Source organism: Talpa occidentalis, unplaced genomic scaffold (assembly GCF_014898055.3).
Source record: "Talpa occidentalis isolate TD23 unplaced genomic scaffold, MPIMG_talOcc4v2.1 talOcc4.8, whole genome shotgun sequence".
NCBI lineage: Eukaryota > Metazoa > Chordata > Mammalia > Eulipotyphla > Talpidae > Talpa > Talpa occidentalis.
The window spans coordinates 72,344,443-72,415,558 of record NW_023605194.1 but is presented as its reverse complement, the minus strand read 5'-3'; the positions used below and the strand labels follow the sequence as shown (position 1 = coordinate 72,415,558).

At 44.5% G+C, this 71,116-nt stretch overlaps 3 protein-coding genes across 4 annotated transcripts; 1 reads left to right on the top strand and 2 right to left on the bottom strand.

The window, feature by feature from the left end:
* The first annotated feature begins 2,403 nt into the window (after nucleotides 1-2,403).
* Nucleotides 2,404-9,239, top strand: IL24 (interleukin 24). The gene is given in 6 exon segments (XM_037497719.1): nucleotides 2,404-2,520; nucleotides 4,006-4,194; nucleotides 5,845-5,901; nucleotides 6,809-6,889; nucleotides 8,116-8,203; nucleotides 9,172-9,239. Coding segments are annotated over 6 exon segments (600 nt in total).
* Nucleotides 9,240-9,531: 292 nt separating this feature from the next.
* FCMR (Fc mu receptor) lies at nucleotides 9,532-23,392 on the bottom strand. Of its 2 annotated transcripts, XM_037496390.2 has the most exons (8): nucleotides 23,356-23,392; nucleotides 18,139-18,474; nucleotides 16,981-17,112; nucleotides 15,439-15,652; nucleotides 14,214-14,347; nucleotides 13,701-13,856; nucleotides 13,289-13,347; nucleotides 9,532-11,188 (listed from the first exon to the last, which is right to left on the bottom strand). In XM_037496390.2, the coding sequence occupies exons 1-8, from the start codon at nucleotides 23,390-23,392 to the stop codon at nucleotides 11,060-11,062; spliced, it is 1,197 nt and encodes a 398-aa protein (XP_037352287.1). In that variant the 3' UTR covers nucleotides 9,532-11,059. The 2 variants fall into 2 exon arrangements, with proteins under 2 accessions (XP_037352287.1, XP_054546123.1); XM_054690148.1 differs by lacking the exons at nucleotides 14,214-14,347; nucleotides 15,439-15,652; nucleotides 16,981-17,112.
* An 18,005-nt stretch (nucleotides 23,393-41,397) lies between these two features.
* Nucleotides 41,398-54,531, bottom strand: PIGR (polymeric immunoglobulin receptor). The gene is made up of 11 exons (XM_054690331.1): nucleotides 54,489-54,531; nucleotides 53,470-53,835; nucleotides 51,484-52,137; nucleotides 50,038-50,382; nucleotides 49,194-49,517; nucleotides 45,339-45,353; nucleotides 43,901-44,084; nucleotides 43,423-43,544; nucleotides 42,690-42,821; nucleotides 42,501-42,559; nucleotides 41,398-41,493 (listed from the first exon to the last, which is right to left on the bottom strand). Exons 1-11 carry the CDS (start codon nucleotides 54,529-54,531, stop codon nucleotides 41,398-41,400), a joined length of 2,340 nt encoding a protein of 779 aa, XP_054546306.1.
* Between the last annotated feature and the right edge of the window lie 16,585 nt (nucleotides 54,532-71,116).

Below are 71,116 nucleotides of genomic sequence, written 5' to 3'. Positions count from 1 at the left end.
AGGTGTTGGAGTGCTGGCAGCACCAACAAACCCAGCACATCCCACCACTTAGTTGGCAGGAAAGAACTGGTCTTGCCCCATGCCTTATGCCATAGATATGGTTTCATTTCTTAGCTTATTCTTGCCCAGTAATTTGCCAACCCCTGATTCAGAGTCCAATGTTTCCTAAAATGTGTTTCTCAGGGATGTTGTCAAATTCTTCTTTTTTTTTTTTTTTTAAAGATTTATTTACTTATTTATACAAGCACTGGGTATAGTCAGAAGCACGGGAGGGTAAGAGAATTCACCAGAGCCAGCGCAGGGAGCAGAACAGGCAGACTGATGAAGTACACTGCTGAGGGGAGCAGCAGGCACAGCAGAAGTCTGCACACCATGTGGGACCCTCGCCCTGTGGCTGGGGATCAAACTGGTGCTGCAGAGACTGCGGGAAGGTTTGCAGCCCAGCACTCAACCGCTGCACCACCAGGGAGGTCCCATGTTGTCAAATTCTTATGGGAAATGCTGGGATAAACAAAGTTAAACATGTCCCATGCCCAGCCCCAAACCAGCACTGTCTGTTTCAGTGGACTGGCATATACCAAGTGTCTCTAACTTCTGGTGAAGAAATATGTCATTTTGTGGGGGGTCTTGCAGTCATTCATTCCTCTGAACTAGGTTTCATGGCACATACTTTGGTGATATGGCTCTGACCTAGCCACCTTTTTTATAAATGGGAAACTGAAGCCTGAATTCCTTGCTAGCCGGACCTATGTCATGTCTTTTCACTGCGTGGTACTCCTAATGTGCCACCCTGCCTGGATGACATGGTGACCCCAGGCAGAGGAGCTCAGGCCAAGGTTAGCCCACCAGGGGCCCCCAATTTTCCAAATCTGGCCAAAGCACATGCTCTCTTATTCTAATAAACATAAGAACAAGTCATGGGAGGCTGCATGTCAGGAACACACTTCTAAAATTCCTGTGCTTGAGTGAATAAAGAAGTACTTATAAGCTTTCGTTAGCCTTGGGTTAACGGTCACTAATAGGACAAAATTATCAAAATATTTGGTGATAAGGAGACTGGTGTCCTCTGCAGAGGAGCAGTGGTTCCTCTTTATCCACAGGGAACATGTTCCAAGATTCCCAGTGGATACCTGGTGTGGACTCCATATAGACTATGATTTTCTATAGTAATACATACCAATGGTGAACTTTAATTCATAAATTACACACAGTATAAGATAATAAAATAGGATGATTTTCTTCTTAAGATTCAATTTTATTCTTCTGCTTGTTGATTATATTTTTCATGTCATTCTTCTCCTTTTCTGTGTCTTCTCCTATATCTGTAGGTTTTTTAATTACAGCAATTCTGAGTTCTTTATCTGTCAGGAAGAGAAATTCTTCCATGTCAGCGTTGTTGGGTTCTGGAGGCTGACTTTCTTTCTGTGGTGTGCTGTTCACCATTAGTATTTTTCTTTCTTTCCATTGTTTGCTTTCCGGTTTGTTCTAGGTATAGGACCGCTGGTGTGGTGGTGGGCGTGACTCCCTTTTGGAGGGGGTTGGGGGATCTGCCCGACCCACTGTGGCTGGTGGGTGGAGGTGGGGATGGGGTTCCCCCAGCTTCCATCATCCGGACCACTGCTACCAGGGTGTGGGGGTCACTGGGGTTTAGCTGAATATCAAAAAATTCTCACTCAGCAAAGTTCTACTAACATTTTGTACCAGGAGGGTGGAGGGAGAAGAGATTTGATTCTGAGTCTCCGACTCCTGGGTTCCGCGTGAAGAAGTCAGCTGCTGCTCGAGGTCGGCAGTTGCAATTGCTCAGTCTTTGTTTCTTCACTAAAGTAGAAAAATCATAACAATATATTTTAATACCAGTTATGTGAATATGTGAACTGAGTATTTTTGGCTTGTGGTTGATTGTGGTTACTGAAACTGTGGAAAGTAACCCCTAAAATGAAGGGGTACTACTGCACAGCACCTCTGTGTTGTTTTTGCATTCTGCCCTCTGGTGGGGGGGAAGTTGGTGCAATTTTTCTTTCTTTAAGATGCATAAACTGAGGCTCAGGGTAGTAAGAGACTTCCCCTGGCTACACAGGCAGTGGCAGAGCCAAAGTCAGATCCTGGGGTCATCTCACCCGATGCCTCACTGTCTTAAAGCGAAGGGTGAAGAGGAAATGAAGTAATTTTCCAGGCAAACATGACCAGTTTCCCTTTCTCCACTTCCCTCTTCTTCCTCCTCCCCCCAGCCCCCCCTCTCCAGCTCCCATATACACAAATCTCCACAAAGCCTTCATTGCCTGCACATCTTTACCTTTGAAACAACTTTCAGAGCTGGGACAGGAACCTTCTACTCAGTTACACCCCAATTGTTGAATGGTCATGGTGTCTGCCCAACTTTCCCCCTCCACAGAAGAGCCAACCATGTGCAAACAGCAAACCATTGACATCAATTTCAAGGACGAGATAAGCTATGGAGAAGTCCTGACTTACTTTGAAATACTAGCCGGCTGCGTTTTTGGCAATAGTGGGCTGGGGATGGTAAAGTCATCCTCTTCAGGGTTTATGCAGAGCTAGATACAACTGGATGATGAGCTGCTTTCTTCAACTTAACACCAAAAGACCTTAAGCAAGGTAGAAGGAAGGGTAATGATATTATAAGCCCAGAGACGAATTTTCAAGAGACACTGCACATCTGTGGTGTCTGAGGGAACAGAATGGAAGAGCGCTGAGGGAGAGACTGAAGCCCAGACCTGCAAGACAGAGGATAATGGACTCTTTTCCTACACCACCGCTTGGGCCCATGGCAGTCATTTCAAAGACAGGACCTTGGTGATCCTGTCCAGCTCAGGGGTAGAAGACCTAGTGTCTTCAATAAGACCTAGTGTCTTATTTCAGTGCCTGAAATAAGAAAGGTTGTGGTTGTAGAAGGAAGAAAGGGACAGAGGACAGAAGAAAGGAAGAAAAGCAGAAGGCAAATTCTCTGCCTACAGTTATAGTGTTACCTTCCTCCAGCCTGGGGCTCTGCACACAGTCATTCCTAATTGGCACTTTAAAAAAAAAAAAAAAAAAAGATTTATTTATTTATTTTTACAAGAGCTAGGGTACAGGCCAGAGGCATGGGAGGGTGAGAGGATTCACCAGAGACAGAGCAGGGAGCAGAACAGGCAGACAGGCCAAAGACACTGCTGAGAGGAACAGTGGGTGAGACAGGAGAGGTCTGCTGCACCATGTTGGGTATTTCTCTGGCCGGACAGGAATCGAACCATGGGGCAGAGGCTGTGAAGAGCTTCACAGCTTGGCGCTCAACCCCCTGCATCACCAGGGCACTTTAGTGGAAGGTTTTAAAGGTGACTCATCTGAGATTCCTTTCTATTGTTCAGTTACTTGGAAAGTTAATTCCCAGAACCAAGAGTGAGTTGGTTAGCTGAGGTGGCAGAATGAGCATGTGCCTCTGACTTACTGTCGGTGCCCCTCCCCATGGGCCAGGATTAATATCTTGGCTTCCTGTGATGGGATGTCAGAGAGCCTTCTCCTAGGGGACGAGAAAAAACCTGCCAACATGTGCCTGGTGATTAAGGGTGGCACTCAGTGATGTGAAAGCCTAGTTAGGTTCTCTATCCACTCCCAAGTTTGGATTCCTTATGTATGTTCTTTGGCACATTATAACCACTCACTTTTTCATACTTCCTGGTCAAATTCTGACCAGCAAGTGGTTGGCTAGAGAGAAATGGATCAAGGAAGAAGGTGCAGGGTGTGTGTGTGATGGGGACACATGGTAGTGGAGGGCGGAGGGTGAGCAGCAAGACTGCATAGTGGGTGTGAGATTGAGGCAGAGGACACACCCATGCATTCCAGCAAGGTCACACATTTGCACATATTTTAACACTGAGAACCCACCCTTGTCTCACCTTTCCCCTCCGCGTGGCCCCAAGACTTGTTGCATAGAATCAAGGAGTATTACTCCAGGGTGTACTGCTCCCTGGTCAGAGGACTGCTTCGTTGGCCTTTCTCTCTTTCTTCCAGTGGTTTTTCTTTGTTGCTGATGGGGCCCCCCGTGAAGATGGCTGCTTCCCCTGCCTAAGTCTGATCCTGCTTCATTGGAGCCAGGGGTCAGCAGTTCAGGGCCAAGTATGCCAATTTGGACCCTGCCAAATGGAGGGGGTAGTTCTCCAGGAATTGTGGGAGGCCTTCCAGGCCATGAAGGACATTGTGGTGAGTGGATTGTTTGTTCTGGGCACAGCCGTGCAGGTTACCATGATGGATGATCTTGTCTTATGATTCTGTAGCTTGTTAATCACTTTCTTATGTAATAACTTTTTGAGATCAGAGGCCTCACAGGCCCCATTTAGTGCATGAGGAAATTGAAACTCAGAGAGATGTGGTCAGGCTGTAGTAAAATAAACAGAACCCCAGAGGAATAAAGAGTAAAGAAGGCCTGACTCATTCAGGCTTCATTTACATCCCAGGGGACATAAAACCCCACCAAAGGAAAGTCATGGGAAATCCTGAGACCCACTGAGTTGTCACCTAGTGCTTTGCCAGCGTCTGCTAGTCTGTTACCACCTGCCTAGGCCTTGCTTCTTCTGGTGGGGTGAGGCAGCTTGTAAAAGTGGCTGTGGATCTTTCCTGGGCAGGAAAGTTCTCCATTGTGCACACTCAGACATATGGACTCCTTCCACAAGAATCCAGAGTCAAGGCAGAAAGAGGGAGCTTGAGGAACAGCATGGAGGGAGGGGAGTCAGACACCTAGGCATGATCATGACCTTGAAATCAGCTGGTAGATGACCCCACCTTACCCCATTGTCTTCTTTTTCTGCACAGTGAGGGGGAAGATGAATGAGATCTCCAGATTCTTCCTCTCAAGGATTCTTTGGCTCTAAATCCAAGAACCAAGTGAGTTCAGGGAAGCTCCAAGGGCAAGAGGCAGCCCCTACCCCACCCAAGCCCCCTTTTTATCCCATGCCCACCCCCCACAGAATATGGATGCAAGCCTTGAACTTCATGGTTTTAAACTAAAGAGGCTTGTATATCATCCTGTTTCAAATGACTAAAGGAACCAAACAGTTTCTTCATTGAGACTTCTTGTATCCCTGTGATTCCATCTGCCTCTGGGAGTCAAGCTTAGTGATTTTCTGTGGCTAGAAACTTGTGCCTCTATGTGGATTCCCCAGCCCCCCTTGTTGTATTGGCACCCAGAGTTGCAGCTGGTCAAGCTAAATGCAGAGTCAGGCAGGGGGCATCTCACCAGGACAAAAGTCTTGGTATGAGGATGTCTGTTGAAAATAGCAGGCAGACATTATGGCCAGATTAGCACAACCAGCTAGACCTCCTTCACAGGAAGTTAAGTGTAAGCAGGGACTAGAGATAGGATGCTTTGATCAGCTGCAATAATGGAGCCCCCAAGGAACAGCTCCAATTCACCCCCCTAGCTTGTGCCAGACAATTACGCATCCCCAGTCCACATCCCCACCACGCATTTTCCTCCACACATTCCTCCATGGACTTGCTCACCTTCCCTGAATCTGATATCCAAAAAATGTGAGACTGGCCAGGAAGATAGGTGCTGCATCTCCATAGGTGTAATCCCCTCTAGGTCTCTGTCACTACGTGGACTTTGAGCTGACTTTGCCCTGTGCCATCCCAACGCTGCCGCCCCTCGAGGCAACACCTTGACTCCAGAGGTCAGCTCTGGATAGGTCTTTTTGGGTCCTACTGAAATAGTCTTTCAACCTAACACAGCATCTCTGGCCTCTGAGATTTCACAGACTGGTTGGATTTAGGGGTTTGGGACAGCAGGACATATTTGTAAGTTTGGTTTGTATGTCAACCCCCACTCTGAAGACATCTGTTCTGTTTCTAAAGGAAGCTCGGGGTAACATCACAAGTGTCCAGCTGCTGTGGAAGAAGGTTCTGCAGAAGGTATCAGTAATTAGACCTTGGGGAAGGACCACACCCCTTCTCTGTGGATGGTGTCTGTGGAAGCTTCACTTCTGGCTAGACTCAGCCTACACAGGACAGGGTGGGGTAGTGAGGCAGAGGTTACCAATGTCTGGGGTCATCACCAGTGTCCGGGTTATGTAGTTCGTGAGTGTGGTATCATGAGGACGGAGGTGGGGGTTTCGGCTTAAGTAAGTTTTTACCTAGAGAGTTGCCATCACTTTATTTCTCTTTTGCTGTGTGACCCAGTGGGCATCTGCTTAGAGATCTTCCATGTCTATCCTTTTTTCGCATTCATTGCTGGCTCATCACACACCTACTTAGTCAGTGAGCACATTCTTACTAAACCTATGCAGGCTGAAAGGTCCTGAGTCTCATTCTGGCACTCAAGGACCTAGAGTACATCCTGTGTTCAAGGATGTTAGTTTTCTCTTCTCTTTTATTCCTCTTCTAGTCTTTTCTAGAAGGAAATGCTCAATCATCAAGTTCTGGGTGATTTCATAGTCCACCCCCATAGCTATTAGAAAGGTAATGCGGTGTGGTAGAAAACATTAACCATATGGGAATACGGAGTCCCAGGAGCTAGGCCTGTTTTTGCCACTGACAGGCAAGTCTCTCCTCTTGGGATCTGTGATTCCTCCCGTAAAACAAAGGCTCCATCTACATGCCCCTGAAGTCTCCTGTACGTATAGCGATTATCAACATTATAGATCACTGGCTCCATTGTGCTTATCTTGCCTTGTGTGACATGTGGGGGCTGAGTGGACACAGGCCTCAGCTCCACAGTGACCATGACCTTTCCCAGCATGAAGTAAGCTGTTACCTTTTCCATGCCCTACTAAATACTGTCCATGCCCTGAATACTGTTTCCAAAATCTGCTTTGATAAGGCAGTTGAATTCAGGAGCCTGAAGTCATTCTCTATTCTGGCCAATAACTTTATTGTCATCATGTCAAAACTGTAACCCACTGTGAGAACAAAACTGGCCCTGGGCCAACGGGAAATGAGCATGCTCCCCTTCCTCAGCTCCCACTCCATGACAGAGTCGTGGGTGTCATGGTGATGGAGGAAAGAATAGAAAACTGGAAAGGAGGTGCCATAAGACCAGAAACCTGACTCACATGAGGAGATGGGTGTCAAGGGAAGTAACATGACCATTAACCCAGCTGTAGAGATCAAGATCCTTAGGTGCCAGGGCCTTATCTCAAGGCATAAGACCCAAGCAGGATCAGATGCTATAGGGAGTGGAGCACAGACCTGAGGGTAAAGATAAAGAGATTGGGCCCATTGTGGAATCTCCAGTTCCTTTCAGATTCTTCATAGTTATCCAAAACCAGCAGCAAACAGGCCACTCCACAAAGGTGTGAGAGCCCCTCCCAAAGAGAAGAGGACTATATCAGTCACTCTCTGCACTGGCGGGGGTGGGGGAGCAGCAGTCTTCCTGCCTTCCTGCCGGCCTGTGACTATGCAGGTGCTCCTTTTCACCAACTCTCTGTCCCTCTGCAGGGCAGCAGCCTCCTGCCTGCCCGTGAGCTGTGGCCATGCCTGGGCTTCTCTTCACTGAGCTCCCTCAGCAGAGGCAGCTCTCCTCAAGGCCGCCCGCCTGCACCCATGCAGACCTCTTTTAACAAACCTGTCCCTTTCAGGGCAGCTCTTCTACCTGCTCGTGTCTATGAAGTGTCCCTTACTTTTCTGTCCCTTTCCCTAATAAACCTGCTCTTTAACTGTAACTGACATCTCTATCTCGTGGAGAAATGCGCCTGGGAAACTCGCCGCGTCCCGTTGAAAGGGGAGTTCTGGTGATACCTTTCCCAGAGTGAACCCAAGGACCTTGCATTCCTAACTCCAAAAATGACATGAATGGGTAAGATTCAGGCTCCGGGCACCAGCAGTTCTGGCCTCAAGTCCAGGTCTGCTTTAAGTAGCTGGGTGGCCCTATGCAAGAAAGTCCAGCTCCCTGGGCTTCATTTTTCTTTCTTATGAAATGGGATGACCACCCTACCCGGCAAGAGTGCTGAGAGAATTAAAGGAGACAGACCCTGCCGTATAGTGAGAGCTCAACATTGGCTACTTTGAGGACTCAGGCATGCCCTTTGAGGCCTTGGGAGTCCCTCTGGCATCCCTGGGAAGGAGTGGGAGGAGGTTTAGTTATGTTCCTACCCAATGTTTGACACAGTTTTATTTTATGTTATGCAGCAGGAAAATGGGATGTTTCCCGTCAATGAGAATGCACACAGGCAGTTTCTACCATGCCAGGGACCGTTTAAATAGGTAATCCAGGCCAGCAGCTGAGTTTGTCCAACCCAGCAGTAGACAAGCCTTGACTATCACGACTTCAGTGGGGGGGGGGGGGCGGGGGGGGGGACGACGACGACGACGACTCTATCAGGCTTGTCCAAAGCCACCTGACATAGCAGGAGCAAAGGGATATTTGCATCAATTAGCAAATTGATGAGTGCAAACAATTAGCATATGTTTGCATAAGCCCCACAAACAACATGGCCTATTTTTCTGCCAGTTTTCAAGTCAAAATGTGACTGCATTGCTCTACAAATGATTTCAAATGATTTCACTACAGGGCACTTTACTGTGAAAGAGTTTGATGGTTACTTGAGCTGGGCAATAAAGAGTCAGAAGTGAGAGAGAAAGAAGGGAGCCCTGAACCCCATCTGCAGGGTCTTCCATAATGCTCAGACGGCCTAGTTGGTAGAAGAAAAAGTTGTGGGAAATTATATATATATATATATATATATACACACACACATATAGGTGTGCTTGTATACACACACACACACAAATTAGAACAATGAAGAAAACCCCAATTTCACCCTCAAATTAGCTCTCTCTAAAACATCTTGATCACTGTTTTTGAGGACTAGATCTATCAGCCTATAAATAATGGTGCATAACACAGAATGGAAAGGGGCCACTGGGCCTGCGTGTCCACATGCGCACAGTGGTCTCAGGAGGTGACCAGATCCACCCTGCCTGGAACTCTGCACCATACAGTTTCCCCTTGCTCCTTACGGGCTGCTGTCCACTCCATCTGTTCTCATTCCTGAAACAGACAACACACATAGATGGGGGACAAGTATGGGGTGGATGAGCTCATCAGAGGCTATCCCCAAATTGGCAGCCCATGATTTGGAATCAAGCCAGTTTGGAAGTGGTGGGTGAGAAGGAGACCTATTCTGGGTGCTCAGATGGGAGACTTTTCAATTCTCCTTTCCTTCTGGTTGGACAAAGGCACAGTTCTGACCAACGCCTTCGGAGAAGTGGTCATTCTCTTAACCTGGATGAAGAAATTCTCCCAGCTCTAAGTACCCAGACCAGGATACCCTCCTCATCTCCATATCATTTCAAATGTGCGTCTCTTCCTTTGATATTATTATCTTCATACCCTTGACCATTCATCCTACTCTAGGCTTTAGACTTATCCTCAAAGTCATCATTCTTCAATTGGCCCCAAGGTCAGTCATCCCTCGGATGCTGTGAATAATCTACAGAGTGAATTCCTGTATTTATTACAACTCTAATTATTGTCCATGTTTTAATTGATGCTGTATTTATTTCTGAGACAGTTCTGTACAGGCAGCAGCGACGGTGCCCCATGCTTCTCTTTCATCCTCCATCATGCTAGCAACCAGGCTGGCAAATGTTTAATAAACTGGATTTTTATTTTTTTGCGTGTTTTTGAATTGTTGAAGAACAATGGTGGGTGCTGGGATATGAAGTTGAACTTAAGAGCATGGAAATAACACTGTCATGAAATCTGCAAGAACAAAGCATAGGAGTGGTGAAAGAGTGAAATGAAAAAAGATATAATGTAGATCAGTGCACAGCAAAAAGCAGGCTCTCTAAACATTGCAGTCCCCACCTACTCCCACATCCCCTCAGCTTGGAAGCCCCCCTTTCTCATCCTACTCTTTCTTCCATCATCTGCCAGTGTCAAGCTCACGTGGCCGATGGTGTTGCCCTGGATGTACTGTTCAATTTGTGATGGGTTCCTTGCTAATACAAGGCAGGGACCTCAAGTCTGGCAGTCTCGCCATCCACAGACAAGTGTCCAGTGAAGCTGAATTGTATGTCCGGGAAAAGCCTTCTATTCAATAGTAAGACTGGGGATTCTCTAGTCTCAAGCGCTAGCTGAACTTTGTAGTTAACTTTGATCCAAAGATATGTCAGCTTACGTCTAGCTGAAAAAACTTTAAAATATATATGGGAGGTTGATGTTTCTTCTTCTATCTCATAAGTGCTAATGCAGAAACCCTGGGCCTCAAGGAATCCCAGGTCATGTACTTTCCATAAGTTACTTTGCCATAAGTTACCTGGATCTGGCAAAGAGATGAAAACAAAGAGATGTTAATAGTTTTGACCAATGTTAAGTACACAAATATCAGTGCTAGGTTATTGAAAAAGGATAAAGTGATGAAAAAAAACAATTTCTAAAGAGGGGCTATCCTGGGGGCCAGAATACTTATGTGCATCAAGGGAGGATTTTTATATATATTATACAAAGAGGGAGATTTATATGTATCATGAATCCTAACCACCATGGTTCCAAAAATGTAGAACCCTTCATCACATCAAAATAAATTGTTCTTAGCAGATGACATGAGATTATAGATGCTCACTGGTAAAGTGCCAGCTTTAAGGTCAGGGCAAAAAAATCTCCTCCTTCTGTTTTATATCAGGTCCTTCCTAGCTCACGGAGCTGAGGCATGTCCTCAGGGTGCAGCCCAGGCACCTTCAATGGGTGAGGCCCAAGCCTGGGAAGGGCTCCTGAAACAACAGCGAAGCCTCTGCTCCAGTCCTAAGTCACTTGGTCTAGAGCCAGGGCAACAAGGACACTGTACTTACAGATACTGTGAAAACCCCATTGCCAAGACTTGGAAAGGAAGTAGGTAACACTGGGACACATTCTCTGCATGTCAGAGTTCACCAGAAAACCACAGGACACTACAAAGGTGTACAAGAAGTATTGGGGGGCATGACCTATGCTCAGGGGAGACAGGAAGATACTGGAGGTGGGATGTGGGAGGCTCTAAAACCAGAAGGAGGAGCAGGTATTGGAAACCAGCAGGCAGATGAGGCTCACTGCATCAAGGTCTGGGCCCAGGGTATCAGCCAGAGAGGTGAGTCAGCAGGGAAAATTGACGTAGTCATCTGGGTCAGTGTCCCCCACCTTGCCGGCACGCTGGTGGTGGATGCTCATGTATTCATTGCTGGTCTTCAGAGATGGGGCATGGAACCAGGAAGTTACAGATACCTGGGAAGAACCAAAACAGGGTTTTAGCTTCTCACCAGGCGGATTTCCACAGAGGGAATGGGGCATGTGTATGGTTGCTGACTTCAAAGACACAGGGGTGGTTGAGATTCATCAAGTGGCTCAGCTCTGGAGATTTTCAGGGAGGTGTCTTACATAGACAACGGGAAAACACTAAGATATAACATGGGCAGGAGATGCTCAGACCAAAGTCACGTGGCTAAGCATAGGTCTGAAGGAGACCCAGCTACTAGGGTAATTTCCCCTCTGGGGCTGTATGACATGACTTGTGGAATAAATATGTGTCTTCTTAGGGAATTATTCAAAGTCAAGTGAATCATCCTCTGCACTTCCATTGGGCTCAGAAAGGGCACACCATGTCATGACAGTGCATTCTGGGAAGGGGCTGGGTGTGAAGGGGAGGAAGGCGGTGCATGGCACAGTGGTGAGCGGTGCTTCTTCCCCAGACAGAACCCACAGGAACATCTTGGAGAACAGGACTTCCCCATGACCCCGAACATGGCACAACTACTGTAACATTCACACAAGAAGGCAGAGGTGGGGACATTCATGTATTTAAACACAAGAACCAGAAGTTCAGTTCCTGCATATAGCAGGTGCTCAGTAAGAGGTCACTGAAAGGAACTGTTATTCTTGGTACTTTACCAAAGAGAATTGAGTAGCAGCTTGTTTCAAAACTATATCTCCCATTGCTCATCATTTGAGATCAATTTAATTGGCTTAAAAATATATTTCCTGTGAATGTCAAAATATTCATCACTGATTATATCCACCATGTAAAACTGTTTCATCAAGATTTTAGTATCAAATAGTGGGAATGAGACAATCAAGCAGGGAAGATAAGATATGAGCAAGGACAGGCCTTGGTGAGGGCCTGCATGGTCACAGGAAAGATCAAGAGCAAAGGGCAGAATGATGGGCACTGCAGGGCCATACCTAAGCTACTGGCAGGGACAAGGCCAAGTTCAAGAGGCTGGAGGTGTCTGGAGCAGAGCTGTTATTTATTGCTGTGCATGACACTTCCCTTTTTAGCCCGCTACATGATTGCTCCAGGGACTGCATTTCTCAGCCTCCCCTGAAGATAAGTATGCTTAGTCACATGATTAATTATGGCCAGTGGGATAGGAGTGGAAGTGCTGTGTGAAATTTTAGGGTCGTGGTCACCTTCTCCCTCTCTCCTGTGTGGTGGAAGGCAGGCTGGTCCTGCGGACTGAGCACTGACTATGACCTAGGCAAGACTCGGGTTGGTGGAGCAATGGGAAAGCCCCTGAGCGCCTGGATGACCTTATGGCTCAGGCCACCTCGTTCTGCCCCCACCCCCCACCTTTACTTGAGAGGAAAATAAATTTCCATCCATTGTTTTAGGGTCTGTTGCATTTGCTTAGTCTACATCCTCATTGAAACAAGGATATTTGCCAAGCTTAGTTTTTCCTGCCTCCTGCGGTAATAGTGTGGGCTACCTTAGAGAACATAATGTTTTCTTAATTTGGGAAAGCAAAGATGAATGGATAGATTAAAGGCTTTTTTTACCCATCTGCTAATGGCCACTGATAGAAAAATGAGTCACCTAGTCCATTCCTAGATTTCCAAAGGAAACCTCCTCCCCATGGTGTGGAATCCTGTCCACACCCTAACATCTGCCAGGCTGACACGCTTCCACTCGTGAGTAAATCCCCTCCTCTCATATTAAAGTTTACTCGGAAGCTCTTCCTCATATTCAGGTGAGGTTGGGTAGCTGCCAACACCTCAAGACCTTCTAGACCTAGAATCTCTTCCACCTGAACATCCTCCACATATTTTCCGAGTGACCATCTATCAACCCTACTAAACACTCATTGATCTAAGAAATGCTGGGCGAAAGTTACACAACTAACTAAACCTACCACAGCTGTTGGGGAGTCAGTCTACCGACACCATCAAAGACAGAAGCTGATACAACCTGTTCCCCACTCCAGGCCTGGCTGCTGCGGGGCAAGCCCGTGCCCTCGCCAAGCTGCCTCCGGATAAGAGTCCAGCTCTCACCAGGGTCTCGGGTCGGCCATTCCGGCCGCGGTTGCCAATCAGGGGCACCGCGGAGCTTACCTGCGGTGGGGTCGGGGGCGCCAAATCTCCGGGACCGGGGAGAGGTACCTCCGGCGTAACTAAGGGGGACAAGGGAGGCCGAAGTGATGAAGTGTTCTAGGGGTCCAGTTCCCCGCCCAGCCCTGCCAGAACCCCTGGGAAGGAAAGCCGGACCCCGCGGAAGCTGGTTTTCCGGGAGAAGCAAGACTCCGGGCGCACGTCGGCCACCGCGCTGTTTCTGCAGAAGCAGGTCCTCGGCCCGTGCCCGTTCGCCTATTGGTCTAGCTGTCCCCCCGCCTGAGCTCACCCTCTCCCCGCGCCCACCCGCGCAGCGTCTGCTGCCCACTTGCCCTGCCCGCTCCTGCTCGCCCCGCCCCCTCCAGCCCTCCCCCGACCCCCCAGCCCCGCGCCCGCTCACCCCACCCGGGCTCACCCGCGGAATCCGCCCCGCGAGCGCTCCGAGGGCAGGCGCTGTAGATGTTCTGGGCGCGCGGCCGCGGGGACGCGCGGGGCGCGTGGGGCCGGGGCCGCCGGGAAGCCGCCGGGGCGCGCGTTCTCACGGCCTGTCTGGAGACCCGCCTGGCGAGACCTGCCCGTGCAACCGCAGCGAAAGAGGGAAGGACAATGGAGTCAGAGGCGCATGGCCATGCGGCCCCCTCCCACGGGTCTAAGGAGCCCAGGCCGCCCCTGTCCCTGCGCCCGGGGCTCACCGTCAGAGAGCGCAGGACGCGGGGCACAGCCCTGCCCCCGCCTGAGAACGAGAGGGCCCAGGCCGCGCGTCCCCTGCCGGCCTTCTCTCAGCCCCCGCCCCGTCCCTGTCCTCCCCCCCACCCCCCAGTCGCTGCTCGTCCAAAGCGCCTGGGGTTGTCCGGGCAGAATCTGGGGGAATCTCATCACTCTGGCTTCTTAGGGCAGCTTCGCTTTCCCTGGCGAGCCCAACGCTCACGTTTCCTCCTTTGAATGACTCTTCTCAGCACCAGCCCCAGAAGCGCCGCCAGCAGGATCAGGCTCAGGGTGGTCGGGATCAGTATGTGAAATTTCGGGGTTTCGGTCCCTGACTTGTGGCCGTGGTGGAAGGCTCTGCGGAGGGAAGGGGAGGGGGAGCGGGCCGAGGTCCGCGTGGAAGGGCGGGTGAGAGACAACTTGACAGGCCCGCGGATTTGGAGCCGCCTCCCAGCTGGTCCCTTTGTGAACAGAATTCTCGCCCCCTCCCTCCCTCCACTCCCCCCAGCTTGTCTGAGCCTCATTTCCTGGGAAACGGGTGTGGGAAAACCTGGTTGACAAGGACCGCTCCAATGGTGAAACAAAACAAGGGAGATGAGGACTTGCTGCAGCAGCCACTAAACGTTAGGGCCCTCCCTACTTTCTGCACCTTAGTTTTCTCACAAGGTTTTTGAGATGCTAAGAGTTACTTCTGCCAAGGAAGTCCCCCCCCCCCTCATTAAGCCAGGACCCCTGGGAAGAAGGAGCGCACCCTGTTGCTCCTGGTTTTCCTCCGGAAGCAAGGATGCGGGTGCACGCTGGCGAGGTGGCACATACTGATAGCACAGTGCCCAGCACATAGTGAAGACTAAGACAACGTGGCTTGAATTGATGCGCACTCTTTTCCACTGGTAGATTAGTGTAATTTACTGAAACTAGGAATCAGGAGAACTCGTTCTCCTTGAAAACATTTAGCCCCCATGACTTCAGTTTATTTAGCTATAAGACTCAAATGATGTCGAAGTGAGGAAAGGGTTCCTTAAGCCAAAGTAAATCCAATTTGAGGTGTTTTTGAAGTCTGCTATGATGCTGTCCCCCTAGTGGCCCATTGCATCACTTTCCTGGCTTGCTCTCCTGCCTTTAGACCCAAGCTGGCAAATCGGAATATAGAAAGTGAGCTGCAGATGTAATATTAAATTTCCTGGTAGCCACATTAGAAAAGCAAAAGGAAACACAAGAAGGTTATTTTAAGTTAATAGTTCCGTAGTTAATTTTATTCTCATTTAGTTCCCTATCAAAACTTCTGAATGACTGTTGGATGACTGGCAGATTTGGGGCTCATTTCTACAGGATTTCCTGCTGAGGCACTGACATGTATTCATAGGTATTATATGTCATGGTGGCCCTCTAGAGATAAAGTGAAACTTTGCTGGGGTGCTAGTCTATCCTGGCTAGCGGAGGGCTCTTACCTCTGCTTGGGGTGGTGGATGTCACTGGTTGTCTGGGGCTTGAGCAGCCCCTTCTGAGCTGAGGTCTTTAAGGCTTCGTTAGATGGCAGGACGGTTGGGGGATTGGTACCTGCTACCAAAGATGCCCTGGAAACTTGAGGGTGGTGAGTGGTTGTGATGATGGAGGAGGGGGAGGGTGCTGGAGGAACCTTGGTCCTCAGAGCTGGTGTGGTTACTGTAGGAGATAATAAGAAAAAGTCACTTTTCATATATACTCGCCGGCAGGGTTGGTTTACCATCACTTTCTTAAATTCATTCTAACTGGGATGTCTTTGTTTTTGCAGTCCTGGTGGCCTGAAATAACTTCTTACCATGTCCCCTGCACCTAGTAAATTCTACTTCTATTTGCTTCATACACCATTTTATCCAGGAAACCCTCCTTGACTTTGAGGCAGAAGAGCTTGTCCTCTGAGTATGGAGAAAACATTGCTCCTAGTTCAATTTCCACTCTGCCTTTGCTATACTTTTTTAAAAAAAAATTATTTATTTATGCATACAAGAACTGGTGTACAAGTTAGAGGTGCAAGGGGTGAGAGGAGTGAGACAGAGTGACCAGAGACAGAGTGAGGAATAGAACAGGTAGATTGATGAAATACACTGCTGAGGGGAACAGCAAGAGACAAGAGAGGCCTGCTGTGCCATGGGGTCACCTTCCTGGCCGGGAATCAAACTTGTGCTGCAATGGCTGCAGATAGCGTCATAGAACTGCGGCTTAACTCCTTGCACCACCAGGGAGGCTCCTGCCTTTGCTAAATTTATATGCTTATCTCTTCTCCCACATCCCACCTACCAGCCATCACCTGGGTATAAGATGCACTCAGTTTATCCTTCTTGGCATCCTACAGGGACCCCTGATGTAACAATGTTCAGTTAATGTATCTATCTCACAGGGTAGATGTGAAGATATGGAAATATTGCATACCAAATGCGTTTAAAACAGGAAAATGTTTTACATTGTAATGTAAATGTTTTACATTTTACATTGAAATTACATTGAATTACATTGAAATTACATGGAAATTACATTGAATTACATTTTTACATTGAAATTACATTGAAAATGTTCTACAATGTAAAAGTTTCATCAGTTTCATCAGAAATTTCATCAGATTTATCTTTTTATAGCAAAAGAGCTGTTAAAATCACTCTCTGCTAGCCAGTAGAGACAGTTCTAAGGGAGCATGAGGACCTCTGGTGGGGAAATCTCTGCACTACCTTGTTGTCTGCAATCATTCCTAAGAACTAGATTTTGTGACTGGAGCCCCAACGTCATTACTAGTGGTGCCACCTGTTGGTGACGATTAAGTTCTGAAACCAGCAGGCTGTAGGATGATGTTGAAGGAGGGAGACAGCCTCTTTCAGGGATCACATCTCGCTGAAGGCAGGGTAATACACACTTGAGACTCAGTTCTGCTCTGCCGGCCAGTCTGTGAACTGAACACATCCCCCTTCTCCATTTTCATGTCACATCAACTCTTCCACTCTCACCCCATGTGAACTGACCTTTGGATATAAACTTAGAAGAACTGGAATGTGCAGGCATCTGGACCCATGGGGCCATTGGCATATGTTGAAATTCATGAAAGCGCTGTGTAGGCTCAGTAATTGGCTCCTCTTCTGAGAATGGTGCATACTCTGTTGGAGGCAAGAGGAATACACTGGTGTGCCCCGGGAGGAGACTGAAGCCTGAAGGGGCTGTTGCTATGAGCTGCAGCTGACTCAGCCCGGGTGGATGGCAGTGAGGGGATGATGGCAGGATCCACCTAGAGGGGAAAGGGAACTGAACTAATGGCTTCCCTAGAAGACATATTCTTTCAACCTAACACAGTCAGTTTTCCCTAGAAAACTATCAGAGGTGGGCCTCCCCTGGTGGCACAGAGGTTGAGCTCTGGGCTGCAAAGCTGCCCGTAGCCTCTGCAGCGCCGGTTAGGTCCCCAGCGAGGGTCCCACATGGCGCGCAGACCTCTCCTGTCTCGTCCGCTGCTCCCCTCAGCAGTGTACTTCGTCAGTCTGCCTGTTCTGCTCCCCGCTCTGGCTCTGGTGAATTCTCTCACCCTCTGGTGCTTCTGACTGTACCCAGTGCTTGTATAAACAAACAAACAAACAAACAAATAAACAAATAAATAAATAAATAACAAAAACAAACAAACAACAAAAAAAAAGAAAACTATCAGAGGCCCCTGGGATTCTAGGCTGTTGAATTAGTGCCACATATATGAGAAGAATTTGTTGGAGAAAAGGAAAAAGATAGAACTTAAGAAATAAAAGGAAAGTATCAGATTACAAAGTAACAAGTTTGACCTGTAAATGTGGCTTGAAAAATGAGTGTCTTTCCTATATACTTGTGAGACAGTTATTTCCTTTTACTTCCAATTTCCTTTAGTCTCAGAGCCTCGTGTTAAGCTCAAAACCCACCCCCTTGTTCCCTAGTCAGATGCATATAATCCAATATAAGGAGAGAAACTATCTTGTTGCTTTCTTAAAATTTACATATAACATTCTGGGGACCATGAAGTTAATTGTCTATTTAGTGTCAGCTACAAAAATCCCAGTTATTATTGAACTGGCAGTAGCTTCAGCGTCTGTTTCATGGTTAATCCCACTTTTGTTGGAGGAAACATTTCCTGGGTGGGCTGAGTCTCCGTCAGGTGGGGCACCTACCACTGCGGACATTCAGGATGACTTGCTGGGTCCTGCCCCGGTCTGTTTTCTGGCCTGCTCCACATGCATAGATGCCACTGTCACTCTTGGCCAGATTTGTCACCTCAACTAGGTACACATTCTTGTTTGGACAATATTTCAGGGAGACTCGTCTCTTGTATTCCTTCTTGACAAAGTTCTGGTTGGAAATCACAGTAGCACATATTCTAGAGTCAGTCATCTTCCGGCACAGATATATCCGCATGTATGTTTTAGGAAGCGGGCACTCGATGGTAATGGATCCACCCAGAATACCCTCCAGCTTCATTTCTGGGAGGAACCTCAGAGCCCCAGAAACTGTAGGAAGAGGAAATTAATGTAGAGGATGTGCCATCCGCAGCTAGAGACCAACACCAGCCACGTCCCCAACTCGAATCCTCTTTCCAAACACAGCCCAGGAGCCAGTCCAGTCTAATGATCATCCCCAGAATGAGTCCTATTTCCATTATCAGCTTAAGCCTCAGCCAGCCCTTGCATGAAACTGGTCTCTTACACTCCCCTCATCCAACCCCATTTACAGCTTTAGTCTCGCTCTGTGTTCATTCCCAGGAGTATGCCCAGAACTGAATCTCAGCCAAACCTTAATGAAACTCTCAGCCTCATCACCAAACCTATGTGACCCAGACACCAAAAGATCCCCCAATATAGTTAAGACTACTGTCCCACTGTAAGGAGAGGTGATGTGCCATGGTGACTCAAAGAAGTATGTGACTCCCAAGTGACTTCAATGTGTTAGGAGGCATGGTGTGGTTCTGCTGTAACAGGTTTTCCTTTTTAATTTGGTTTTGCTCATATCTGTACAGCCAGAATAACCACTCCCCAGCTGAATGAACTCAGCCATTCAGCAAGTGCTGACTGTCCTTCATGTAAGAGTAACACAGCTGGCAACCTCCCCCCACAGAGCAAGGCACTCAGTGTGTAACATGTGAATGGCCGCTCAGCAGCACAGTCAACCCCATGGCAGAGACACACAGGGTCTCTTGGAGGCAACCTGACCCAGGCTGTGGCAGAGGGATGTTGTCATTTGAGGAAGACTTTCTAGAAGAAATGATATCTAAGCTCTGACCTAAAGGATTTTGGCATAAAGGGCAACTGAGGAATGATGATGCTCTTCACTGAGGCAAGGGACGTAGGAGGGACAGCGAGGGCACACGTGAATGTATTTGTACAGAAAATACGAGTGGGGGCTGTGGAGCAAGCAGGGACAGTACAATGTATTCTGTGAATCCCTGACATTAAAAAGCTTATGTTTTAACCAAGGAAAGGCAGATTTACTGCAGTTGAGGCTGCTGGAGTAGAGGGTGAGAGTGTGTATAGCTCTCAGCTGTGTGAGCCCTGTTAAGTGTCCGCATATTTTTGGGAAGAGGGTTTGCAGGGCATAGTGTGTGTATGGGGTGGAGAGAAGTTCACCAACTTCCTAAAATTCATCCACAGAGCACCATTATGAATATCTCCAAGAAGCTGAGCTAAATAATGGGAGTCAGGATAAGAAGTAAACTTGAAGGTTCTGGGTGAGCAGAGAGACTTGAAGATGTTCTGGGCAGGGAGGAATGTGGACAACAGTGAGTGGTAGAAACCATGTGGAGTGTGAGATAGGAGTAAAGAAGGGGCTGAAGGGAAGCACTTACAGGAGCATGCTAAAACCTAAATGCATAGCTGCTGTTAAACTGATGGAGAGAGGTGCCAGTCAGAGATGCATGATCTGACATGGAAACCCTCAGAGCTGTAAATCATCAGAAACTCTGATGTGTGAGAGCCTCCTGATTGGAATGTGCTAATGGAAGGATGACCTGTTCCAAGGACAAAGACCCCATCAAAGGGGTGTGGGAATCATCTGATGTATCCAGACATCCCACACCTGAGTGTTAAGCTCATTCTGGACAGTGAACACTCAAATGTTTTTAAACCATACTAATGAGAAAGGGGTGTGTGTGAAAGTTGTTTTCCCAAGAGCAAGATCTTCTAAAATGGACAGGGACGAGACAGAGCAGAGGGGGATCATCACCACTGCAGACAACTCCAGTCTCTTCCTCAGACTTCCTGGTAAAACTGGCTTGCCCAGATCCTGTTTTTTTTTTTTCCTCCACAATTCATTTGTTGAAGCCGTATTAGGAGGTGGGAACTTTAAATGGTAATTGGGTTAGATGAAGTCAGGAGGGTGGAGCCTTCATAATGAGGTTAGTGTCCCTGTTTTCTCAATGGGCACAAGAAAAGCCCATGTGAGCACAGAGGGAGATGGAGGCCATCTTCAAGCTAGGAAGAGTCCCCCCCCCCCCTCAACTCCCACCCCATTTGTTGGCTCCTAGATCTTAGAACTTCTATCTCCTAGAATGGTAAGAAATAAATCTGTTGCTTAAGCCATATACTCTATGGTATTTTGTTATAGCAGTCCAAGCTAGACATCCTCACCTTGCAAATACTGAATGGATAAAGCACAATGAAGCTGCTGGAGACACTGGGCTCTGGTCTACAAGGAAAGATTGGTTGGCTATGTGAAAATGAACAGACCCCAACTCTCCTTGGATTTTATAGTAGGTTCTAACCTGTTCCCAAGACATAAAAAGCAGATTAACCGAACTAAGAAAAGATAGACAGAACTTCCTGATTTAGAAGTCTGAAATAGCCCTGTGTGCATACAGCTAGCTAAGATGCTGGTGACCTAGTTCTACCCTGTGCATGGTGATTACATCTTTAAAGGGTGGGGCCTAGGAACCAGCATTTAAAACAAACATTCCAGGTGCCCTTAAATTTTTGCAATTCTAGGCTCTATAACTACATTCACAAACAATTCTGGTGAAGAAAGCAAGGGGTGGGAGAAATTTTCTAATGAAACTAAACTGATTAATATTGTTATTTTCAAGAGGTGACATTAATCTCTGAACTACTGACTTGATTTTCAGTGGTGATGGCAGGGTAGGGGGATATATATATATAGAGAGAGTTTTAAAAGTCAGACTCTTGATATATAATTGGATGTAAATATACATTTGGAACATGGGGAAACCCCCTTAATTTTCATAATGCAAAATAAGGTGCAAGACTGTATGGCTGATGGTGGTGCTCTGGAGAGCAGTGGCTTTATCATCTGAAGTAATAGACTCTCAGGAAAGAAAGTCTGATATTTTCATGTTTTTTAAATGAAGTGTGGGTTTTTTAAAAAAGAATAAGGAGCATCTTACTCAATGCCCCTCTTCCATATATGCTAACTCAGTGTGTCCAGGCTGCTGCCAGCCCTTTACTCTATCACAATGAAGGAAGGCCAGTCCTTCCGCTTGTATCCTGCACCCACACTGCTCACCTTCTTTGGAACTTCTCTTCTGTAATCACCTTTTTTCTGTCCTCACATTACCGGTTGTCTTTTCTGGCATCGCCCTGGATTGCATGTGTACCCTGGGATCCCCCTTATTGAAAGCCCCCTCGGTTGACCTTTTACCTCTCCTTCAGTGGCCATCCCTCTTCTCTGTTCTCTTTCTCAACCAGACCTTGGAATATCGCCAAACCACTGTCATGCAGTCCCAATTCTCTTTCACCTATACCTGTCAGAATTTTGTCCCTGACATTCCACTGAAACTGATCTGGTAAAGGTTACTAAAACATTCTTTGTTGTCAAGTTTGATGCTCACTTCTCTCTCTTCATCTTACTTGCCCTCTCTGCAGCCAGTAACTGGACCCTCTCACCTTGAAATACTTTCATCTCTTGGTTTCCCCAGCACAGAAGTCTCAATGGCCAGTCCCTTCAATCTCCGTATTTACTTTTCCTTCTCTACCCCCTCACAAGGTTGGACCACCCTCGGGCTTGGAACGTGGGCCTGTTCTTTTCTCTGGCCTTCCTTATTCTCTCCCCACACTAACTCATTTATTCCCATGGCTTTCAATGCCAGCACTATATATGTATTTTCCCAAAACATGTCTCTCCAATCTTATCTTTACCTGCCTCTCTGATGTTTGTCTGTACTGGGACTCTACTTGAATATATGAGGTGTATTTCAAGCTTACAATGGAAAAAGGAGAACTCTTGATTTATCTTCTAAACCTGTTCTTTCACATGCTCTGCCCAACAGAAAATAACACCAGCATCCATCCAACTGCTGAGGCTCAAAACTCATCCCCACCGGAAAGAATCAAGAATCAAAAATTTCAGGATCAAGTGTATGTCTATGTTGTTATGGGTTGAGGTAAAATGGCTCAAAAGCTTACATCATGTGATGTGGTATTTCCTTATTGTGGAACTCCACAGAGAATTTCCAGCAACGTGGTTTTCCATGTGTCCGTCATGCACTGGGCCCGTGAGAATCAGGACCACCCCAACATTTGTAGGATTTGGGGCAATAGCGCCAATATTGGACCAAATACTATATATCTAAATACTTTAAAGTTATAAATCAACTTAAACTAAACTGTTGAATAAAATATGTTCTAAACTATCCTGACAAATTCACATCTTCCTTGGCTGTTCATACTAAAACATGGCAATGTCGAGGAAAACGGCCTCACACTACTTGCCTTTGGCCTCACTCTCCTTCCCTATCCCTGGCTTCTGCACATTCCACAGGGCCCTGATGCATACATGGTGGATTTTCCAGTTTTCAGGTACAAGTTCCATCTATCTCCTTACCATCTAGTCACTGGTGGCCACCCTTTGATAGGCCTAAGGGTCACCCCAGGATAGAAGACCCAGCATGAGGCTCATGTAGCCTTTGAAAGTGGAACTGGAGTCATTTGGATAAGGAGTTAAAGGTCCAGAAGTGGGGGTGTGGGTGTGGGATTGAGGCAGGCAGATCCTCTTGAGCCTTAAACTCATTGCCCCCTGGGTTTGGGCACAAATGGTGAATGCCTGAGCCCAGAGCAGGGACCCCTTTGGCCTGGCTGGAATGGTGCATTGTGGTAGTGGAACAATTCACTCCCACCTACCCCACTCCCTCTCAGTCTAAGTTTAGTTAGCCATCTTCAGTGCTCGCACTCTGCCTCTCAGAGTAACATTTCATTAAAACTAGATTCCCTCAGACTCTTAGGGTTTTCCATCTTCAACTCAACAGACATTTGTTTTCTTCCATATTCGAGTTATCATGAAGAAAGCCAGAATACATAAAAAAAAAGTGTCCTTATAGGAACAATTCCCCTACTCGTGGCCATTTCGAACCCCATAAGACATCTGAGGTGTTTCCCCACTGCACTTACCTGGCAAGAAGTAAAGCAACCAAAGCCACAGTTTCATGGCTTCTTCCAGAGCAGGGTTACATCCAGGAGCCCCGGGAAACAGGGGCAGAGATCCACTGCTTGCCCAGGGGCCTGTCGCAATCTGCTGATTGTTTCAAAGAGATTTCTGGCCCTTACAGATAGAAAGGCTTGAAAATGAGGAAATACAACCTGTCTTGATTATAACTTGTTTTGATAGCCCAAAAAAGAAACTACCGATAAACCACAGCGGAAGTCAGGTTGAGAAAACATGGGTTCAGAATGGGTTGCCAGTGTTTGAGGTACTCAAGATGGTTACTTCAAACTGTTAGAAATCAGCAGGTTTAGTATTTCTTTGACCTCCCATGCTTTATGTATATTCCCTGACTGCTGAGTCTGAGTCATTTACTTTAACCTTGTCTCCAGGAAAAAGGAGACTCATCACAGATTTCTCCATCTGAGGATGGTTGCCTGGACAGAAGTTGGGTTTGAAGGCAGAAGATGCCGTTTGTTGTAACCATTGCCAGCCACCAATGTACTCATTTGAGCACCCACCATGCAGGACACTAATAGTTGATATGAGTTACCCTCTACCTTTCTCTGATCCTTCTTTTTATGTACAAGGTGAAGATGTAAGTAGACAATCCCTGGCATTTCCTCCTTCAGGACATCTCTCCTGAGCTGTCACCCCAACTTGTCCAGCACTTCAGATTGGCCTCTTCATATCTCTCCCCACTATCTGCCTAAGGTGCTGCCCACTGACAGGGACCCGGGCCACTGTTCAGTCATTACAGGAGCAGTCCAAGAGCAGAGTGTGACAGATCACACAGCAGCTCTGCCAGTGTCCTGTTGGCCTACCAGGGCCATCCTTTGGGGTGTAGAGAAGGGAGGAGTGAAGCTCAGTGGTGGGGAAGAAAGACGCTGAGACAATCAGCCACGAGGTGTCATGGAAAGAACTTTGGATTCCAGAAAGAAGAACTGGATCCTGTCCTGACTTGGCACTTTCTAGCTTTGGGCCTTGGTCTTTACATTGATGAATGATGGATGGGTCCTGCTTTGCCTGCCTTGCAGGACATCCATGAAACTCAGTAGGAACCATGAATGTGGAAGCACTCTAAGAGCCCTTTACAATGGAGCTGTGCGGGTTGTTACTCATTGGAGGTGTCCCAAGACTTCATGCCTGGATGTTACATCATAGGCTGGTTCCTAGGCTCCCCAGCTCGAGGTGCTGCAGCCTCTTATGCCCTTTCTGGGAGGGCATGACTGATAGAAACTTCAGGCTCCTCTGCGTTTCTGAGCACGCTCCTTTCCACTGGCCCTGCCCACCACTTGTCAACATACAAAACAGCATCTGCTATTGAAGTAGAATGTGAGGCTCAAAACAGGTGCAGAGGAAGTGTGGGGCATAGAGGAAGTGAGTGCATGGGGTGCATAGTCTGCCTGCCTACACCATGGGGGTCTGGCCAGCCCAGAGCAGCTGTAGCTATAATTTCCTCCAAGCACCAGCTGGGCCAGGGCGTCTATAGGCAGCGTTGGGCCTCTGGTTAGTATGGGCGCTGGAGGCCTCAGCGGGCATCAGCCTCCCTCCTGTCTCGGTGGGACACTCTTCACAGTGCCCTGCAGCTGTGACACAGTTGGGCTCTCACATTTGCTGGGCACAAGGCCTGGGATAGCCTTGGAGAGAGAAAAACAAAATAAATGACTGAATGAATGTTGGCATGAGTGTGACCCTGGGCGTGAGAGTGTGTGTGTGTGATGTGTGAGTGACGATTGGTGTATGGCTGTGGTGTGTAAGTGTGTGAAGTATGTGTGGTGTGTGACAGAAAGTGAGGTGCAGTATGGGGTGTTTGTGTGTGTGCCTGTGTGTGGCATAATGATTTGTGTGTTGTATGTGATGTCTGAACATGCATTCTATGTGACTGTGTGTTGTGTGATATACATGAATGCTTGCATGATGTGTGTATGTGTGGTGTATGTGAGTGTGTGACTGTGTGATGTGAGTGAGCGTGCTGTGTGTGTGTGGATATGTGCACCAAGCACTGGCTGGCTGGGTCTGGGGCCTGCCAAGTGTTGCTGAGGCTGTGTGGGGTGACAGTGCATTGGAGAGACCCTCATAGTATGTGAAGCCCAAAGAAAACCCTTAGAAACATCACATGGGGGCCTTAAGAGTAAGGATGAGCAGTCTGGGGATTGCCATGTCTGGAGTGGAGGGAAGCAAGCTCTCAGTCCTGGCCCCATGCCGTGCCTTTGGATATTGCCAGCATCTCAGGGTTGGGCCTCAAAGGAAGATTGACCCATGGCTAAATTTCAAAGTGGGAAAATTAATCATTTTATTCTCTTCTCCCTCTCTTTATTTCACATGTAAATCTCATTTCTCCTTCTGACTCTCAAAACTGCCCATTGCCCTTGCTCTCCTGTTCCCAAAAGGCCTGATAAGCTGAAACACACTCATGCATGGGGGCTCAAGGGCTTAATGCCCCCCAAGGCCAAGGCTCAACCAAATAGGATGAACCTGATGGAAAAAATCCAGAGCCTAATAACAAGCAGGTAGAGGGAATAAATAAAACCAGATATGCGGCTGCCTCTGCCGCTAACCGCCAGTGAACTTACTGGAAAGAGGGAGGCTTTCACTCGGACACATAGTAAATCTGAGTAATTAAAACCCCCTTCCCCTGTGCGCTGGACTGGACAGTCAATGACGGGTAAGATCAGGGGCAGACTAAAGAAGGCACTGGCCAGCCATATGTCTGTGACTCCTGAAGACCTAAGACAGGCGCAGTCCCTGAGGGGCTTCATTATAATAATCTTTGGCGTTCAAATCAGACAAGTGTTTAAAGGCCTGCAAGCCTAATCCAGGCGTTAAGGCCGCAGTAAAAAAAACCCCTTCTTTTGGCTGAGAACATGGCTGCTGCCTGATGGAGTCACCAACAAAATGGTTTAACTATTAACCAGTTGGTCATTATTCCTGCATAAGAAGCAACATAGCAACCAGTCTATAATTATACTATTTTCTTACCTACTTTACTTTTTCTATTTTGTGTGCAATCAGTTTCAGGAAATGCATGATAAAGAAAATAGTGTGTGGCAATAGTAGTTTCAAAATAATCATAATACTTCTCACATGAGACAACACCACAAAAATTAAAATGCTTACATAGAGAATGTATTGTTTGTGATCACTAAAAGAAAAATGTAGCAGTAGTTAAATATTAATGCTTTCTGATAATTTGTGGTCTTGGGAACAAAACAAGAAAAGCTAGCTTAAAGAATGCTGTTCTGTGTAATCAAAAATAATTGTGTAGACAGTGTCCCAACGCATACGGCAAATTAGAAAACAGACTGTAGGGAGGAGAAGAACCACACGCAACTTAGCAACTCTCCAGAGAAAAAGCACACCACAAAAAGAAAACCAGCCCCCAGATGGCAACGACAGTAACTTGGAAGAACTTCTGAGCCTTCCAGAAAGAGAATTTAAAATTGCCGTGATTAAAAAACTGACAGAAGTCATAAAGGAAAACAATGATAAGGGAAAAATAATCAACGATCAGAAGAATGAAATTGAGTCCCTAAAGAGGGAAGTAAAAGAAATGCAGGAGATCAAAGAATTAATGGAAGAACTAAAGAATTCTGGGAAAAGCAATGAAAGCAGAATTGATGAAATGGAACAACGAATAAGTACTCTTGAAGACACAGAAATAAAAAGAACCAAAACAGAAAAGGAAAGAGAAGTACGAAGGAAAAAGAATGAAGAAAGACTTCGGGAACTATCTGACTCCATGAGGAAAGGAAATATAAGAGTTATAGGAATACCAGAAGGAGAGGAGAGAGAAGTAGGAACAGAGAAAATATTCAAAGAGATAATTGAAGAGAACTTCCCAAATGTGAAGGAGGAGCTGAAAATTGATATACAAGAAGCAAGAAGAACACCAAACTTCCACGACGAAAGGAAAAATACAGCAAGACACATAATAGTAAAGCTCCCAAGAATCCAGGACAAGGAAAAAATAATGAAGCTGGCAAGAGGGAAGAAACAGATAACATTCAAAGGAAAGCCAATCAGGCTGACATCAGACTTCTCCGAAGAAACACTACGGGCAAGGAGAGAGTGGAGGGACATAGTCAACAGACTCCAAGAAAACAGATGCCAACCAAGAATACTCTATCCCGCAAAGCTCTCCTTCCTCTTTGAAGAAAGAATATGGACTTTCCCAGACAAACAGAAACTCCGGAATTTCATTGCAACTAAACCCCCACTCCAAAAAATACTACAAGGAGTCCTAAAGCCAGAACCTCAGAGGGACGAATAACAATGAAAGAAGGCCAAAAAAAAAAAAAAAAGTTATTAAAAGAATAAATAAATAAAATCAAAGGAAAGACAAACACAATGGCAAATACAGATGTTAACATATCAATATTAACTCTAAATGTAAATGGACTAAATTCTTCAATAAAAAGACACAGAGTTGCAGCCTGGATTAAGAAACAAAACCCAACCTTTTGCTGTCTCCAGGAAACACATTTAGCTACAAAAGATAAAAATAGGCTCAAAGTTAAAGGATGGAAAACAATCCTTCAAGCAAATGGACCAAAAAAGAAAGCAGGAACAGCTATACTTATATCAGATAAAACAGATTTCAAACTCAAAAAGATAAAAAGAGACCCCAATGGTCACTACATTATGATCAAGGGGACAATACTTCAAGAAGAAATAACACTCATTAACATATACTCACCAAACGAAGGAGCACCAAAATATATCAGACAACTGTTATCCTCTCTGAAAACAGACATCAGAGAAAACACATACGTAGTGGGAGACTTCAACACACCACTATCAACAATGGATAGATCAACAAGACAAAAAATAAGTAAAGAAACCAAAGCTCTAAATAAGGACCTAGAGCAATTGGGCTTAACAGACATCTATAGAACACTAAACCACAAAAAAACGGAGTACACATTTTTCTCAAGCGCACACGGATCATTCTCCAGGATCGATCACATACTGGGGCACAAGACAAACATCAACAGATACACCAAGATTGAAATCATATCAACCATCTTTTCTGACCATGAAGGCATCAAACTAGAAATAAACCATAAAAAGAAGGCAAGGAACTTTCCTACCTCATGGAGATTAAAAACCACACTACTGGAAGACCACTGGACTAATGAGGAGATGAAAGAAGAAATTAAAAAATTTTTTGAATTGAACGACAAGGAGGACACCAATATCCTAAATGTATGGGATGCAGCAAAAGCAGTAATAAGAGGAAAATATATAGCAATAGAAGCTCACATCAAGAAACAAGAAAGAACTCAAAGAAACAACCTAATCTCGAAGCTCAAAGATCTAGAAAAAGAACAACAAAAAAACCCCAAAACCAGTAGAAGAAAAGAAATAATAAAAACCAAGGCAGAAATAAATGAAATTGAAACTAAAAAAACAATCCAAAAGATCAATGAAACCAAGAGCTGGTTCTTTGAAAAAATCAATAAAATAGACAAACCCCTAGCCAGGCTCACAAAGGAAAAAAGGGAGAAAGCACAAATAAACAGGATCATCAATGAAAGAGGAGAAATCACAACGGACACAGCAGAAATCAAAAGAATAATCAGTAACTACTATGAACAGTTATATGGAAACAAGTTTAACAATCTAGAGGAGATGGACAAATTCCTACAACTCTACAATCACCCAAAGCTAGATAAAGAAGAAATAGAACACCTAAACAGACCAATTACAATTAGCAAAATTGAAATGGTAATCAAAAACCTCCCCAAAAACAAAAGCCCAGGACCTGATGGATTTACAAATGAATTCTACCAAACATTCAGAGACGAATTAGTGCCTATCCTTCACAAACTCTTCCAAAAAATTGAGAAGGAAGGGACAATACCAAACACGTTTTATGAAGCCAACATTACACTAATACCAAAACCGAACAAGGACAACACAAAAAAGGAAAACTACAGGCCAATCTCCCTAATGAACACTGATGCAAAAATCCTCAATAAAATTTTAGCCATCAGAATCCAACAATGTATCCATAAGATAATTCACCACGACCAAGTAGGATTCATTCCAGGGACACAAGGATGGTTTAACATCCGAAAATCAATCAACGTTATCCAACACATCAACAAAAAGAAATATAAAAACCATATGATAATATCAATAGATGCTGAGAAAGCTTTCGACAAAGTGCAACACCCATTCATGATAAAAGCCCTTGAAATTCTTGGGATACAAGGAACATACCTTAACATCATAAAGGCCATCTATGACAAGCCAACAGCCAGTATCATTCTCAATGGTGAAAAGCTGAAAGCAATTCCATTAAGATCTGGAACAAGACAAGGATGTCCACTCTCACCACTGCTTTTCAATATAATACTGGAAGTCCTAGCCAGGGCAATAAGACAAGAGAAAGACATCCAAGGAATCCAAATAGGAAAAGAAGAAGTCAAACTATCACTATTTGCAGACGATATGATATTATACATAGAGAACCCCAAAAACTCCACAGAAAAGCTAATTCAACTCATCAATCAGTTCAGTAAAGTGGCAGGATACAAAATCAACACGCAAAAGTCAGTAGCCTTCCTATACACAAACAATAAATCTGAAGAAGAAGAAATCAAAAAAAACATCCCTTTCGTTATTGAAACAAAAAAAATCAAATATTTGGGAATAAATCTAACAAAAGAGGTAAAGGACCTATACAAAGAAAACTATAAAACACTGTTAAAAGAAATAGAAGAAGACACAAAGAAATGGAGAGATATCCCCTGCTCATGGATTGGAAGAATAAACATTATTAAAATGGCCATCCTACCAAAAGCAATATACAGATTCAATGCTATTCCAATCAAAATTTCAATGTCATTCTTCAAAGAAATAGAACAATTATTGATGAAATTCATATGGAATCACAAAAAACCCCGAATAGCCAAAGCTCTCCTGAAAAAAAAAGAAGGGAATGGAGGCATCACACTCCCAGACTTCAAACTATACTACAAAGCCATAATCATCAAAACTGCATGGTATTGGAACAAGAACAGACATACAGACCAATGGAATCGAATAGAAAATCCAGAAATAAACCCACAGATTTATGGTCAACTAATCTTTGACAAAGAAGCAAAGACTATGCATTGGAGCAAAGACAGTTTGTTCAATAAATGGTGCTGGGAAAACTGGGTCGCTACATGCAAAAGAATGAAGCTTGACCACTACCTCACACCATACACAAAAATCAACTCAAAATGGATTAAAGAATTAGACATAAGACCTGAAACCATAAAATATATAGAAGGAAATATAGGCGAAACACTACGTGATTTGCACATCAAAGACATCTTTACAGACACATCACCCAAAGCAGTGATAGTGAAGGCGAAGATAAACAGCTGGGACTACATCAAATTAAAGAGCTTCTGCACAGCAAAAGAGACAATAACAAAAACAAAGAGAAACCCCACCAACTGGGAGAACATTTTTGCACCCAACACTAATGATAAAGGACTGATCACAAAAATCTGCAAAGAGCTGATGAGACTCAACAACAACAAAGAAAATAATCCAGTCAAAAAATGGGCAGAAGAGCTAAAAAGAAACTTCTCTGAAGAGGAAATGCAAATGGCCAACAGGCATATGAAAAAATGTTCAACATCACTTGTCATCAGGGAAATGCAAATCAAAACTACCATGAGATACCATCTTACACCAGTGAGAATGGCACATATTAAAAAAACTGGCAACAACAAATGTTGGCGAGGGTGTGGAGAAAAAGGAACTCTTCTGCACTGTTGGTGGGAGTGCAAACTGGTCCAACCACTGTGGAAAGCTGTGTGGAGATTTCTGGACCTACTAAACATAGAGCTTCCATATGATCCAGCAATTCCACTCCTAGGTATTTACCCAAAGGACACAGAAACATCAATTCCAAAGAACACCTGCACCCCTATGTTTATAGCAGCACTGTTTACAATAGCTAAGCTTTGGAAACAACCCAAATGCCCAAAAATAGATGACTGGATCAAGAAGATGTGGTACATATATACCATGGAATATTACTCAGCATTCAAAAAAGATAAACACATGCAATTTGCAGCAACATGGATGGTGCTGGAAGGGATCATGCTCAGCGAAATAAGCCAAAAAGAAAAAGAAAAATACCGGATGGTCTCACTCATAGCAGGAATCTAGAAAACTTAAATAAGGGACCAGGAAAATGAATAACTATAAGAAAGTGAAAATCAAAATCATCAAAAAACTATGAACCAGAGACACTTTTAGGGGGGCAGGGGCGGGAGGGGATGGATTGGGGTCAGAATGGGGGCGCTGCAATTGTATGGGGAATATAACAATAAAATTTATTATCTAATAAAAAAAAATAAAGAAAAAAAAAAATTAAAAAAAAAAAAAAAAAAAAAAAAAAAAAAACTCCAAAAATGCTCATCATAAAAATGTGAATATTATAAAAAGAATCTGAAAGCAACCTGTAAAACTAAAATTAGCTGCATTTAAGTGATTGAAAAGGAAGTGATGAATTCAAATGTGTTGAAATTTTTCTTTAACATTTTAAAACAAAAAATAAAATTTTTAATATAAAAAAAAAAAAAATAATTGTGTAGATACAGTACCTTGAGATTGTTTATTGTACCATGCCATGGAACATCGATCACATGTACATGAATGATGAAGTAGATGTCTTATGTATTACTAAGCATCTCATGCTAAGAAAAAATTAACTTGTATGAAATCGTCTATTGTTAAAAAGGTATAAAAGCGTATGATGATTTTGAGCACATTACATTCATATCTTCACTCTTGAAGTGTGTCTGTCTGTCATTTCTGTGTCGAATCCTTGACCGCCTAGGTCAGTCTCTCATCCCTGGGTCAGCCTTGCTAATCTACCACTGCGCCGGTCGGCGGCACAGATATACTGGGAATTGTTGTAAATCTTTTAGGTGAATTCATTTCATTTCCATAATAATTTGCATTGCCAGGAATTTGTTGAGGATATTTGCTTTTATGTTCAGTCTGTAGTTTTGTGTAGCATTTGGAATTGTTCCCCTCTCTTCAATATTTTGGAAGAGTTTGAGGAGGTTAAGTATTAGATCTTCTCTTGAAGTTTGATAGAATTCACTGGTGAAGCCATCTGGTCCTACGCTTAAAAAAATGTTTATATATATTTTACATCATTTTTCATTTTTTTTTTTTTACAATGTTTGCTTTCTTTTCTCAGGTATAGTCCCCATAGAATTTCCACCACCAGTTCATCCCTGACCATCACCACAGTCCCAAGTGCTCTTCCCTCCCTCGTTTTGATTCCTCTCCCTCTCCCTCCCCTGCAGAATGTCTCTGATTTATAGTTGTCTGTTTTTTTTCTCTTCCTTCATCTAGCTCACTTCACTTAGAGTAATTCCTTCCAGATCAGAATAGGAGGGGAGAGCACAAGGGACCATGGTGATGGTGCACAGGTCAATTGGTGGTTGGAATTTTACGGGGACTACACCTGAGAGGAGAAAGCACATATTGCACAAAAATGAAGAATGATGTAAAAAACACATAAATAAAATAAATATTAAAAAAAGAATAATGCCTTCCAGCTCTATCCATGTTGCTGCAATGGCATGAGCTTATTATTTGTGATCACCGAGCGGTATTCCGTTGTGTACATAGACCACATCTTCTTGATTTACTCATCTGCTCTGGAACATTTAGGCTGTTTCCCTAGCTTGGATATTATAACTTGTGCTGCTGTAAACATAGGTGAGCATTTTTCCTTTCAAGTTGGTGTTTTTGTACTCTTTTGATACATACCTAAGAGTGGAATTGCTGGGTTATATGGATCCATTTGTAGTCTTTTTTATGTACCTCCATGTGGGTCTGTTAAACTTCAGTGGCCTGTTCCACTGCCATTATAGTTACCTACAGTTCTGCATTCCTAGACAAGGTCAAAAGTGCCCTTCAGAACCAGTCAATCAGCCATATGAGTCAAACCTCACAAGGTGCCTTTCAAATCAATCAAGAACAGAAAGATTGATCACACTGGGAAGGGTATGCATCAAGAGGTATGACCAGGAATGCTCAGGGGGCTGATGACGGAGGCATAAACTTATTCCTGACTCATACATCATGAATTTTGTTGGGTATGCTTGGGGGGCACGGAGGACTGATGTACAAGGGATCCCAGAAGCTGATCAGTGGAATGTCTTGTTGATATGATTAGGACCATGGCCTGGGGCCTATTTTCGATTACAACACTTGGTTGTCAAGCAGATAAGAATTATCTGGTCAGCAGACTCATGTCCCCCCAAAGCCCTAGATGACATTCCTTAGTGTCACCCATCTTTTTCTCCTTGTCCTCCTAACCCACATCGCTGATGCTGTATGATTATTCTATCAATAAAAATGGCCAGCATCTTGCTCTCGAGCAGCATCCTGCATTATGTAGCCTGCTCTATGACTCCCGTGTCTTTGTCAGTGTGGTGTTGCCCGATGCAACACCTCCACCCTGCTTTTCACGGGGCTGGGCCAGTCTACATTCCCACCAACAGTGTAAGAGAGTTCCTTTTTCTCCACACCATCACCAACATTTGTTTCTGGTTTTCTTGATATGGGCTGTTCTCATAGGTGTGAGGTGGTATCTCATTGTGGTTTTGACTTACAGTTTCCTAATGATAAGTGATGATGAATTTTTTTTCATATGTCTGTTGGGCATCTGCATGTCTTTTTTAGAAAAGTGCCTATTTAATTCTGCCAATTTTTTATTGGGATTTTTGTTTTCTTTTTTAAATTGAATTAAATTTATTATTAAGGATTTATTTATTTATGTATAGAAGAACTGGGGTGTAGGCCAGACGTATGGGATGGGGGTGGTGAGAGGATTCACCAGAGACAGAGTGGGTAGCAGAACAGGTGGATCTACTGAAACACACTGCCGAGGGGAGCAGCAGGAGACAGGAGAGGTCTGCTGTGCCCTACATGGGTGATCTCCCTGGCCAGGAATCGAACAACAGTGATAGCATGTTAGCACTGATGCCACCGGGGAGGCCCAGGTTTTTGTTTTCTTTTTGTTGAATAAGCTCTTTGTAGATCTTTGATATTAATCCCTTATCAGATGTATTGATAAGGGATATCAAGTGTATGGTGTGAGAATATTTTCTCCCATTCTATATAGTGTCTTTGTTTTAGTCACTGTCTCTTTCACTGCCCAGAAGCTTTTTAGATTGATATAGTCTCAGTTGTTTATTTTCTCTTTGTTTAGTAGCTGCTAGAGATGAGTCCATAAAGATGATTCTGAAGTTTATGTCATGGAGTGTTCTGCCTAAGTTTTCTTCTGTATATTTTATGGTTTCAGGTCTTACATTCAAGTCTTTTTCCTTTTTTTTTTTTTTAATAGAGGCATGTTTTATTTATTTATTTATTTGTTTGTTTTGTTTATACATGCACTGGGTACAGTCAGAAGTGCGGGAGGGTGAGAGAATTCACCAGAGCCAGAGCAGAGAACAGAGCAGGCAGAAGGACCGAAGTACACTGCTGAGGGGAGCAGCGGGCGGCAGGAGAGGTCTGCACGCCATGTGGGACCCTCCTCCTGTGGCCGGGGAGCAGCCGGGGATTGAACCGGCGCCACAGAGGCCGCGGGCAGCTTCGCAACCCAGCACTCAACCGCTGTGCCACCGGTGAGGCCCTCTTTTTCCATTTTGAGTTGATTTTTGTGTATGGTGTGAGATAGTCTAGCTTCATTCTTTTGCATGTGGCAGTCCAGTTTTCCCAGCACCATGTATTGAGAGACTTTCCTTGTTCCAATGTATATACTTTGCTCCTTTGTTATATATTAGGCCATAGCGGCGATATCATGTTAGTTGATATATATATCGGCTTCAAACTATAGTATAGTTTGAAGTCCAGAAGTGTGTTACCTCCAAAGTACATATGTACTTTGCTCCTTTGTACATAATGTATGGTTTTATTCAGATTCTATTCCACTGGTCTATCTGTTTTTGTTCCAGTATGATAGTGTTTTTATTATGGTTTTATAGTATAGTTTGAAGTCCAGAAGTGTGTTACTTCTATCTTCCTCCTTTCTAGTCAGAAGAGGTTTGGCTATTCAGGGGTTTTTTTTGTTTGTTTTGTTTTGTTTTTTGTGGTTCCATATGAATTTCAGTAATCTTTGTTCTATTTCTTTGAAGAATGCCATTGGGATTTTTACTGGGATTGTACTGAATCTGTAAACTGCATCATATAAGATGATCATCTTACCAATGTTTATTCTTCTATCCATGACCAGGGAGTATCTTTCATTTTCTTTTTTGTCTTCTATTTCTTTTAATAATGTTTACAGTTTTCCCTGTATAGTTCCTTCACCTCCTTTGTTCTGTTTTTTTTTTTCCCCAGGTATTTGTAAATGGGATGACTTTCTTAATTTCTATTTATTTTAGTTCATTATTGTATATAGGAAGGCAACTGATTTTTGTGTGTTGATTTGTCATGTTGCCGTCATGTATCTAAACTGGTTTACTGTTTCAATTAGTTTACTTTGGAGCATTTGGGATTCTTTCTCTATATTTTATCATATGCAAATGTTGATAGTTTACTTCTTTTCCAATTTGGATTCTTTTTTTTTTTTCTCTTTCTTGCCTAAGTCTCTAACCATGACTACTAATACTATATTGAGTAATAGTCATAAGAGCAGACATCCTTGTCTTAGACCATATCTTAGTGGAAAGACATTCAGTTTTTCACCATTGAGAATGGGCTGTGGGTTTGTCAGATATGGATTTTATAATGTTAATATTCATTCCATTTTTCCATTTTATCCTGACTTTTCAAAATAAATGGGTGCTGAGTCATTGCAAATACTTCTCAGCATCTATTGATATGATATGTGGGTTTTCTTTTCCTCCCTTCTTTCCTCCCTCCCTCCCTTTCTTTTTGCTGTGGTGAGTTGCAGTGATTGGTTTTCAGGTGTTAAACCAACCTTTGCGTTCCTGGCATAAATTCTTCTTGGTCATGGTCTATGATTTTAAATTCATTATTGGATTCAGTTCGTTACAATTTTATTGAGGATTTTTGCATGTGTATTCATTAGAAGATTGGTCTGTTGTTTTCTTTCTTTGTGTTGTCTTTGTTAGGTTTTAGTATTAGTGTAATATGGCCTCATACAATGTGTTTAGAAGAGGTCCTTTCTCAAATTTTTGAAAGAGTCTGTGCAGGCCAAGTGTTAGATTGTCTTTGAACGTTTGGTATAATTTACTTGTGAAGTCATCTGGTCCTGAATTTTTGTTTTGTGAGGGAGTTTTGATTAGTGATTCAATTTACTTGCTTGTATTTACTTTGTCCAAGTTTTCTATTTATTCCCTATTCAGTCTTAGATGATTGTGTAATTCTAACCTGTCCATTTTATCTAGGTTGTTGAATTTTTTTGCATGTAAATGTTCATAGTAATCTCTTGTTACCTCTCAGTTTCTGCAGTGTCTGTTGTAACTTCTCTTTCTACTTATTTGAGTTTTTTCCTGCTTTTTCTTAGTGAGCCTAGGTAATGGTTTGTCTATGTTGTTTATTTTTTTCAAAGAACCATCCTTTGGTTTTGTTGATCTTTTGGATTATCTTTTTGATTTCTATTCCATTTATTTCTGCTCTCATTTTTATTATTTCCTTAATTCTATTGGCTTTGAGTTTTTGTTCTTCTTTTTCTTGTTCTTTGAGGTGAGAGACAAGGTAATTTATTTGGGCTCTTTCTAGTTTATAAATGTGGACCAGTATTGCTAAAAACGTCACTCACAAAACTGATTTTGCTGTGTGTTATGAGGTATTTTTAAATTTTTCTTTTATTTCATTAACCCAATGGGCATTCAGTAGTGTCTTGTTCAGTCTCCCTGTATTAAAGTATTTCCTTGTGTTCTTTTTGTAGTTGATTTGTAATTCAGTGCTTTTATGATCAGAGAACATACTTGGTATGATTTTAGTCTTTTTTAAAAATAATTTCTATTTTCATGATTTTGTTGATGTTTGTCTTATTACCCATTATATCGTCAATCCTGGAAAATGACCCATGTGAACTTGAGAAAAATGTGTATTCAGCTTTTCTTGCTTGTAATAAATGTCTCTCAGACCCAACTGATCTAGTTCTTTATTTACCCTTCCTTATTTACTCTTTGTCTCATTGTCCACTGGTGAGAGTGGATATTGAAGTCTCCTACCACATATGTATTTTCTCTAATATCTGCTTTCAAATTTGATAACAGTTGATGAATTTTGGTGTTCCTTCATTGATAAGACTGGGGCCTACTGGGGCTTGTGTCTGCTCCCAAGGTGCTGGTGGCTGGACCTAGAGTCAGTGGCACTTACCACTGAAGGTTCCTGATGTAGAGCAAGGCCCTCTGGAGCCCAGGCTGGGACTCACTACTGCTTGTGAAGCACTGGTGGCACTTCCTGGGCATGCTGGGGGCCTGAGAGGAAGGGCTAGGCCCTGCAATGCCAGGACTAGGGCTTGTGTTTATCCCCAAAGTGACTGGGTCCTGTGTTACAGATGTGTTGCTGAAGGTCCCTGATGTCCATTTTTTAAATTTTTTTTTTCTAATGAAGTGTAATTGCTTACATCTTTAATATTTTGGTAATATTTGATTTCTCCCCTTCGGTGTGGTCATTGTCGCTCTCCCACCATCAAAGCATTCATAGTCCTCCACCATAGTCCACTGTGTTCTCCCCCAACTCATTCTTCTCCCTCTTCCTCTCTCTGCCTCTCCCCCTCCCTTCTTGGATGCTCTCTTTCTTTGGATTATTAAGTTTAGACCATTCCTATTTAGGGTGATTATTGATATATGTGGTTTAATTACTGCCATTGTATCTTTTGTTTTATGGTTGTTTTGTATTTCTATTGTTTCTTTTTGCACATTTCTATCTGATTTTCATATAGATGGTTTTCCTGGGTGGTCTGAGTTTCTTCATTTTTTTCTAAGTGTCTCTGCCTCAGATTTTTGAGGAGTATACTAAATCTTCTTATGTAAAATAATCTTTTTAGTGCTGTTACTAACTTTTCATTTGATTTCATAGATTCTGTCCTTTTCTTCCTCTCTTTTAGTATGTGTTATTGTCTCATATTCTTCTTTATGCTTTTGGTTTGGCATAATTTTTTATCACCTAGATCAAGGTTTGTGTCTTCATTTTTCTTTTCCTATAGAGGAACTCCTTTCAACAATTCTTACAGGCAAGCCATGTGTTGGTGAATTCTGATTGTTTTGTATGTCTAATAAAACTTTTATTTTTCCATCATTTATGAATGATAATTTTTCAGAGACTAGTATCCTGGGTGGTAATTTTTAATTTTTGGTATTATGTATGCTTAATCCCACTCTTTCTTCCTGTGAGGCCTGATGATAGCCTGATTGAGATACCTTTGTATGTTACCTGCTCGTTACCCCCTGGTAGACTTTAATATTTTTCTTTATCATTAAATTTTGATAATTTTATAATGAAATGTCGTGGCATAGGTCTTTTTGCATTTCAAAATTGTGGTGTTTTATTAGCTTCTTGAATATCCATGGTTAGTTCTTTCCTTAGGTTTGGCAAGTTCTTGGATATTCGTTCTTTAGGTAGGCTCTCTGCTCCTTTCTCTCTCTCTTCCCCATATGGAAGAACCATTACACTAATATTTCCTCTTCCAGTGGAAGATGGTAAAATAAGAGTTTTTTCTGAATCTTATTTCTCTCTCCTTTTCTACTTGAGTCATTTGTACATTTTTATTTTCTATTTCACTATTTCCTCTGTAAAACTAAGCCCACTTATTATACTTTCCATGGTTTGTCTTCAGTTCTTTAATTTTCATATCCAGCACTTCTGTGGTTTTTTTTTAATAACCTCAATCTCTTTGATAAAGAACTCCTTCTCCTCCTGAATATCTTTTGTGAGATCCTAAACTGCCTTTCTGTGGTTGAGAGTCTTGAACTTTTTAAAAGTTTCTTCATGTTAGCTCTTCTAAACTCTTTTAGCCCCTCAAATTCTGTGTCATTAGTTGGAATTTCTCTTCATCCTGTTTTCTCTGGCTTGACTATTCCTAGGCCTGTGTTGGCCCTTATTCCCATAGATGATGCTGTGGCTTTAGTTTTGGGATCCTTTTTTATTTATGTGGCAGAAGGGGGAAGTATGGAAAAGGGGGGATAAACAGCACAGTCACAGTCATAGGGGGGTGAGAAACCTATGCTGCCACTTCTCTGTCAGCCGCCAGAGCAAGCACCAATCCATGGCCAGAGTCTGTTTTCTTGGTCCCCAGCTTGGAATCATGGGCTTCTGTGGCTCACAGCAAGTTTCTCTCCAGTGAAAACCCCTCACTTCCTGAGGTGTGGGAAGATGGGCTCTACTGGCTAGCCTACAGAGTCTCTTGGACTGAACACCTGGGTCCTAGTACTTTATCCCCACTGTGGAGGCCATTTGTACCAGTCTGGGTGCAACAAAGCACATGCCCTTTGCTGGGAAGAGCTGCTACTGTGGCCATAGCTCTCCTCCCTTCTCCCTGCTCCACTACAGGAAGCAAACAACTATTCCTGGCAGGGCAGGTGGTGAGGGATGCATGGGTCAATCCAGCCAAATACGCTAGATGAGCTGATGAGATGTATTTGTGGCAACAGTTGTTTTCTTAGGTTGTGCTTAGAGGAGAGACTTGCCTGTAGCCAGCTAGTCTGCCATGTTGTGACTTCGCTCCCAAGATTTTTTTTAATGCCTGAGAGAAGAATTGGTTCTATCTTCTTTCTGTTTATCTTATGTTCTGTAACATAGAGCTTGGGAGTCAGTCTTGAAGATTGGAATAGATCCAAATGCGTCTTTTATTAAAGACAATCTTGGTCCCAGTTGTAGGTATTCTCCTAGCCCCAATAGCTCAGCATTGGAGTCAAGAAAAACAGTTTAGGCATAAGTCCTGGGGTGCCTAAAGTGGGGCCAAGGCAAATGCTCTGAAAGGATTGTCTGGAAAGCATAACGTCAGGGGGGACAAATGTAGTCGGAGCCTCCTTACTGGCAATCACAATCTTTAATTAATTATTAATTAAACCATGTGTTTGTTAGCAAGTGTCAGCTTGTAGATATTGGCTGAAATACAGAACTCAGAGGAAAAAAGACCTTAAACCTTAGCTCTTTGGATATCATCCCTTCCCTGGTACCATGAAACGTTCTTTTCTTCCCTTCTTCTTGGAACTCTTAAAATATAGGGATTATGAGCATTTGACAATTCTATCCTCCTAGGTAGTACTTGCAAAAGACTAGTCTCCATTTACATCTTCCTCTTCCTCATCTTCCTTATTCTATAATTACTTCCACCAGGAAATAAGGGCTCTAGTCATGAGGCAGGAGGCACCAAATCTAGTTTTGACAATAGGGTATCTCACTGAATGCACTTCAGTAAACTTATTTACCTCTCAGGATCTCAATGTCTTCACCTATAAAAAGTGTGAGAATGTGCATTTTGCCCATGTTGTATGATCCCTAAGGCCTTAGAACTTCAAACAGTTTATTGTATCTCTCAACAGAGAATGGTGAGTGCCCCTGCTGGGAATTTCAGGTTACTATAAATACTATAAAAAATTTACTATAAATCAATGTGGTCTCTCTGCAGAGAGACCTGGATTCCAGTGAGTTTTTAAATATATATTTTCAATGAAGGAAACTAGGATGGAGCACTGGGGGATGAAGTATGGGCCTACAAAGATGCTGTGAGTAGCTCCGCTTACTAACATCATCTCCCCATAGACTCTGGTCTCCTCTTGGAGGTTCCTCTAATTTTCCCCCCACACCCTAGGTTCTGTCATTAGAATAAGCTTCAAGTGGAACTCCTTACACCACCTCAGCCCCAGTAGAAATAAGTTGGCCAGGCCAGGCTTGGAGGCCACTGAGAAGAGAGGAGCACATACTCTGAAGACAGGTCAGAAGAGCCGAGGTGTGATGTGAGTACAGGCAGGCGGGCCCGTTGGCTGAAGGCTTTATGATCAGTGTGATTCTGAAGGTGATTGTTGTAGACAGAAGGAGAGGGTGGCAGACACTGCCTAGGCTTCACTGGGGCTGTCATGGATTCTGGCAGCCATGTCGTTGGACTGGTGTAGGAAGGCAGCATAGGCCATGTCAGCTTCCTCCTTGGATGACTAAGGGAGCAACACAAGAGGAGTCAGTATTTGGGGTATTGCTAAGTGGGTAGAAGTCAGAGGGAGAAGAAATACTGAGTGTCTTGAATTCCTAATTGTGACATAAGTGACCTAAGTCCGTGTTGACCTGCTCTTCTTATTCCAGCCCCTATGCCCACCAAAAACTAATTTTGAGAAATATTGAAGCATCTAAAATTATTTCCCTTTCTCTCACTACCTCCTTATGACACATGGAGTGGAACCACTTCTGTTTCCTGGGTCTTCCCCTGGAAGCTCCACCCACACAGCCCACAGGCAAGGTGGCACAGGCTGGTATCAGCCATAGTGGTCTATATTTCTTTCTTCACCAAACCAGAGACATAGCCTTAGCCATACAAGACTAGAGGCGAAGTCTTGGCCCAGGGCTCATTCACTACCCTAGTTGTTCTAAATGCTGCTTCTCTGCTACAGTGGGGAGAGTAGATATGATGAAAGCACTGACATCTCAGGGTCAGGGAGGTATAAGGGAAGATAATATGTGATCCACAGGCAGGATTTGCCTCTGATAGGGTTTCAAGTCATGTAGCTGGTGTGGGGAGGGGCTTTCTAGTGACTATCAAATTGTCCAGCATGAACAAATGTCCTTCAGGTCAAAGGTTGGTCCTGTTCAAACTCTTAAGGGAGGTGAGGATGTAACCTGACATCCATGGATCCCACAGCCCACAAAAACCATCCACCCAATCATCGGCATTTGACATTTGCTCTTCCCACCCTGTGGCTGACTCTTCTGTTCCCTCCCTTTCCTCATCCTCCAGTCTCCTTCCTTCCCACCTGTAATTTCAGGTCACCTTCTGCCTCAACCTTGGTCATATCAATGTAGTAAGGTATATCTCGCCCTCCAAAATTTCTCCTGAATGCTATTCTGACATCAACCCCAACTTTGAAGTTGGGGTTTCTTTCTAACTGAAGTATCATGCTAGATTTTCTGGTCATACAAGTGAGGCCTCCTTCTCCTTCCTTCCCCTTACCCTTTTTGCCTTCTTGGGTTCTTCAGTCTCCATGGTGTTCTCAGTGGTGGTGATGGTTTCTGTGTGAAGATGGAGTGTGGGGGACCTTGATTAGCTTTCATTAAACTCATATTCCTACCCCAGACACAGGGACAGGTATATCCTTACTCTCCCCCAAAAGTTGGGCATTCTTTCGAGTGAGGGACATACCATCTTTTCTTCCGAGGGAAGTTTCCTGATTGTCTGGAAAAGCTCCCATGTTGTCATTGCCTCCAAAATCCCTGGAGTTCTCTAAATCGGACATGCTGATGTCGGTCCTGTAGCTTCTAATTGAAACTTGGTCTGTCCAGGAGAAAGAAAATTTGGTGCAGGGGTAGGGTTTGGGTTATGTGAGAACAGTAAGTCCTGCTCCTCTCTGAGGATCTGCTGAAGCCCTGCAGGCCAGCTGGAGGAAGACAGGGCTCTGTGCTCATCTCAGTTCATTTTTCATGAATAATCAAAACTTAGCAATCCCTGCTCTTCAGTGGTCTTTGACCACTCAGTGCATTGTACCTTGTTTTGCCCTCATATTAGCCCTTTGAGGTTTTATGATCCTGGTCTTGAGCCATTAGGAGACTGAGCTATGAGTGGGGACACATCAAAGCCATGCAGTCCATTCTTAAACTAAGCCAGACATCCACATCTCTCAGCATCCTGTTCTCGTCTTCCTGGCCACCCTGCTACTGAACTGTGAGCCTGAGCAATTGGAGATAGCCTGCTGAAGACAGCATTTTGGTCGCCGCACATATGGTAAGTGTTGGGTGTGTGTGTGAGCTGACCCTTCCCCACATTGCTTTTCCAAACTCTCTGTGAGCCTATGAGAGAGAAAGGACTTGCAGACTCCCATAAGGACAGCTAAGCAGAACTGAGGAGAGGGGTAGGGTACAGCATTCTGTAGACTCACCAACATTTCTCCTGTGACGGGCTCTGGCCACTGCCAGTGCCACAGCCCCCAGTGCCAGCACCAAGGCCAGGGGCACCAGAGTGGAGACCAGCACAGTAGAGCTGCCACCTTGTCCTGCAGAGCTGGAAGAAGGATTAACTAGTCAGGCACTGAAAGGGAAACCTGAGGGTCTCAGGATGTTCTGGCAAGTTGACTTCAGCTATTTCCTCTTCCAGATTGATCTACTCTTTCCTCCCGATCCTCTCCCTGCCATAGTTACCTCTCTTCAGAAGCCTTTCCAGGCATGGTAAGTCCAACTTAATGCTAAAGCACTGCTTTGGGACAGAAGTACAGAAAGCACCGCTGGGCCCTCTGAGCACAGGAGAAGCAGCATGTGCCTCCACTTTTCCAGAGGGGAAAGGCTCTCCTGCTTGGGCCTGGTGGGCCAGTCTTACCCTCGGGATGTTTTCACAGTGGAGAGTCCTGAATCCCTGCTCACCTGCTGGTTTCGGGGGATGCTTTGCCCCCATCATCTGGACTTCCAGAATCCTTCACTGCTCTGTCCTCTGCAAAAAGGCTGGGATCCTGAATGAGGCTGGGATCCTGGTTGACTTTGTTCTCAATCTTCCTGACACTTGGCTCTCTCACCTCCTTATCAGGAGCAGCAATTACTTGGTTGACATCTTCAGACAATGGAGAGAGAAGAGTGGGGCTGTATGTCATTCTTTTTGTATGCTTTTACTTACTGCGGTTAGGGAGTCTGAGAAATAACAATTCATTATGAATCAGAGTCAGAGTTAGAATCCCAAGCTGTCATGGTAGGATCCAGAATGACACTAGACATAGAGAAGTGATGATTTTCTCTAGTTTGATACTGATGATCTGTGCCCCATCAATACAAATTCATTTTGATCCACAGTCTTTTAAGGACTGACCCATCATTTGACTGCAGAGAAACTTTTCCCATCTTTGAAACCCTGCCCAAAGTCTCCTGACTGCATGCTGGGTGTGAGAGTGCTGGCCCCTAGCAGTGGCTCGGAGGTGGATATCTTCATGAGCCAGACTACCTGGACCTAGGTGGTCTAGAGGGATGAAAAATACTCTCTTTACCATCTGGAATTTTAAGAATGCAGAGTGGTGATTACTGGATTGCTAGAGCCTGAAACTCCCAAATTAGAACCCTTTGTCTCCTAATAGAAGAGGTTATTATTTGCAGTGCTGAAGCTGTCAAAACACCTACTTTATCCCTATCCAGGGCCAAAGTCAAGACATGAACTCACCAGAACTTAAACACCTGCATCTTAATAACAGGAATAAGCACCTCAGTTACAGCCTCATGTGGCATTACATTGCTCAGTCACAGCCTGAGACTGGTGTGACACTGTATGAGAAATTCTAGTTGAGGAATTGGCTTAGCGGAGGAGATCATCATGGAATTGCACAACACATCTCAGGTACTTGTTGCATTTCAGGATGTTTGAAACCTTGATGCTCACTGGAGACAACTTTTCCAAGTGCTATGGCCCAACTATTACCCCTCACCAGCACCAGTGCCCCAGCCATCTGAACAGGTGCAAAGCCTTCAGCCAAAGAAATAACAGAAATAACAGTCTGTTATTTCTTTTAGGAGGAGTATCAAGTCAATTTATTGAAAACAGGAAGCCCCTGTAACAACAACAACAACAACAACAAAAAAAAACCCAAGAGACGGAAGAAAATATCACAAATGCTGAGGCAAAAAACCAACACAAAACCCTGAGAGAAATCTCAATCCAGAAGCAATGCAGTATGTGCTTATTTAAGAATTCAGGGTGGGCCTCCCCGGTGGCTCAGCGGTTGAGCGCTGAGTTGCGAAGCTGCCCGCAGCCTCTGCAGCACCGGTTCAATCCCTGGCTGCTCCCCGGCCACCGGAGGAGGGTCCCACATGGTGCGCAGACCTCTCCTGCCGCCCGCTGCTCCCCTCAGCAGTGTACTTCAGTCCTTCTGCCTGCTCTGCTCCCTGCTCTGGCTCTGGTGAATTCTCTCACCCTCCCGCTCTTCTGACTGTATCCAGTGCTTGTATAAATAAATAAATAAAACTTAAAAAAAAAACTTAAAAAAAAAAAGAATTCAAGGTAATAGTAATATCCACGCCGACTAAAGTAAAGGCGTTGGATGATGAAAAACAGAACCTTATAAAGATCAAGAAATTGTGAGATTAGTGTAACAGTGACAACTAACTGTAACAAGTGATCCACGATTAACTGCTGGAAATGAAAAGTATTATAGATAAATTATAAATATAATAGAGAACCTCAACAGCAGACAAATGTAAGAATGGAGAGACGAGTGAGCTTCAAAACACAGTGGCAGAGAACACACAAATACCACAAGGAAAAGAAAAAAGAATTAAAAAATGAAAAGAGTGTCAGAGCTCTTGGGAAAATCCTAAAGAGAAATAACTTGAGAACCCTAGAAGAAGTGGAGAAAGAGAAAGGCATAGAATTTGTTTAAAAAAATAATTGCTGGGAACCATCACAAACTGGGAAATAGACCAGATGTTCTGATCCAAGAGGGCCAAAGAGATGTCAGTACACTCCAGGACACATTATATTAAATTGTTAAAGTTAATGACAAGGACAGAATATTAAGAGCACCAAGAGAAAGAAGAGGAACACCTATCACTTGTCTGCAGACGTTTCAGTGGAAAACCTAGAGCCAAAAAGGAGGCATTTAAAAATTCAAAGAGAATCCTAAAGTGACCACATTTAAAATAATAAATTGCTATTTAAAAATTTAAGACACTTAAAAAAAGATTTCCAGCCCAGAATACTCTTTATTATGCAATATTATCATTCAAAGCAGAAGGAAGGGTGAGAGTTTCACTGAGAGACAAATGTTAAGATAATGGATCAACACCAAGCTGGATATAAAGGAAGCATTAAAGGGGATATTTTGAAGTAAATATGAAAGTGACAGCTATCTAAATTAATGGAGGGGATGGACAATAAAAGTGTAATTCATCAGAAGGAGTTTGAGACCAGACTGTCTAAATGGGTCACAAAAACAGTCCATCATGTATTAGCCTTAGCAACATTTCAAACAAAATGTAAAATGATGGAAATGGTACCTCAACGAAACATAAAAGGAAGAAGTCATAAAATAAAAAGACAGAGACAAACTTAAAAAGTTAAAATTAGTAGAAAAATAGTAACTTAAATGTAACTGAATTCATCAATTAAAAGTTATGGAGTGACTAAGTGGAAGTTCAACATTCTGCTGTTTTCAGGAAACCCATTTTACCAACAAAGACAAGCGCAGATGATAGTTAAAGCATGTGCAATAATCCTACAAGCAAATGCTAATCCAAAAAAGTCAGGAACAACTATCCTTATATTGGATAAAATAGATTCAATTGGAAAAAAGGTAATAAATTATAGAGATGGACATTTCATTATGATTAAGGACCTAGTACTAGAAATAACATGTACACCAAATATTAGAGAACCTTTAAAGTCCCAGGTGATTATTAATAGACTTGAAGTGAAATATTGGCACTAACAAAATAATACTAGGGAATTTCAACACTCAATTTCAGTTGTAAATTTCAATTTACATCTGTGAGAACATCAACAAGTCAGAATAATAATAAATGGGCCTCCCTTGTGGTGCAACGAGTTACGACACAACCTATGAATCTACCTGCAGCCACTGTAGCACGAGTTCGATCCCCGGCCAGGGAGCAACCCACATGGTGCAGCAGACCTCTCCTGTCTCGCCTGCTGTTCCCCTTAGCAGTGTATTTCAATCAGTCTGCCTTTTCTGTTTTCCACTCTGTCTCTGGTGAATCCTCTTGCCACCCACACTCTGGCCTGTACCCCAGTTCTTGTATAAATAAATAAATAAATCTTAAAAAAATAATAAAAATGCCTTAAGGAGGAGCTAGATCAATAGACACCTACAGAACACTCTACCCCCAACTGCTGCATGTTTATTTTTTCAAGTGCATGTGGAAAAGTTTCAAGAATAGAATATATGCTGGGACACAAGTCAATTGTCAATAAAACTACTAAGATTGAAATGGTACCAAATACTCTTTCTGACAATAATGCCATAAAGCTATAAATAAACTAAAAAAAAAAAAAAAGAGAGAGGAAAAACACTAAATACATGGAGACTAAGGAACATGCCGCTTGACAGCTATTAGATAAAAGAGGATATTAAAGCAGAAATTAAGAAAAAACACCTTGAAACTAATGAAAATGAAGATACAAGTTATTAGAACTTACAGGATGGAGCAAAAATAATTTTAAGAGGGGAGATAATTATAATACAGAACATTGAAAATTTCCAAATAAACAACTTAATATTAAGCAATTTGAAAAAGAACAAACAAGTCCAAAAGTCATTAGAAGAAAGGACATAATAAAAATAAGAGCAGAAATAAATGAAACAGAAGTCAAAAGATTGATAAAATTAAAGTTGGTTCTCTAAGAAGATAAATAAAACTGATAAACATTTAGCTAGGCTAAGAAAGAAAAGAGGAAAATTATTAATAAAGAGAATTAGAAATGAAAGAGGGGAAATTACCACAGAAATACCAAGGATCACAAGTGATTACTATGACCAAATAACTATATGGCAATAAATTCAATAACCTGAATAAGTCAACAGATTTCTAGAACAATATAGTTTACCAAGACTAAATCAGGAAGAAACACTAGTGGAATATGCTAAGCAAAATAAGCCAGACGGAGAAAGATAAATAGTGGATGGTGTCACTCATATGTGGAATATAGAGAAATCAAACAAAGGATCAAATGAAGACAAATTTTAGAACCAGTCCTTGAAAACTGACCATAGATCTGAGACATCCAATAGGGGAAGGGAGATAGGAAGGATGAGGGTGTAGGAGGGGAGGGAGGTACAATGGGCCATGGTGGGCTTCTTATGGGTGCTTTGTTTGTGGGAAAGATATGATGGCCACACCTGAGGGGAGAAATCCTACCTTTTCAAAATATTTGCAAAGATGTAAACCAAGGTGCTTCATTAAGTTAAAAAAAGGCAAAAATTGACCCCCCAATCCTTTGTGGAATAGCCATACAGTAGCCCAACAAGTAATACTATACAGCTCTAAAGAAAGATGAAATGGTACCATTTACTGCAAAATGGGAGGAGTCTGAGGGAATTATGTGTAGTAAAGCCAGTCAGAATGACAAAGTCAAATATCAGGTGCTTATATGGTGTGTGTTTTGACAAAGCAAAATACGTATATAAACTAGTGGGCACTAATAAAGGATATGAGGGTCCGAGGTTAAGACAGAGGAGGGGAGGGAGCGATGGTCAAGGGATGTAAGGGATGAGGGCAGGAAAAGCACTCTCATTAGGGATGAGACATTTCATGTGATATTAAAAAAAGGGTTTACATTGAAACTTGCAAGAAGAGGTTGCCTTAATTTTCTTAGCAGACCTGTAAATGAAGGAGTCTGGCCCCCTTTGAGAGCAGGCTTTGGCATATTGCATTTGACAGGGTATTGCATGTGATAGTGACTTTGAACCTTATATATAAAGGGATTCAAAATGGACTGAAGGGGCAACTATGGGACTTGTCTTAAAGTTGAGGTTAAACAGCAAAGCTATGATTTTCTCTTGGTTTATGGTTATTTCAGGTGCCCTTTTGGAGTGTTCAAGGAGAACTATGTGGGGCTACATTTCCCTTGCCCCGAATCTCTTATAGCCACCCCTGATGGACTGTTGGGCAGGCACCTTCCTCTTAGGTTTTGGGGGTATAGGTCTTACCCTCGAAGACTCACCTTTAACCCTCTTATTGACAGTTACATGGACCGCCACGGTCTCTTTGTATTGGGGGCCATCCTTCACCCCGCACCAGTACCAGCCCTCATCATCCTTAGTGACTGGGTTCAGGATCAGGCTTATGAGCTGGCTGTTCTGGCCGCAGTTCGCAAAGGCCTGGCTTGGGCCTTCATCTTGGCTGGGCAGGGTCCTGCAACCTTTGTCCGTCCACTTGCACCAGTATTTTTCAGAGGAGTAGAATCGGCATGATACATTGCAGGGGAGCTTGAGAGATTCTTCCTCCCAAGCAGTGACATCCTTGGGTACTTTGAGGTTTGGTTCTCCTGCAGTTGAGTAAAGGGAGAAATGGGCACAGAGTTGGCACTGGCGATACTGCAGGGGAGTGACTGTGGTGGGAAAGTTTGTCCAGGTTTGTAAATGAAAACATTACACTAAACACATAGGAAATGTAATTATGTGCCCAGGTGGTAACTGTTACTCATGAACACCAGGAACCAACCCAGTATATGACAGCACAATAGAACCTTGCACCTTGACTTTGGGCTGCTCTCTGTTTCTCTCTTCTAGGCTCAAACAAAGAGCTGCCCGCTACTCAGTAGTGTTGCTGGAACACTATAAACAGCAGGTGCTCCCTGTGGAGGTTGGAAAAGTGGGTGTATGCAGGGAAGGGTGCTTGTTACAGGAGAAACTTAATCGCTCAACAGTGGTCTTGCTCCTCAGATCCAAGGTTTGTCCCATCAGCACGAAGTTTGGTGAGAAAGGAAGAAAGGCAGGTCGGGGAGGGGGTGAAGTTACTGATGACTGAGGGATCCTCCCTTCCCTTTTGCCCAGATCCACTCTTACCGTCCACAACCTGCAGCTCCACTGTAGTTGTCCAGCCATCATCGCCACTGGTCAGACACCAGTAGATGCCAGCGTCCTGGGCAGTGAGCTGGTTGAGTATGACGGTGTAGGTTCCATTGCCTGGCTCTTCATACAGTGCGAGCCTTCCCTTGTAGTTCTCATGCTGTTCCGGAACCACTCCCGCGCTGCTCTGCACCAACAGTGGGCAGCTGCCACTTTGAGTATTTTCCCAGCGGCACCAGTACTTCAGGCTGTCTCTTTCCTTAGGGTTGTAGGGGCAGCGCACGGACACAGAGCCTCCTTTCACTCCTTTCACCACAGAGGGTCTAGCGGGAATTGACGTCTCTGGAAGTACAGAGATGGGATGGAAGAATAGTAATATAATCCGAGCAACCTTTTCTCCACAGCCTCAGCCAGGGTGGGGAGTATGGTTCAGATGAATCATCTCACCCTCAGAAAATGAAAAAGACTGCTGGTGTCACAGAGCCTGCCGTGGGAGTCACACAACTCCACAGACCTCACCACTTGCTGGGCTTCACGCTCCCTTCCCCTTCTTTATCCTGAGCAGAGAATGGACGGGATTTAAGGACAGACTACTTAATTTGGCTTCTTTTAAATCTCCCTCTAAGTTTTTGCCTGTTTATTACCTTTACCACAAAAATCTACTGATAGATTTTCTCTAAGTTAAGAAAATTTATTTGAAATGGTACGAAATAAAATATAAACCATATAACACAGATAAGTGTAACTGGCAGACTCTGAGGGCATCTCGAAGGATGGCCATTCTCCAAGAGGCTAAAGCTGCCATCTGTGAGCGCCTCCCCGCCCTGATGCTGAGGGGGTGGGGAAGACTCACAGCTAGATACAGAAATGATGCCCAAGAGAGGCCAGCGCTTGGATGGCAAGTACGGGTGTTTCTCGTGAGGGAAGGAAATGCGCTTCCACGTGAAAAGAAGCCAACCGTGTTAGTGACCCTAAAGGCAGAGCCAAATACAGTAGTCTAGATCAGGTGAATACCCAGTGACTCTAAGAGATTTGGAGTAGAAAATTTAGAGGCTGGTGCATTACTTCCTGGGAAAGCTTTGAGACCGAGATTTTCCAGTTTGTCTCCCATCTGATTATGAGCAAAGAGATTAGGGCCAGTCACTCCCTGGGAGCCCTGCCGTGACCCCTGAAACCCAGACAATCTGTAAGCTTGGCCTAGTCAGGAACTTCACGCTCCTCATCCTTATTAAACAGAGGCAGCCATCAAAAGGCCTTTGATAAAACAGAAGAATTAAGTGCTAACATAAGGCAGGGCTGTGTTTTCTAGTTCTCCTATGTAGCTGCCCACAGAGCAGCCAGCTCAGGGTTTACCAGTGTATAGATACTGTTGGCTGCTTGAAGAATAGCAAGGCCTACTGAATAGGTCCACAGAGTGTTCCATCCCTTCCCGTCAGGGCTCACCTTCATTGACGAAGAGATGCCAAGCCTGACTGGATGCGCCTTCCTGCAGCTCCCCAGAGCCATGGGCACCACACAGGTAGTGGCCCGTGTCCTCCTTCCGCAGGCCGACCATCAGCACGCTGAATGAGCTGCTGTTCTGGGGAGTGAGCAGGATCCTGCCCTCAAAGGCTGGGTCCTTCGTACCCAGGGTGTTGATGACCACATTACACTGCTTCGTTTTATTCATTCGGCACAGAAATTTGGCCTCGTTGTCCACATTGGAGCCCAGGGTACAGTTAAAGGTCACCGAGCCCCTCAGGTCTGCATAAGCGAGCTGAGGCCCAGGTGTCAGCACTTGGAGGTCAACTTCTTTCCCACCGTTGGGACCTTGGAAATCATCTCCAGCCAAGCACATGTATGTCCCGGCATCACTGGGCCGGACTTGTTTGATGATGAGAGTAAACTTCAATTCACTGGTACCGTAATATTGAAGCTTTAGTCTGCCTTCAAATGCAGGATCTATATTATATTCATCTTCGGAGTCAGCTATTAAAACATAGTCTTTGTTGTTTGATTTCCAGTACACGGACTTCTTACTTGAAGCATGCTCACTCTTGAAGGGGCAGTCAACAGTCAGTGTGTCACCCATGTCCAATGTGTAGATTTCGATTCCACCTGAGATCTTGTGACCTGCAGGATTAGGGGTGGCATACAGGACAGATCAGTGTTTCCATTGAGGATATGTGTGTGCTCATCACCTGCAATACTGTCAGAATGTGGCTTCCAAGGCCCTGTTTCATGCTTTTTCGTGCCCTCTCTCAGCTGGCACTAGTCTCTCCCTCCTCTTGCTCTCCTGACACTTAACACCTATATCAGTCACTACCTCCAATCTTGTATGTAGTTAATTATGCTCCCCAAGACTCCCCAAGTCTCTCGAGGGCAATGCTTTATTGGGATTTGACTTCCCTGCAGTGTCTAGCACAATGCCTCTACCTAGTGGGTGCTCAAACTAACATGGGTTGAAATAGCACAACGGATGTGAGTACAGGGAGGTAGTTTTTAGTGTATTACAACGAAGTTTCTAAAATTTTTGACAGTCTGAATATGGAATGAGATGCCATGCAAAGTAGTGTGTTTCTCCCTTTTAAAGTGTTTAATCAGAGGCTGTATGACCGTCATCCCCAGCATTCCACTGGATGTCCTTCAGATGATAAGCCCTAGCTCTCTCAGGATCCTAATGTTCTGCAATTTTGTGAATCTCTATCACCACCTGAATGAACTCTTTATTCAGCCCACAGATAACAGGCATATTCCAAAAGAACAACACACATTTTTGGGACACTTTCTAAATTTCCCTTTGTCTTTAAATTACCCTTGATTATCTAAAATGTCCTTGTTGTTGAATGTTATCAGAAAGATATTTCCTATTTTCCTCTTTCCTAAATTATAACATACTTGTCTGGTGGCCCATCTCTGCAGGGCCACGGCCTTTGGACAAGAACTGATAATTTAATTAATGCTATGAGTGTTGATTGACTAATGGATCACGTGTTTAAAAAATTTTATTTTGAAGGCAGTCTTCTGGTGACTTAAGGCCTTGATCTAAAGGGTAAACTAATGGTAGGGATTTGAGGATCCAGGATCCCTATAAATCTCTCTGTTAATTTTTATTTTTTTCCTCCCTTAGCTCATGAACCTCCTACCTCACCTGCAACAAACACACTAAGAGAAATTGTCTTTCTGATGCTCTTTAAACCAGGATGTGGCCTTAGTAAAGCCCTAGAATGTCATACAGGGCCTGAAGACATAGAAAAGTCTGCATGCTGCCCCTGAACAGTCCTTCCTGTCTTGTTCTCATGTCCTGTTGCCACGAGCCCTAGCCTCCAGTGGGAAGGAGGCCCATAGCCCTACCTACCCCATGTCAGGAAATCTTCCCCTCTCCGGAATTTCTACCTCAAGCCCTTTTGTTGCACCTGAGACGATTCCCTCTCACTTTTTCACAGAGACCCCAGGAGGCTGGATCCTTACCTTGGAAGACATTCAGGGCTACATCAAAGGATAGCCCTCGGGTATTAATGCCCAGACCACACTTGTATTTCCCAGTGTCGTTTGTCGTGAGTTTGGCAATGTTCACCACAAATGTGTTGGTCTCTGGGAAGTTGATGATGCTGCTTCTGTCCTGATAGTCCTTGGAGATGTAGCTGTCAGAGGAGATTTTGGTTGTGCAGGTGCCTTGAGCTCCCTGCCGACACCAGTACTTCCGGGTATGACGATTGACAGACGTGTCCGGGTAGAAGCATGTGATGTCTGCTGAGCGACCTTCTATTTTTCTTACCTCTTGGGGGCCAAATATGGGACTCTTCGTGGAGACCACTATGGGGACAAAAGACAGACTTTCTGAGGCTCTGGGAGGGGAAACCTGCTGAGAGGATCCAGACAACCTACTTTGAGGAGATGAAATTTTCCACCTAACACATTACTATTGTGGATTATTTGTCAAGTAGGACAGCTAGATAATTGATGCAGTTGGGTAAAATGATTGATTAATAAATATTAAATTCTAATTATAATTCATGAATGAGACAGTTAAGGACATTGGTGAATAATATCGAATGGTATTCCTTGTTTATCAAATTTTTGTAGGGTATACACTTTTGCATTATAATCTGTTATTTTCTAAACACACTATATTGATTATTTTCTTTTCTTCTAGAAGACAAATATTGAGATCCAGAAGGATAAGTCATTCCCCCAAACTCCATAGCAACTCATAGACATGTTTAGTTCAAGGTCAAGGTCTTTTTTTAATTCCCAGTGAAGACCTTTTATTAGACCCCTAGCCTTGAAATGAAGAAATCACTGTTCTTGTTCCAATCTATTTTCAGACATTACCTTTCCCTGTTGTCTGACTCCTTGAGCAAGTGCAAGTTTTGAAAGGTGCATCCTCTGTGAGGGGAGGGGCTGATTTCCATATCCCCAGGGAATTGTATCCTGGAGGGGGAAGGGCTGGGACCTGGCAGACCTACCTGGGAAGACAGCCAGCAGGCAGGTGAGGAAGAAGAGCATCATCACTTGGGGCTCCCGAGGGGCTGTGCCCCTTAGGTCAACTTGCATGGGGTGCTGAAACATAAGCACGATTTGATGAAGCGCGTGTGCCTCCCAAGACTAGCTGACCTCAGAATTCCTGTGTCACCTGTTTGGCTTTCTATCTCCAGCAACGGACATAGCCTTTAAATGAATAAATGGCTCCATATTTCCCATTACAGCTCAAGGACCCATCACCCACGGTGCTTGTGGTTCTGTAGTATCTATAAAGGGATTTTTTTTTTTTCAACTAAGCTGCAAGTTTCTTTGTGATGGGAACACATTTGTTCTGAATCCCTGTCAGGGAGACACAGTCCTGGGAAAGGTCCTTAATATCTCAGGAACTGGTCACTGGACCACTCTACCAACAAGTTGCTCCGTCTCTGTTTCAGCTGACCCTCTCCATCCCTGGGAGGCAAAGAGGACTAGCATATTTTATGGGGTGTTTGTATGAGTTAACTAAGACTCACAGAGGGGGCCTAGTAAGGAGTACAGTTTAAATGTAATGATGATGGTTATAACCACTATCTTTTCTTTTTTCAGGCACTGGATTAAAAAGCATACAGGTATTATTTCATATAAACTTGATATCAGCCCCATGAAGTGGGTTTTTAATCCATATTTTACATAGGAAGAAATGAAAGTGAAAAGCTTAAGTCCTTTCCTCATGGTCACAATGAAATTAAGCGTGTGGGTGAGTGGGGTATAGGTGAGGTAGGTGGACAAGACTTGAACCCAGCTTTGTCTGATTCTGGAGTCCAAACCTTGCTCACTGCACTGTGTATTGCATCTCAAATACAGCCGATACAGCTCTTATGCTGATTCCTCTTGTTTGCAGAGCCCCCAGAGCTTCTCAGTGCATTGTCACTTATTTACACTGTGGCACTGGAGTTTCATAACTTCCCTTTAAAAAGATAAAAATGATAACTATTTTATGGATAAGGAAATCAAGTTCTTGTCACATTGAGTGATAAACCCAAGATTTGGGGTATGGAACGAGGCTTAAAAGCACAGGTGCCATGACCTTTGTTGTGCTGCCTGGTGAGACCAGCAGATTGAGATGAGAATCCAAGGTCAGCCCCCTGGGAGGTGTCGTGCACCTTGTCATAGCTGCGGAGCCCACCTGGGGCAGGGTTGGGCAGGACTGAGTGTCCCAGGGCCCAGCCTGACCAAAGCTGTCTTCAGGACTCAGGCTGCAGCCTAGAGGAGAAGAAAGGTATAGAGAGGAATGTCTACTTTCCCATGGACTTTGATAAGCTTTGAACTTCAGAATGAACTTGGCAAAAAGAGTATTGAAGGAAGAAACCATGTTAACAAGTGCTGGGCCTCCATAAAGACAAGAAAGAGCTAATGAGCCCCATAAAGATAAGGAAGCTCTAATGAACCCCATAAAGATAAGGAAGTTGTAAGCAGGAGGAAGTGGGAGAATGATCTCCCGGCTTCCCTGGTGCTGCCTTGGCTCCTGTTCCTGCCCCCTGAAACTCCCTTTACTGGCTTGAGCCAAAGACATCAGAACTATTTATCTTGATTGTTTTTTTTTTTCCTTGGGGGGAATTTCCCAGCAAGGAACTTTTTCATTTCCCTGTGGAGATAAAGGTATTTTGTTTCTGCCTTCTTGGGAGAGGGGGACAGATATGAGTGTCAGGTGGCAGCTTGAGTCTCTCTTGACTCTGGTTAATTTCATCGGAACTTTCACACCAGGTCAATGATTAACCTCTGCAGAAAGGTGAGTCAAATGGCAGTGTTAGCCCCAAACTGGACACAGTCAGGGACTGCTGGCTGGGGGCCACTAGAGGGGGCACTGCCGGTCTCCATGCAGGGACTCCTAGGCAGGAATAGGTGTCAAAAGTCTGGTAAGTGTGTCTCCTCTGAAAGAGTTGGGATGGGTTTGCTTCAGATCCTGCAGACTGTACTGTCTGCCTTTTGCACTGACCTGGAGTATACTTGCAAGCAGAGGACAAAATGTCATATGTTTCTAAAAGCCCAAACCAGCAGTTATTCTCCTTAGTTCTGATTTCCTGTTCTCACCTTCAGGTAAGCAAGCTTACTAGCATTTCTGTGAGACGTAAGTGGGTCTTCTGAAGGGCTGAGCTGGGGGATAAAGCCCCTCCTCTGGACTAGTAGAAGTGATTTTCCTTAGGTTAAAGGGAGTCAGATGCTAAGTTTTTGAAAGTGGGAACCCTAACTTCTAGTCCAGTCCTCCTGTTATTTGTGCCGTGCTTAGATCGCTGTAAATGTAGTACAAGGGGATTATATACTCACCGGTACCCATTCCCCTCTTTAAGGCCTCAGGCCAGTGATAAGAGTATCAAATATGCACATCTAGAAGGGCAAAGCCAGCAGAGGCTGACCGATGAGGAAGCACAGAGTCCATTCCCGGGGAGATGACAGGATGAGACAGAAAATCTTTTCCCAAAACTAAACTTGAAGCCCAATTTCTCTGCTAGTAGCTGAAAGGACTCTGGGCTTTGAGAATCATTTGAGATCCCTTCCTCTCAAAACCAGGCTTTCTCCAAAATATGGGAGATTGAAGTCCCAGAGGCACTCATTTATGATGGCTTGAGGAAAGAATTTGCTGGAGGAAAAATGGAAAGTATAATATTTATTGGGCACCCACTGTGCACCATATGCTTTGTTAAGGTCCTTTTCTTATATCATTTCACCCATCATCATAGCAACCCAAGACGTAGATATTATCTTCATGTTGCTGATGAGAAATCTAGGAGTTAGTAAAATTCTCGGTCCCCATATCTACTGTGGGATTGGATCACTACCTGAAGGTTAGCTTCTCCTTGAATGACTATAGGGACCTGTTCTTTTCAGACAAATATATGCTGGTTTTTTAAATGGGTGCTGTTTTTTCACCTCTTTCCAAGTAAGACTGGGATGTTCAAAAACATTCTCATCTTTACTATTGTCTTGTTATATTTATAACATATGTCTACACAATTTTGGAATGGAGCATGGGTGTAGGTAGTGTTATCTCCTAAACATTAATCTAGCTAGCTCCTCTGCCATCAGAGGGACTCATCTGCAGCTCTTATGGCTTGAAATCCAAACCTTGTCCATCTGATCTTAGGTTTCCTTTTTTTCCAGAGGGAGAGGGATCTTCTGGAATAGGTTTTGGCCAGGCTGCTGGTGAGTTACATGCCTTCAGTATCTCTGAGTTTACCACTTGTTTGGTACTCAGCTGAGGATTGGTGGGGGCTCCCACAAACCCAGGGCCTTTAGGGAACATGTACTATGTGGAGTTGAAGCCAAGCTGGCAGTTTGGACAACTTCCTGTGAATGTGAACTTAGAGGAGCTGGCAGTTTGGGGTTCCTAGTGGGGAGCAATTAGTCTGGCTGGGGAAGGGGCTTCCCTGGCTTGGATTTTCTTCCCTTACTCCCAGAAGAGCAGTCCTGAGTCCATTTGGGCCTATTACTCTAGCACCTCTCATGGGTGCAGGGACATAGCACAGACTAGAGTGAGTCTGGAAATCGCAGCACTACTAGGAGTGTGTGTTCCAGGAAGGAGTGTGGGAGAGTTTCTGTAATGTGGGAGAGTTTCTGGATGTGGAAGAGTCTCCAGGAAAGGTAATGTTAGGAGAAGGAAATAGGAACTAGAAGGCAGGGAGATGGAGACAGAATAGACTAGGGTTTCAAAGAATGTATGAGCTAGAAAAATCCAAGACCTGTTCCTAGCAAAAGGGCCCTATTACTATTGCAAGACTTTAGCAGAAATTAAGTGTTCAGAAGGCTCATTACATGAAGCTCTGCAAATGAGGCTTGTGGGTTTCCAGATGTCCTTTCAACAAAGACTTAGAACTCCTGTTATTGATGTTATCCCACAACCTTGATGTGTATGCATTTATCTTGTCTACCTCACTCTGCCAGACAGCAAGTGCCTGGGAAGCAGGGGCCAGGTGAGATCAATCTCTTTATCCCCAAGGGCCTTGCACAAGAGTGCCTGGTAAGGACCAGGTGTTCAGCAAGGACTGCTTAGTTTGGGAATGGTTACATCCTCCTCTCTCTGAGAAGGGCAAAGTTGGGGCTTATTTCTCTTGCTTTGCCATGTGTCTTCTTGGTTATGGGCACTGGAGGGACAGTTGCATGAAGAGGAGACTTGAGGGTGAGAGAGAACCCAGGAATCCAGTGTCCTGCTCTGTCACAGGCTGCCCAGGCATCTCTCCCACTTGGGAAAACATGTTAGCTCAACAACCTCATCAGTAAAATGGGCATAATTATCTCTGACTTGTCCAGATTGAAGGGCTATTGTCAAATGGGGGCATGTGAAAGAGGGTAAGAAGGCAATGAACATGGAAGAATTTAAAATAGTATAAAGTGCCCTTACTGTAAGAGATGACAGTCACTCTAAAGTACAGGAGGATGATGGGGTTCTGTGCTCTTAGCTAGTGGCACAAAGCCATTAGTCTTCAGCTTGGCTATCAGCTCTGTCATCTGGGGTGGGGAGGGGTGTGATTTAAGGGCAGGTTACCTAAACGCTTGGAGCCTCAAGTTCCTCACCTGTAAACTGGAGATACTCGTACCTAATATAGAGAATTGCTCTAAGGATTAAATGAAACAAAAATAAAGTCTTTAGTAACATATCAGGCTTGTAAAGATGTTAGTTCCTTTTTTGACTCTTCATTTTAATCAACACAGTCTTCTTTATCCCCTTAGAGTGAGAGGAAAAAAGAAGTCTCTTTGCTGGGCATCCTTTGAAGACTGGGTGTGAGCTGTTCAGATGTTCAGGGTCCAGAGTGGCCCGAAAGAGGGGACGTTTGGTGGACTAGGCTGGAGTAAGGGGCGCTAAGCATAGCCAGCACACACTGAGCTGTTTTCAAATACTTGGCATGTGTTAACTCATTTCATCTTCCTAGCAGCCACTCTGCAAAATTGGATAAAATCGGTAAGCCCATTTCAGGGGCTTCCCTGGTGGCGCAGGCGGTTGAGCGCCGCACTGTGAAGCTGTCTGCAGCCTCTGCAGCACAGTTTGATCCCAGCGGGCGGCAAGGGTCCCACATGGCGTGCAGACCTCTCCTGTCTCCCCCGCTGCTCCCCTCAGCAGTGTATTTCAGCAGCCTGCCTGTTCTGTTCCCCACTCTGTCTCTGGTGAATCCTCGCACCCTCCTGCACATCTGGCCTGTAGCCCGGTTCTTGTATAAATAAATAAATCTTAAAAAAAAAAAAACCAACAAAAACCGGGTAAGCACATTTCAGATGAGACAATTGAAGCACAGCCAGGTGAGGAATCTACCCAGAGGTACACAGCCTGTAAGTGCTGAGATAGGATTTAAATTTGGTACTGCAGGCCAAGAATGTGAACTCTTGACCACCATGTCATACTGCAGAAAGTCTTGATATAGAGAAGAAGCTGGAGGGAGAGGAGGGAAAAGGAAATCCAACCTAAGAGGAGAAGTTAGTCTAGTTCCTCCCTTTGCTTTTCACAGGAAAGGTAATTCTAGGTAATTCCAGGAATTACCTTTCCTGTGAAAAGACTCCTGAACACAGAGGGAAGTGCCAACAGAGAAATTCTTCCTGAAAAATTATAATAGTTGCTATTTATTTAGCACCTACCATGAGTTTTTTTCTGTAACCAGCCAGGTGACAGAGAAGCAGAACTTCGCTCTGTTCTATCACACTGTATCTAGTGGCTTGGGATCCCAGCTCCACCCCACCCAGGAGGGCAAGACATAGACCTGCCCCAGCGAGGATAACACTGCTTTTTAAAAAGTTTGGTATTTTGTGTTTTGGGTCATGCCAAAATGTCCCCTGCACCATATCAAAATAGTTGTGCCAAAATGTCGTTTGTACTTGCTGGTTGACCTTCCCCCACTCAGACTAACTCACAGTCTTAGTTTCCTCAACTGTAAAATGGGATTTTAATGCCAATTGTGCTACCTCCCAGGTTATTTCAGATGGAAGTGAGATGAAGCTGTGATGGTCAGGTTCAAGAGGACGCTGACTTCACTACACCACTGATAAAATAAAGTCAAGGAGGTGTAGGTGTGCTGAGAGATAGGCAGCGATCACAGTTAGCTGCTAGTCTGATTCCTAGCTCAGTGCAGGCGCACATCTGGTCTTTGCAGTCCCCCCTCCGGCTTTCTGGTGAAGGCATGTGCAGCCCCCTTTGCCTCGTATCTAAGATGCTGGGAGACCCTTTCCAGGCACAGGCATCTCCCCGAGTCCTCCTGCTCCTCCTGGCTTTGCAACCAGGAGAGCTGAGGCACCACAGCCAGGGTGGAAGGAGTGTCCAGAGGTGACTTTGGGCAGACCAGATAGCTGCTTTCTGCCCTAGCCCTGCAAGGGGCATGTTCTTTCTTCAAATAATGAATAATCTGGATTTCCCCTAGTGAAGGCAGTGAGGTTGTGTCTCCACACAGTTCCAGCAGGGCCTCCCTGGTGGCACAGGGGTTAAAGTCTCAGCACTATAAAGGTATTGTCAGCCACTGCAGCCTGAGTTCAATCCCTGCCAAGGATCTAGCCCACATGGTGCAGCAGACCTCTCCTGTCTTGCCCACTGCTCCCCTCAGCAGTGTATTTCAGTAGATCCGACTGTTCTGCTCCTCACTCTGCCTCTGGTGAATCCTCTCACCCCCAACCCCTGCAGCTCTGGACTATACCCTAGTTCTTGTATGCAGAAATAAAAAAACAAAAACAAAACAAAAAACAGCTCTAGCAGCTTGGGTGACCCAGGGTCTGGGGAAGTTACACTGGTAATGGGGGGTGGTGGAGGATGGGGCTTGCCCTGTTGCTACTTTTGTGCTGGAGGGTCCCACAGCTGGCCAGAGATGCTGTTAGGATGGGCAATTGGGAGGGGTGCTCATGCCTCAGGTCTCCTGTTTGCAGAGCCAGGAGGAGTAGGAGGATTTGGGAAGCTGCCTGTGCCTGGAAAGGGTCTCCTAGCATTTTTAAAAAATTTTATTTTATTATGTTTTAAATATTTATTTATTTATGCATAGAAGAGCTGGGGTGCGGGTCAGAGGTGCAGGGGGTGAGAGGATTCACCAGAGACAGATTGGGGAAAAGAAAAAGCAAATCCTCTGAAATCCACTGCTGAGGGGAGCAGTGGGTGAGACAGGAGAGGTCTGCTGCGCCATGTGGGTCACCTCCCTGGCTGGGGATGGAACTTGTGCTGCTCTAGCTGCAGATTGCTTCACAGTGTTGACGCCTAACCACTTTCCCCATCGGGGAGACCCTCTCCCAGCATCTTAGACATGTAGGAAAGAGGGCTGCACAGGACCACACCAGAAAGCTGGCAGGGGACTGCAAAGACCAGACCAGCGCCTGCACATTGCCAGGTGCCTGACCACAGACCCTCCCGGATCTGTGTGGGACTCAGAGTCCTTAAGTCATTGAACTAAATCACTAAATATGGAAAATGCCTTATAATTGTGATTTCCTGCTAGAGGTCACAGAGCAATTTGGCACATTTCCTCACTTGAACCTCACACCAACCCTGAATGATTGGAGTTATTTTATGTCTGCCTTAAAAATTAAGACACAGCCCCAGGGAACGACAAGGTGACTGGCATAAGTTCTCACAGTCAAGGTGAGGAGGAGTGAGGAGGGGTCTTGGAAACCAGATGAACGAGACATCTGACCAGACGTTCCTTTCCCACCTCTCTGTATTTCTCAGAGAAGATGGGGCTTCCCCTCCAGCATGCCCTCTGGGATACGCACTCCACTTCCACACCTTACTCTCAGCCCTGCAGACTACAGCCCTTGTCTCCTCACCCACTCTCCTTAGGCTGGGAGTCATGAACACCAGGAATTACCTGCGCCACCACCCCAGGCCCTTCCTAGATAGTTTCCCATCTGGGGCATTCCAGAGCAGCCATACTTACATTTAGTCACTTCCTTCTTTCCTGTCAACTGGTTTCGAGGGGCTCGGTCTGCTGGTCAGTTCGCAACCCCTGCCTCCTTAGAGGTTGCCAGCAGGGCACTGGATGCTGTGGCCAAAACTGAAACTCTGTGCTGTGCTTGACCCACACCTGGGCTCTTAAAGGGACATTCTCATTAGGCATGGCGGCTGGCCAGGAGCATGTGATCCTCACAGATCTCTAGGTTTCCTTTCTTTTTGGCTTTCTGATTGGCTCCATTTGCTTTCCCTTTGGCCTTGAGGAGAACCTGTTACTTGGGAATCCTTCAGCATTGCAAGCTGCAGGATGTGAGGCAGAGAATCAAGCAAGAAGATCCTGTTCTGCCACTTTCTAGCTGTAAGATCTTAGGCAAGTCACCTTCACATTTCTTTTTCCCTAGAAAATAGGGATAGCAATGCTAGTCCTACAGGTGGAGGATATAACCAGACAGTAGATGCAAAATACCTGGCCCAGGGCATGGTAGAAATTGATGTGCATTTTGGTAGCAGGAATGCTCTTGGTCCTGGGCCTTACACGCACATCCCCAGTTACTTGGGAACACCATCCCCCACTGGCTAGGATACTTGCCTGGCTACTTAGCCCCTCTTTACAAAGCTTCTGCAGAGCCCCTTTCACAGGCTTCAGAGCTTCCGGGAAACCAAGGGACTGTGTCTCTTCACTGTTCACCCCACATTAGAATTAAAGGTGCTGGCTCTTCTGAATTCACCTTAATGTGGCAGACCATGGAATCTTGGGTGGCTCCATGGCAGAGGGTGCTGAGCTCAGACAGAAACCACCTTCCCTAGCTCGGTTAGTCCTTGGTGGTTTCCTGTACATGACCTAATTAGGATACCAGGTGTTCTGCAAATCATCTTAGCCTCGCATCATGCAAGTGAAGCCCCCTCCCTAACATGCACTCTCAATGTCTACACCTTTTCTACACCCTCACCCAGAAATCCTGCCTGTCCTGCCATGGGCTTTGGGGGATTCCCTTTTGGCTCTCCGCCAGCTCGCAGCACTTGGCCAGCTCTCAGAGTGCCATTGGGTTTCTAGGTCGGCGGATCGGGTAGGACGCATTAAAGACTTTATTAACCTTTTGTGTGTGCCTGTATTGGAGTATTTTTTTTTTTTTTGGTGGGACCCTCACCAGTGGCTGGGGATCGAACTGGCGCTGCAGAGACTGTGGGCAGCCTCGCAACCCAGCGCTCAACTGCTGCTCCACCAGGGGAGGCCCCTGCCTGTAGTGGAGTATTAATAAGTCCCGTTAAAGCTCGCGGGTAAGGACCCACAGCCAGGCAGCCCATTTTATATCGGGGCTGCTCTGTAACACTGCCAGTGCAGGGCTCACCCAGACTCTTTCCAGTGTCCTCCAGGCCAAGCCCAGACTGAGAAGGAGCACAGGAGACATGGAGTCCTGGAAAAGCACCAGGGTCTTCACTTGTTACTCACACGGGGCATCAACCCACAACCACAGATCTTGCTGGCAAAAAAATAAACTGTGATTTCTATGATGGAGTTTAGTTTCAGATCCTAAACCCATAATCTGGCTGGTACAAGAAAGAATCTCATCACTTCCAGGCAAACGTGGCCCAATTCAATATCTCATGTGATTTTTCAATTTTCAATTCAAAATCCATGTGATTTTTCAACTTTTTTTTTACTTTTTTGTCTCTCTTCTCTGATCCGGGGTTCATATTAAGTTTGGATACGAGTCAGGGAATGGCTTATGCCCATGTAACTCTCGAAGCAGTGAAAGGAGTGCCCTGTTATTTTGGGGTTACTTGGTAGAGGTGTATTTTGGCCTCATGCTCCAGAGGGAAATAGTTCTGTCTTTTGTAATGTTATTTGTTCTGTCTGCCTGCTCTCTACCTCTGCTCTCTGGAGGCAGCTTTGCCTACTTGCTGGCCTCTGAGCTCCTGAAGGTAGGATGTGTAGGTCTCCTCAGCCCTTCCTTTCTCTTCTGTGGGCACAGGGTCAATTTGGCTGATCTGCATTTTTTTGAGGCCTTTGGGAGATCCTGTCAGCAAAGCCTCATTCTCCTAAACACCCCTAGAATCATCCATACTCAGGGTTCTTGTATAATGGGGCTTACCCTGGATGTTGATGAGGCTGCTGACTACCGAGGTCCTATCCAGGACAAGCAAGGCACAGGTGTCTCCCACCCCTGGTTGTCTCCTTCATTGTACCCTGTTCCCTGAGCTAAGTCCCACGGTGGTGGGTAGCAGGGCTCAAATATGTATCGATGTCGAAGAATCGCTCTTCTCCCTCAGCAGCTTTCCTCTTCTCCAGCGCCAGGGACCACAACTTCTCCAGTGCTAGGGATGTAAGGGAAGATGAAGATGGTGCAGGCACAGGGACGGGACAAACTTGGTTCTGCCAGATTACAGTTCCTTCAAAAGGGTTTTCATTTTATCTCTCTCTCTTTTGAAACTCACTTGTCAAGACATTTGTAGGCTTTGTTGTTATTTCTCACTAACTCACTTGTTCCACAGTGGAAAATAACTTGTGTTTAGTAGTCTGGACTTCAGCAGAAGCTCATGGAATATTCTAGAACAGGAGTTTGATGAGTGCAGTCTTGCCAAGAGGAAGGAAAGCTGGGAAACAGTTGCTTCTTAGCTTTGTGGATCCCAGGAGAGCTCCTTCCCTTCCCCTATTATGTGGGAATATTCCTGAATCATATCCTGGTGTATATTCCTAAGAGGACCCAAACTCTCTCAATAGATCATAGGTCATATCAGACACACACTTGTATACACACAGACACACACACACACCTGAAACCCACTGAATCAGCTTAGGGAAAAGGGAAAATGAGAAGTAGAAACCAGGAAAGAGGTAGAGTCAAACCCCGGTGCCCTATTTTGGACCTGGCCTCATGCTAGTGGTGTGACCGGAGCCGCCCAGCTTCCTTTCTCTTGCAGCGGGTTCCCGGTCAGCAGCTCAATGGTCCTAGAACAGCCCCCACATGCAGCTGTAGGGGAGGAGGGACTGACCAGGAGGGTCCAACTGCCCGACTCAGTGTTATTACAGATAACAGCAGTGCCTTTAAAACTTACATCACTTTATCTGCTTAAGGTAAAAATACAGGATGACAGATTCTGATTTGACTTTTATGACTCTGGATCTTGGCACAAATCAGTATGGGGAAGTGCAGTGAGCACTGGTCTGGGGTCAGAATACTGTGCCCTGGATCTGGCTTTGCCTCTAATTGCTGGGTGACCTTAGCCAAATTGATTCCTCCTTGAGGACTGTAGTTCTCTCATCTTGTAAATGGGAGGACTGGGCTAAATTGTCTTCAAGTCTTTTTCAGTCCTAGGAATCTCTGGTTTGAGAGCTGCATTCGTCTCCTGTCGCTGCTATAGCAAATCACCACAACTGTGGTGGCTTAGTGCAATAGAAATACATTGTCTCTCAGCTCTGGAGGCCAAGAGTCTGAAATAGAGGCATGAAAAGGACCATGCGCTCTCTGGAGGCTCAAGGGAATAATGTGGTCCTCGACTCTCTAGCTTGCACTTGCTGCTAGCATTGCTGGGAACTCTTGGGCTTGTTGCTCCGTCACTCCAGTTTCTGCCCTTGTGGTCATGCTGCCATCTGTGTGTGTCTCAATATTTTTCTGCCTCTCTCTTATAAGGACACTTGTGATATCAATTAGAGTCCACCCAGATAATCCATGATAATCTCCTCATCTCAAGATCCTAAAATAAATTACATTTACAAAGACCATTTATTAAACAAAATAACACTTACAGGGTCTAAGGATTAGGAGGTGAACGTGTGTTTGAGATGGGGCATTTTTCAGCCTACCAAAAGCATCCATGACCACCTTGAGGTCAAGGAAGACTGGACACATGCAGGATTATACATCCCTATTCCTCAAGCATCCATGGTCCAACAGAGGAGACATTACCCCATATGCAACTGTGGAGGAGCAACGCCAGTGAAGCAGAAGCCGGTGGGAGAGATAGTGCAGCTTTATGGAAAGCTCATGGGCCCTGAGCTTAGACTAGCTTGGGTTCCCATCACAGATCATCCTGCCACCTGCTAGCTGGGAGCCCTGAACAAGTTGTTTCATATCTCTGGGCCTCATTTTTTTCACTTGTAAAATGAATCATCCTTACTCTATAGAGATTAAGTATAACCTGTTCATTGATTGGTATCTAATAATGCTTATGATTCAGCTTCAAATGAATGGAACAGTACAGGCTTTCAGAACAAAGAGTGATTTCTACTGGCTAATGAAAAACCAAGAGCAGAAAAAGTAGAATAACTTTCCAAGCATGCAGGGTTAGGTAACGCCATAGATGGGTCTAGAACCAAAGTTTTCAGTAGTGGACATTTTCTTCCACTTCCTAAAGACTTCATTCTCCAGATAAATCGTTTGAATCCTATGTTCACAGGCAGCAAGTGTCCATTTGCACCTGTGTCTGGTCCAGAGGAGATCGGAGAGGACAAGGAACACAGGATCTGCAAGTCCAATCCTTCAGGCTGGCCTCCTTAGCTTGGTGCTCTGAGCCCAAGCGTTGACCTCATCACCATCAGAGAAAGCTAAGCCACACAGTCCTCCCCCAATCTCCTCTGCTCTTCAGTAAATAGTTCTTATGAATGAGGCATTTGCCAGACCAGTGAGATGAGGGGGGACAGATGAAGCCCTGTCAGCAATCTGTGAACATCTGCAGACCTTTTCCCAAGCAAATATTTAACCACTGTTTGGAGTCAATATTTAATCCCAGGTCAGCAAGCCTTGAGCTCCAGCATTCCTCACTCAGTAAGACCATTGTGTAGAGTCATTTTAGTATCAATCACTGGAAAATAGAATTGTGGCAGTGAATCCAGCAAAGCTTAATAGTGATTTCCCCTTCCCCTGTTTTAAGGATACTGATGACTGTTTGGGTTTATCCATGCCCGATAACCCCTGCCCTCAACATCAGCAGATAACGATCTGGTGTTTCCCAACTCCAGCTGTCATTTATTAGCAGGGGCATTGCTCTTCTTATTTTGTCTTTTAGGATGGAGAAAACACATGGGCTGGGGACCTCTGCCCTTGGTGGTTAGTGCTGCTGACAGACAATATGGTCCCCAACGTGGCAGTGCTTGGAATTCCATTAAGAGAGTGGGAACAGGGATAGTCCAGTTGGTTGGGCTCCGATAAACATTGTTTGGATATCTGAGGCCAGATTTAAGTTCAGAGGCCTACACCTTTTCCCGGGTGCTACTGGGTGATTTTGTAGGGGCTTCCCATGGTCCCTCCTAAGGAGCTGGAAATGTGGCATGTGTGATATAGCAGTAGATCACAGTGAGGGAAAAGTTGTAGGACAGCATGATGGTGGTAGATGTGGGGATGTGAAAGGGTGGGGGGGAGAGCTGTTGCCAGGTGTTTGAGAGGATGATTTATTGGCCAAATGTTTGCATGTCAATCCTGAATCTTTTCATTTTTCTGCATGAGCTCACTCAGTCACCTTTCCCTGACTGCCTGTCTCCTCGTGCACTGCCCAGATCCTTTGCCTGTTTTTCTAGCTCCTTTGATTCCCAACCAAAAAGTGAAAACAGCATTTCTTCTGGGCCTCCAGGGCTGGGTTGTCCATACACTAATATTTTGGCTGCTGGAGGAGAGAAGTTGGAGATTGTGGTGGGAAACCCCAGGGACTGTCTCTATCTTGACCCGAGGAAGCTCTGTGCGGAGTGTGGAATTGTAAAGCTCTACAGGAAAGAGACTGGATATGGAAAGTTGGTTTTGATCCAAAAGCTTAATTCCCCCTTGGACAATACCCAGTCGCCAAAGAGCTTTTATTCTTTGATTCTGAGAAGCAGGAACAAATAATTAAACCTTTTCTGAGGTTACCAAACCACTCTCTTGCCCTCCCCTACCTTCAGACTCTGGCCAGGGAGGAGGAAGATTTTTGGAGCAGACATCCAAAGTCAATAGGTGGAGTGTAAGGTGACAGGGCCTAGCCCCTCTCATAATCCACTGGGGTCCTCCTGAAAACTACCTATTTCCTTGTTCCTGGTCTGAGCCTGGCTTCAGCCCAAGGTTTACCTGGCAGGCAGTCACTGGCAAAACATCCTCTGTGGTCTCAACTGCAACCTGTGACTCTCTGAGCACTAGTGTTTCCATCTTGCGATGGTGTACAATCTGCTTCTTTCTGGTCACGCCTACCATCATAATCTCTAGTTGTCTGAACTATACAGGTGGAGGAGGGTGTCAGTAAAATGAAGTTTAAACCCACTATATTTGCTAGCAGTCTGCCCTTCACTTGCCAGGCCCAAAAGAAGCAAACTTCCCGAAGCCCTTTTGCTGAACGGTTGTCTGAAGAAAGGGCAACATCTTCAGACATATTATAAGCAACCTGGAAAACACCTTGAGTTATTGTAGTCTTGGCCCTCTTCCTTCTATACTCAGAGTTCGGGAGCCAAGAATTTGTAGCATTAGGGGAAGAAGTGGAACTTCTAAGTATAGAGTAGTAGAACCAAATGGAAACAGCAAATAAGAGTGGAGCAGGACACAGTCAGAGGTTGGAAGAGGCAGAAAATAGAAGACTCCACATGCTAGTCAGGAAATGTATGTCTTCACTGAAATGGAGCCAGGAGGCAAGTGGTGGCCTGCTGGCCCAGAACCTCATGACTTCTACATAATGTGGTGTAGGGTTCCCTTTGGCAGATGGCGCCTCTTTGCTGCCCATGTGGGTTTCAGCTGACTCCTTTGGAGAGTGAGCAGTGGGAGGACGCTTCATCCTCTTGTTGATTATGATGGGAGAAGGTTAGCCTGGTAAGGCCAGTGCCCATAAGCCCAACTGTCCCTTAATGAAAAATGGAGAACTTGGAATACTTGGAATATCTGTACCAGAAGAAAGGAATCAGATAATTCACATCTACTTGGATGCAGCGCATTCTAGATCTTTCTGTAGAAAGATCTATGTATCTGATGGAAGATGGTGTTCAACTGATTCTATATTTCTTATACTGCACAGGCCACTAGAGATGGGGATGAAACCCTCAGAGTCTTACAAGGGGAAGTTGGTTGGAGGTCAAGCATCGGCCCTGAGTAACCCGAGATAAGTGGACACCCTCACAGGTACTGAAGATCTGAGCTTGATGCACACAACTACAGGAAGACTCTCAGTGCTGACAACTGGATTTTCAGCTCTCAGTTCCAGCTCCCTGAACTTTTATGCTTCAGTTACACAGAATAGGAATCAGCCAGCTAGGAGACTGAAGGGGATACAGTACTGGAAATGATTATGAAACCTTTCACACATGAGCCTAAAAAGGGAAAACAAGGAAGACTTTTGATCTTTAAACAGAAAAGAACCTGACCAGAGAGACACTTATGTAATCAATCCAAGCATGGAAGAAGCTGATCAAGAATTTAAACTGCATTTGGGCTGTTTCCAAAGCTTAGCTATTGTAAATAGTGCTGCTATAAACATAGGGGTGCAGGTGCTCTTTGGAATTGATGTTTCTGTGTCCTTTGGGTAAATACCTAGGAGTGGAATTGCTGGATCATATGGAAGCTCTATGTTTAGTAGGTCCAGAAATCTCCACACAGCTCTCCATAGTGGTTGGACCAGTTTGCACTCCCACCAACAGTGCAGAAGAGTTCCTTTTTCTCCACACCCTCGCCAACATTTGTTGTTGCTAGTTTTTTTAATATGTGCCATTCTCACTGGTGTAAGATGGTATCTCATGGTAGTTTTGATTTGCATTTCCCTGATTACAAGTGATGTTGAACATTTTTTCATATGCCAGTTGGCCATTTTTCATATATGCCCAAATGCCCAAAAATAGATGACTGGATCAAGAAGATGTGGTCCATATATACCATGGAATATTACTCAGCATTCAAAAAAGATAAACACATGCAGTTTGCAGCAACATGGATGGAGCTGGAAGGGATCATGCTCAGCGAAATAAGCCAGAAAGAAAAAGAAAAATACTGGATGGTCTCACTCACAGCAGGAATCTAGAAAACTTAAATAAGGGACCAGGAAAATGAATAACTATAAGAAAGTGAAAATCAAAATCAACAAAAAACTATGAACCAGAGACACTTTTTGGGGGGCGGGGGGCGGGAGGGGAGGGATTGGTGTCAGAATGAGGGGGTTGCAATTGTATGGGGAATATAAAATAAAATTTATTATTTAAAAAAAAAAAGAATTTAAACTGCAGAGGAGACTGCTTTGCCTTCATATTCCAACTTGTCCCTTTCCTAGGAGTATGACTACTTTATTTCTCTGACTTCAGTTTTCTTGTCTGTAAAATCTCCCTTACAGAAACTTTGCACATTCTCTATTGCGTTTGATGCAAACACCTGGGGCAGGGCCTATTATCCTAAGATATCTAACAAGTAGCAGAGCACTGATAAGCAGATGGGTGAGAACAGGGGAGTTATGCCCTACCTGGAGCGCCTGCATGATCAGAGGAAAGTTGATGTTTCGCTGTATCTGAGCTCAAAACTCTTTCCATGGGCACATTCCCTGCCCCTCATCCAGTGATGTGAAACCATGCTAGCTGGGGATATAAGATAAGAAAAATTCACCGGTAATGCCAACTGGTGGAGTTGGAGTGCTCTGCCATTTTTGCCTCTGGCCCTTTAAGGGAACACTCCTACCCACCTGGCCTCCAACTATCAGTTAGCCCATAAAGGAGAGCTATAAACACTCGGGGCTGCCCCACTTCTTGGCCAAGATTTCACCCAGATCTTATCTCTGCCACGACACACACTTGTTCCT

Coding starts and splice junctions, on each gene's coding strand:
- FCMR (XM_037496390.2), bottom strand. CDS start 23,392: ATGAAACTGTGGCTTTGGTTGCTTTACTTCTTGCCAG. Junction 13,857..14,213: donor AGTCATTCAAAGGAGGAAAC/GTGAGCGTTGGG, acceptor TTGCACGGGCAG/GTCTCGCCAGGCGGGTCTCC. Junction 13,348..13,700: donor TCGCGGGGCGGATTCCGCGG/GTGAGCCCGGGT, acceptor TGTCCCCCTTAG/TTACGCCGGAGGTACCTCTC.
- PIGR (XM_054690331.1), bottom strand. CDS start 54,531: ATGATGCTCTTCTTCCTCACCTGCCTGCTGGCTGTCTTCCCAG. Junction 49,518..50,037: donor GGAGCTGCAGGTTGTGGACG/GTAAGAGTGGAT, acceptor ACTCAACTGCAG/GAGAACCAAACCTCAAAGTA. Junction 41,494..42,500: donor AACCCAAGAAGGCAAAAAGG/GTAAGGGGAAGG, acceptor TTGCTCCCTTAG/TCATCCAAGGAGGAAGCTGA.